Genomic DNA, 72089 nt, shown 5'->3' with positions numbered 1-72089 from the left:
TGATAAATCTTCATTTATTTTGTAAATACAATAATCTGATTGCATTTTAACACTGTAAATACTAAAAATGAGCCCATAAAGAGCAAATAATCAAGAAGGAAACGCTTCAATCACAAATTGGAAATCAGGAATGGTGATTATTTTATAATGAACAAATCTAACTTCTAATAAAATCTTCTTCCATTCTTTCTATGTTCTTTCCTTCCCACTAGAGCAGTGCGTCACCATTACCAGATCAAATACTAGAACTAAATTAGGATCCAAAACCAGCTTCTTTTCTGGCCACCATTATTATTATCACCGCGTCTATGATTAGAGTCCAACACTACTTCGTCAACAATAATGAGCTTCCCCATCTCCGGGATCTCCTTCCTACAACTCTTCAGTATCTTGATACAGTCCTCGTCGCCCCAGTCATGCATGATCCACTGATGACATCGCACAAACAAATTGTATAGTCAAAACATGCTCTCAGCTCATTCTAATTGAATTACATGACAGCTCAGCAAGTTCAAGACTTACCTTCATGAATATGGCGTCCACAGAGGGCACGGTTTCAAACATGTCTCCGCCCATGTGCTCCACACCTATTTACATACATTTATATGTATAAGATTATTATGCATTTATACCATTGATGAAGCAAAGGTGTTGTTAGTAACCTGGGAGATGGGGAGCAGTGGCCACGACATGAGGGAGGTTGTAGTTGATGACTCTGATGGAAGGATAACACCGAAACATTGCCTCAATTGTCTCCTCTGCAAGCCCAACCTCTCGAGGCAAATCAGAGAATGGAAGTCAAATTTCGAAAAGCCGATAGGATTATTAAATTAGCATAAACAAAAACGAGAAATTAGCATGATGATTCGATGTCTAAAACGTCAAACAAGGCTGCACAGCCTTGTGATTTTAAATGTGACATTTTTTTTTCAAGTTTGGTTGAAGATTAACTACCAACGTAACCCCAAGATCCCTGGCATATTTGATTTTCACCATGCTTTTAAATTGCAAATTAATAATTTGTATTTCCTTTTGACACTTGTGCCTTCCATGTGATTTGTCGATATCGCCCATTGGACAATTATCGCTGCCCTATGCAAAAAACTTAAAAACATGTGAAATAATAAAGAAAAACGGTTTAACCTTCCCTGTTATATCAAGAATACGGCAAAATAGCTACGGCTCCCTGCAACAAAATAAGGTTAAAATGCCATGGTGCATATATACAGGGAATACTGAACAAATTAATCAATTAATGTTAACCCTCATCTTCTACCGGCTTAACTATTTACTTAGGCATTCTCATCTACCTATTTGCATGGGTCATCTCCATAAATATAGGTTCTGGACATTCACTGATGGTATTCATCAAAATAACAAGTAATTAAACAAGAAATGATCGAGTTAATAGAATTTGCAGAGAGCAAACCAAAAATGACCAAATGATTTATCTCTTTGAGAAAAGAAGAATCGCTACTCACCTTACTTAATGAAATGAATACCGCAAAATGGTGTACGAACATCCTTTTTCGCGCGTATTATTGTCCTGCTTATTGTTTCACCTATCCAGATTCACAGCAAGCCATTCAAATACCGTGTTAGAAAGATTTGAGAAACAAAATCCGCATCTGCTATAGATTTTGACGGATAAAGAAATAAGAAACAAGTGAGAGAAAAGAAAACAGATTCAGAAATCAAAGCTTCTCGTCTTATATTATCCCTCCATGGCGAACTCTTATCTTCCCTTGTTGCAAAATTAATAGGCAGGGCAGAACCATTCAGCAAAAACTGTCAAATAAAATAAAATCACTATCTCTACGGTTAAAGCCCTTGTGATTTTTCCACAGCTTCACCGTAATAAAGAAATAATGGATTGAAACTATTGAGAAAATTGAGTTCCATGCTTAGCCATTATCTACCACGCTGCTTTTCCCTGTACAAATTTATTAGTAAAACCCATAGATATTGAAAACCAAAAGCATACCTACTTCTATCCATAAAAAAAAATTGAGAATTTCATTCCAGTGGATCAAGAATTTCATCTCTATCAATTTTTCTACTCAACATAACAACAACAAAATAGAATCCCCAGGATGAACCATGCAAACACTCTTTTAAAAAAAACATAAATTAAATTCAAAACAGAGAAAAACACAACTAAAATAAAACACTGTAAAATCCAAAATAGATGGCCATACAACAAAGAAAATAAACTTGAACAAAAAACAAAGCAACCCAATGCAATGCAAAATATTGAAAAAAATAAATAAACTTAATATCCCTTTATCCCAAATTAAAATAAATCTATGCTCATTTACCTAGAATAAAATAAGTAATTTAAAAAATTTAAACTCACAAAAGATAAAATAAAGTAAAATGTTACGAGGGAGGTTCCTCGAATAATAAATTAGAGCTTTCAAAGTAAGTGGAAAAGAACGTTTTACATTTCTGAAAAGCCAGAGCCTTCCACTCACCCACTGTTGTTTTGCCTCTCATTTCTCCGGCCATAACCGTTATGGCCACCGGCAAACCAGCACACTGGTTGGCAATTATTCTGGCAAACTCCCTTAATTCCTCGGGAGCATGCCCGCCTTTAAAAGCTATTTGCTCAAACATTTTCCACCCTTCATCCTTTGTCAAGGGTTCCACTTCAATGCACTCTCCTGCCTCCATTAATGGCAGATCTCTGATGGATGTGGAGAATACTATTTTTGCTACCTTTATTTTCCCCAAATCCAATTGCCAATTCCTGCAGATCCAGTGGCATGCACATCTCATCCAATATCAGAAGAAATTTCTTCTTCTTCAGAAATGCATATAATTTCATCTTCCGGATATCAATATCAGAATTCCTGGACGACAAGTCCAAATCGACTGACTCTGCAATACGAAATTGCAAATCCGGAATTGTATAGTTTTGAGAAACTGTGACCCAAATCACAAAATCAAACACACTGTTGACCTTACACACTGTTGACCTTGTGGGCATTGTAGATGATCTTCAGCAATGAAGTTTTTCCAACACCAGGTATTCCATAGACGCCAATTATTCCAACATTGGGATCTTCAGTAAGCCAAGACTGCAGCTGCGCTTCTGCAAATTTAATCTTTGATCCTTCAAATCCAGAGTGCGGCACCGGTTGAAGCAACACATCGGCCTCTGTCACGGGTTGCAATGAGACAAAATCATGGACAATCTGCTGAGCACTTACCAACACTGAAAGATCAAATACAATGCCCTGGAAGAGCTTATCAAATGTGGAATTCCATTATCTAATTTCTCTGGACATTTTGGGGGCGCAGGTGATGAAGGCGATGCACCTGTCGCTTTTTTTGAAAGCGACAGATGATGCGAGTGGCAAATCGAATGGCATTGCGAGTACTCTCCAAAGAGTCTCTTAGTGTCTCAGCAGGCATGAATGTTTGAAGATCTTGATCGAAGCCATTGGCAACTTTCGGTAAGAGGGCCTTCAGGTGCTTTAACTTAGTTTGCAGAAGCTGACTAGGGTTTTGATTATCGAACATCTGAGCCAGCGCGGCGTCTATTTGTTGAATAATGAGGGCAGAAAAACAGCAACAACAACGGCTAGAGAAAAAGAAGTAAAAATATCTTCAATAGTTACATAAAAAAATGAGAAAAAGCAGTAAAGCAACTCAACCAATATTTGAAAAAAGCACTCGCACTTTAAATGAATGGTTGAAAGTGTCTCACCTGATCCAACGGAGCAGTGTAAAAGTGTTGACGATTGTTGATGCATAAGAATGTCTATTGACTTAAATATGAAAAACAACTTGGGGATCACTGTAAAAGTGTTGACTATTGTTGATGCATAAGAATGACTATTGACCTAAATATGAAAAACCTAGGAATTAAAGAGAAGTGGTGGGGTGTTTACAAAATAACAAAATTCACACAACTTTTTTAAATTTATACTTAAAATTTGTACATGGTTTAAAAAATAGATTTAAACATGTAAAATCGTTATTACCATTGTAACAAGGGTTCATTATTTGATGTTGATGCTGTTTCGAAATCCAATGAGCTGATCTCCATTTCTGGTATTCCGTTCTCATTGCTAATGTTGACATTTTCATGACCACCTCTTGAACTGCCGGAGAAAACAGCTGGCTCTGCTTGCAAAGTGCCGCTAATTAGGTCATCTCCACTTGGATTGCCCACGCTAAAATGACTTGTGCTTGTATAGTAGGTATCACTTTCCATGGATGTGAGGTCTTATGTGTTAGTCCTTGCTACTTCTGTGTTGTCAGGAGATTCTCCTTCCACTATGCTCATTTCCGATCTTAATATTGAGGACCTATTGTACTCATTATAGCCTTCCGATCTTGATATTGAGGACCTCCCAGTTCCTCTTCCATCAACTGCAGCAAATGTTGAAGTTTGGCTTACTGAATGCAAGAAACATTGAATGCAGCAGACTTTTGTTTTCTATATAATTTTTAAAGGAAAAGACAGAATCTATGAACATATTTTTGGAGTTTAGAGAAAGTTGTTCTAGATGGACCTGTCCTCGGAAAGCTGAAGTTGATCCTAAGTCATTGAGATGATAATTAGAAGCCTCTAGGTAGATTTGTCGTTTCTCGTTTCCGGTAACATAGCTAGATTGTCAGTTTTGTGCTCTGTACATGTAGGGGGCACTTTTTGCAACAGTTGCCCGTACATGATGGCCTTTGATTTTCCTCAGATATGAAGTTAATAAATAAATGCAATAGACAAGTAAATGCTTCAGCCAAGGTAGACATTAAACTAGGCATTAAACTTTATAAATGTAGCCACAAATAGCCTCAAATTCTGAACCTCACAGGCCTTCCTTTTGGAATAAGAAAAATAAAAGAATCCTTCCCTAAAATTGGCGTCCAATTTTCTGCATGTTGAATACACAAGCTCTTAATGGTAGCTGCTCAGAACCCTGTGGAAGAAGTTACATTTGAGATGTGACTGGAGATTACCAATCACCAAAGTTGCTAAAATTTCTCCTGAAGTTTCCTTGTGAAGTTTATATCTCCATGCAATCATAACTATATAGTTAAAAAGCTCATTATTTCATTGGATTTTTTATCAATGACAAAGATAACAGTTACATGATTTTATATACTTGCAGAATTTATCAGCATCATAATTTTTTTTAAGAGGAAACAAATACTGCTTTTTATTATAAAAATTAAAAAAAAATACCATGCATTTTCATAATTCCATACACCCATAGTATTTTTCTATCCCAACCATATAAATAAATCAACCATATTTAAGTGTCTATTTATGCTGAAGCATCATAATTTTTTTCACAATCACCGTTACTGTGAATGCATGAACCTTTTGATTGCCTTGTTTTGATTGCCATGTAAAAATCATTGACTTCATATATGCATTGGATTGCCTACAACTTGGTTTGGTTGATTGAAATGAAATGGACTCCCTTTTCCAGGTAGATTTTAGATTTTTTTTATAGGATGTAGAAAAGTTTTTAATGAAATGAAAAAGTCTAAGTTTTGTTTTTTAAATTTAAATAACTTGGTTTGGTTGATTGAAATGAAATGGACTCCCTTTTCCAGGTAGATTTTAGATTTTTTTTATAGGATGTAGAAAAGTTTTTAATGAAACGAAAAAGTCTAAGTTTTGTTTTTTAAATTTAAATTTTGTAATTTATAATGGAGTTTATTACATGAATTTATCATTTCAGAAAAACAATATCAAGATTATAAAACTTGTAATTTCAAAAAATATTTACTAAAATATATACAAATTAAAACAGAAAATATGACAAAATACCTTCACAAACATAAAACAAATAGGCTCCCACAATTTTCTTGATATAATTTAGTGATTCAAACTTCGTTCCAAAGTTAGGTGCTGTGACGAACGCACGATAAAAACGGCAACCCTTATCCCGATTACAGATTTTCTTGATACAATTTAGTGATTCAAACTTCGTTCCAAAGTTAGGTGCTGTGACGAACGCACGATAAAAACGGCAACCCTTATCCCGATTACAGATTCTCTTAGCCTACTTACGTGGTTGCTTGGGCGCGTTTCTCAGTCTCCGTATTTAGGATTCGTTTACGAAGGCGGAGGAATTGCTCAGACAGTGAAAAATGGTTGGAATCTGGGTAAAAAAATTTTAAAAATTCTTGTAGATATTGTTTGAATCGTGATGGTAGAAATGGATTCAGCATCATCAAAAATTTTTAGGACACCTAAAATTTTGAAGTTTAACAACAATAACTTGGATTTACAAAAATTTTTGCCAGATTTTCTCTAAATATAACTGGAATTTCCATAACTTTCTCTACAATTCCTCCCGCTAGTTAGAGTACGGTTTTTTCCAGCAATAGCATTATAAGGTAAAATCTTTTAAGATAGGAAGGTGTTTCCAGTAAAACTAAATTTATTAATTTTAAGGAATATTATATAATAGATGTAGTTTTATTTATAAATAAAATGAATTTTTTTAATAGTTATTTTTAGTAAAATTTTTGCAAAAAAATTAAAAAAACTCAAGTTTAACTTATTTAATATATAAAATTCTTCTGTTTTAAAAAAAAATTTAAGTATCAAATTTATTTATCCATTCTAAAATGTATTTTAAAGCACAAAAAGTCACATTGTAAAGATCAAATGTATTTTAAATTTGGTAGTCGGATGAATTATTTGTTTAAATAATTGCATAACTTTAACTTTTCAAAAATATATTGTAACTAATTAATTTATAATATTGTTAAATATCTAAATTTCTATTTCTTTTAAAATATTAAAAAATATTTAAATTTTTATTTTTCAATTTAAAATATTATACTTAATTATGAAAATTACTTTTCCAAATTTAATTTAAAATATAAAAGATATCTTATTTTATATATAATAATTAAATAATTTATTTATTAATAAAATATTTAAAAATATTAATTTATAATGAGTATTAGATTAATCTTTTAGTAATTTATTATTTATTTTTAATTTAAAATGATAATCTTTTCAAATTTATATCTTAATATTTTATTATTTATATCAAAATTACATAGTACATGTATTGGTATATAAAATATTATTATTGGTATATAAAATATTATTAAAATTAATTTATATTAAGAAAATTTCATTTAATTATAAAGGTTTTTGGGGAAAGATTCTTCATTAGGTTTAATCTGTTCTTATCCAATGCAACTACTCACAGAATGACAACCATTACTTAATGTAATATCTATTTATTTTTATATGTCCATTTTTTAACTTATTTATATCAAGGATGAGCCATCTCTTTATCTACGCATTCTATTCTGACTTTTTATTCAAGTATCGAATATTCGAAATTTGATTTATATATATATATATATATATAAATTAAAAAATATATTAATATTAATATTTTATTTTTTATTTATTTTTAAATAATTATATAAAATAAATATAATAACAATTATCTAAACTCATATTTAAAATACATCATTTTTCATTTTCCAACCTTATAATTAAAATTATTTGTATTATATGACATAAATAAAAATTATGATACCTGCATGCTTCTTTTTAAATATTCCAAGCTTCGGAAGGAATTAGGCTTTTTCGAAATATTAAGAGTCATTAATTGTCAGGATAGAAATAAACATGTTTTAAAAGCTGTTAAATTTGAGGTGAGAACCAGGGAATGCCCTAATATATATGAAAAATAATCGTTTACTCATTCTATGTGCTTGGTTTTTATGGGCAACCCTTATGCCGATTGCAGATTCTCTTAGCCTACTTAGGTGGTTGCTTGGGCCCCACTTATCCGTCTCCGTTTATATAGACGTCGGTTGACATTCATTACCGGAATATTTTAATGTTGATCTTTGACTTTCACAATCTTATAATCGGTCACAATCACGGTAAGTGAAATAAGACTTTTTATTTATTTTTATTTATTGGAATTTTTTTATTCAAAGAACGATTAGTATTATCCTGGGAAAATATTTAAAATTAATGCCGTAAATATTAGATTTATTTGTAAATTTAATTGCTGATAATATTTTATAAATAGTTATTTTAGAAATTGATTTAAATAATTTTTATATTTTAAAATTTATAAGTATTATTTTGAATATTATTTTGTCATAAATTTGATTTTTTCCTTAATGATTTTTAAAGTTATGGTTGGATTAGACACATTCTCCACTCCATAGTGAGGGAGGTGTTATTCCTTTTGTGTTCAACCTCGAGTTAACACATGTCCTGTTTAAAATAAAAATAAAATATTTCTAAATGCAAACAAAATGTATAGGTATAATTAAAAGTAAAAATAGATATACCTATTTGGTTAGTTTTAATTAAAAACATTATAAATATCAATAATATCACTCTCATTGTGCTCATTTAATTTTTTGTTGACATCACAACTCAGATGTCATAAAAATATTTTATTCTCACTATGAACCATGAATAAAATATTTCAATGTTCATGTGAAATGGCATAATTTTATATCAACTTTAAAAAATACAAAGTAACTAAAAGTAAAAAAAATAATATTATTGCATGGAGACACATTCTAGAGCTCAATATGAGCAAGATGCGTATCTAGTTTACAAACATCCCTTTTAAAATAAAAGTAAAATATATTCTAAATAAAAAATCAATGTCAACTATAATGCATGTGATGACCATATTGTAAGTAATTGTGACTAAAGGGAATGGAAATAAACCATAAGAGGGAGTAGAAAGGGAAAAATCACACTTCTCAAAGTTAAAGGCTTAAAAATGAAAGCCCAATGTCTCCCTTGCACTAAGACTTTGCAAGTCCTCAAGCAATATGGGGTGCATAACCAAAGCTAAATCCAAAGAGGTTCCTCAAAATGGATCAAAACTATGTTGCCAACACCTCCCCGATTATCATAATAGGGGTATATTTCACATATATCATCTTACTCGTCTCTTAAATTTAATTTATTACATTTATAATATTTGTAAACCTAATTTACATTTGAGATCTATGGGTTATGGAACACTACACATAACAAGTGAAAAAACTAACCAAGTCATAATAGAACAAAACCATTTATACTCAAAACCCAAGGATGATAAAACCCACTCAAAACAATAATAGTAGTTCAACAAAGTTACCACTTCTAGACAAGTTGGTAACCATTGAAATGCCCATGGATTAAACTTAGAACACCAACGCAAACTACTCATAAGCCATTTGGTTCCCCAATTAGTCATCTCCAACACTATCTCATATTGTTGCAACTCTCAACCCTATTGCTCTTGTGGCCTTGGTGTCCTACCAAGTATTTAACTCTTCATAGTTTCCTCCAATTTCACTTCCTCAGGTCCTCCTTATCCATGCCAATCCAAAAACCAACTTTCTTACTATATCTACTCAAGTTGATGTAATGGATATTTTATTAAATGCAAGTCAACCATGCAATTTCAAACAAGCATAATTAGTAGACCTTTGATTATGCGATAATAATAAAAAATACTATTTAATACTCACGTTACTATTTTTACCGTATGCATATGTGAAGTTTGGGGACAAATTATCTCTAGAGAATATTGAAGAAGGATAGATAAAATCAAAATTAATTTAATAACTTATAATCTGAATATTAAAAGTGTACACCCTATCATTCTCCTCGGGGTAGATCAACTAGCGATGATCGTGAAAGTGAAGTTTTTTGTTCCAAAGAGGTTCTCGGTTCAAATCCCCCAAGTTTACCTATGGGCTGCATGCTCGGGGTGGCATGGTTCACCTATGGGTTATAGTGGTAGTAGTTGGAATCAACCTCGTGTCACACAAGTACAAGGTTGACCCAGTTTCTCATTCATCTAGATACAAAAAAATACACCGTATCCTGTCCTCCTCATAGAAGCAAACCTCTCCCCCATTGAGTGCATGGCCTAATATGCTTTACCTAATTATTTGAGACTAATGACATATTGTCCTTTTGAAGATTCAATGCCAACTTTCTAACCAAGTTATCAACTTCTAATAAATCGATCCTTTGATTCTATTGAATCAACAAACTCATAATGTCATCATGCTACATGATACAATGGTGCTCCAATTCATTGATCTTAGAGTAGGATCACAAAAGATTCTTCCTATTAAAATGAATTAGTCTTTGTAACTTCTCAAAATTCTTTTGGATTCATTGATATTGCTTTTGTCCATGTTGGGATGATTTTCTATCCAATAGAGATGACCTCAATCCCTAATGAAGAAATTGTTTTCTGGTTCTTGCTTCTAAAGAGAAACCTTTTCTTAGGATCTATATAGTAGGAAAGAGCTTGAATAGGGTTAAGGAAAAACTTATATACTTCCATGAATTTTCATTAAAAGTTTTAGTAGTTCCTGAATCTAAGGATGAATTCCAAATAAAACCGAACTAAAAATAGTTACAACTATTTGAATACAAGAAATAGTAAGAGTTATCATAAACTAGAGAAGCCTCAAGATAAACCTCTCTTGTTATGTGTATTTTTCCACAAGCTTGTTGAAGTAGCCTTCCCTAATTGTTTCCTAATGATTCTACGTTTAAGAAGATACAAATGAAGGATGAAAAGACCATAAGGGTTGAAAATTAAAGAGATCCCACAAATGAAAATAAGTGACTGAGAGAAGGGAACAAGCTAGTCTAATATGGCCAAGCTCCTTCACATAAATTTTATCAAACCAATCAAGTGATGTATCTACCCCAAAAAGGAAAAATTATTTGTTTATGAAAGGGAATGGAGAGTGAAGAATCATTGAATGGAGATATACATTATATAAGTTGCCGTTGATTCCCCAAAAGCTATAAAGTTCTCAAACCAAATATTTACAGATGTAGTTGAGCCCTAAGCTTGCATAGACAATGTTGATGGGAGGTACAAGAGAATTAACAAGCATATCAAGGTTGTTATCCCCACCAAAACTAGGATGTACTATTGATATAAAAATTTAAAAAATTGAAGGTTTCTTGAAAACGTTTGCAAGCTAGTTTATGTCTTGTGGGCAATGGATCGAAATTGCAAAAGAAAATAAACTTAACAATTTTAGTTAAGTTTTGCAGATATAACCAGAGAAAAATAGACACAATGCTACATCACAAAACATCAATTGGATGACGGAGTTCACCCCGCTTGAGCTAGGGATTCCTGCCCCATTTCTTTCGTCACGCCCATGGTTACACCATCGCCATGTGAATTTGGGTTGGGGTCACGTGCCCCTCCCCCTTCTCGCCAATGTGCCAACATTTGAAATTTAAATAAAAACACGCCACATTGTATAACAAAACACAACGCATGGTCCAACAATATAGAGATTTGTTTGTAATAGTGAGGCCATGCGGTCGAATCCCACTAGGCCGGTTGGTTGGCCCAATAATATTTTGCACAAATCCCAAGGGCCACATGGCGCCTCCTAATTGGTCAAGCCAAAACACAATATACAATCAAAATCTACCAATTTAACCTGTACGACTTGCCATGTGTCAGCACGGGATTGGCCTGTCCAACAATTATACCTTCCCATTCATCCTGCTAACATCAACATCACATCATTGTACGACCTTCCTAGTTAGCAGCCTAATCAACCCTACAAGTTGACATTTACGATGTTTGCCAAAAACTTCAGAACGTGATAACTTTCACATACGTGGTCGGATTGAGGCATTTCAAGCATCTTTGGAAACATAATGACGAGATCTATGATTTAGGGCTAGTTTTGAGTGATTTTGAGCACTTTTATTTTTGAGCATATTTTTGATCCCCTGGATCATTCCTCCCCACTTGAAGCTTTTGGACCACCAAAAGTTTGTTTTAACTCAAGAAATAAGTGAGGTTATAACTCCCTCACTTTCCCAATCCTAATCCACCTTGATTTACTTGTATTGGTACCTTTAAGCCCCACTTGAAGGTACTCCACATTACCTCTACTTGAAGTCCTTATGCTGCTGTCAAGAATTGATTCTTCTTGTAACTCATCTAAATATTTAGGAGAAAACTATTCTATAGATGGAATTTGAACATTCTCTTCATGATCATCAATCATTGGAGGCTCATAGAATCTCAAGTTTTCCACATTCACAATAGAATAAATTTGCATGTAAGGTGGAAAATCTAATCAGAAACCATTGTTACCAATATTTTCCAATATTTTTAAAAGACCATATCTTATTGTCTTGAGCTTTTTACCTTCACATTGAAGTCTTTCCTTGCTGATATACAACCAAACTTGATCTCCTACTTGGAAATCATGATCAACTCGATGATTTTCATGCCTTGCTTTGTACTTTTCTTTGCTTTTCTCAAGCTATTCTTATACTCTTTGATGCACTAGCTGAATTTTTTCAATGAAGTGTTTGGATTTGTCCACATCACTATATCCATCTACTGCAATATCTTTACCGAAGATGAAATCTAAAGGAGTCTTTAGAAAATAACCCAAATAAGCTTCAAATAGAGATAATTGCATAGATGACTGTTTCGCATGATTGTAAGCATGTTGGATGTAACACAAATTCTCATCCCTAAGTTTAGGATGCTTACCACAATATCCACGATGGAGATGCACTATTGTTATGTTTACCAATTATGTTTGGGGGTCGGTTTTTGGATTAAATGTCGTGCTCTTCTTCAACTTAGTGTCCATGAGTTCCCATAAACTTTACCAAAACATCCTGAAAAATCAAGAATCTTGATAAAAACTAATAGAAGTGTGTAACCCAAAGTGAACCCATCAACTTTTGTATGTTTTGTAATGACCCTGATATGAAAAAGCTCAATTCTTTCTTTATCATTTTGAGACTCAATAGGCTTACTAGAAGAACTCGTACTTGCATTAAAATATTTACCTTTAATTCCCATGGTTGTGATTTTGGTTTCATTGCCTAAATCATATCCTAGATCTTGTTGAGTTGTAGCAACAATCTTTTGTTTCCCCTTGTTATTGAACTTCTTTGGTCTCATTTCTAGAATTAATTTCCAACAATGGTCTTCATCATGCCTTTCCTTTGAACAATGATTACAGGTAAGTTTCTCTCCCTCTTTCTTGATTGTAGAATTATTTTTTCCTTTGCCTTTAAACTTCCCCTTTACTTTGTCTCTAGATTTGGATGGTTTCTTGATAGTCTCTTGAGGAACATTATTTCCTCTTTATTCTAAATGAGTTTCTTGAACACATACTTCATCTAGATTGGTGGGATTAAACATAAGTATAGTATGTCTCAAATGGCTATGTAATCGACCTATGTACTTAAGGAGAGTGTCTTGTGAATACAAATCAACATCCACGATTAAAGCTCTTCTCCTAAATTCTTGTGTGTAACTTTGGACACTCTGACCTTTAGCTTGTCTAAAATTTTCCAATCCATAATTATCTTTTTCACATAAGCTAATGGCTAAAATTGTGTATCCATGTGGATATTGGTGGCCACCTTCCTATTCCACCTAGACCCCCTAGTCAGTTTCATCTCTTTCCTTGTTCATTTCATCATTTACTATTTGTAGTAGTTTTTGGAGTTTTAAACTTTCGGAGTAGTTTCGACCCCCTAAACGACATTTTTTTGGGTCTGCGATAGGGTTGCAGTCATAGGTAAGGGCCTATAATGAAGCCTGTAGTACTAGGCGAGACCTTTCCAAAAAGGTATCGTACGCACCAAACAGAGATAATATGACCAAATTACAACCTCAAGAAGTTGGCTGCCTAACTAACCCTAACAAGACCCACAAACGCTTGGTGTTACATCTCCTAGGGTTAGGATTTTGGTTGTTTAGGGTTTTCTCATGTTTTCCAATAATAAATAGGCCCTTGAGCCTCATTGTAACACAGTTCAGAGGCATGTAGCCGCCACATATCTTCTTAGAGATAAGCTACCATCACCCGAGCTATCTTATTTCCATTTTGTTTGTAAGCATAGTTCAATATTTTTCTATTAATGAAATGAAGTGTTTTTATGCTGCATCTCTGTGTTTATGATTATATTTGTAAGTTGTTTCGTTCCTATTTAATTTCATATCATTTGTATGAGAGTGGTCTTCTCTTTCTCTGTTTTTCTTTGCATGTCCCCAATGAGGTCAGGGTATAAGGAGTTAGGGCTTGATCTAGTTGAACCATTACAAGATCAACCTCGAAAAACCTGACGACCTCCCATGGCGCAAGAAAAGAAGGACGAGGGGGCAGGAGATCCTTTCGAATGTTGCTCGAGGAAGCCCTTGAGTGACAGAGGGATATGATGATGGATAACTTTGCCCAAATCCTTCGATAGCTACCCACATGTGATGCATCTTCATCCAATAGCCACTATTGAGTCACCACTCCTTTTAAGGTACAAGTTAAGTTCGATATTCCCATATTTGAATGCTTGATAGATGCATACGCCATAGATAAATGGTTAAATCTATTGGAAGGATTTTTTTTAGTTCATGACTTTTTTAATCAGGAAATATTACTTTTGCACTTCTTAAAGCTACCCCACACATCAAGGATTGGTGGGAAACCTACTGAGAACAAAAGGACGAGAGTGAACCCTCGTTGTTTTCAGCCGCACCCACTTCGAATCCTTTCTGAGATGCCATCAAGGAACAATATTACCCTATCAGTAGCTATGAAGACAAATACATAAAGTGAACCACGATACAACAAAGAAGGGACCAAATGTGCTAGAGTTCACAAATAATTTTGATACCCTTCACACGAAGTTGGGTATCATGGATATTGAGCAGCATTTGGTGCTCAAGTATCGCGACTATGTACACAAGTACATCCAGGACGAGATGGAGTTCCTGGACATTTCGTCGCTCGACATGGCATATTGGTACATTGTCAGTATTGAGAAAAACTTTAAATAGAAGAAGCATGACTTTGGTTATGCAAATCCAAATAAAGGAAAAGGTGCCCCCAAACCACAAAACAAAGGACCAAGCCAAGGCGATGCTACCCAGGACAACCTGCCGAAGCCGCAAGAAAATAACAACACCTTGAAGACGAAGGACATGGGAAAATGGTGTGAGTTCCATAAGAGCTCCACTCACAATACAAGTGAATGTTAGGCCAAGGAGTCACTGGTGGCCAAGCTGAAGGCTTCCGAATTAGACGCAAGTTCCGACTCTTCATCAGAACCCGATAAGGGAACTGACAAAGGGAGGTAGATCATTGATGGAGAGCCCATTGCCACCGTGGCCACCATCAAGATCCAGAAGATTGAGCCTGAATATCCAAAGGAGGGGGAACACCTCTTCCACTCACAGATGTGGGTGAAGGGTTCTGCGCTACAGTTCATTTTCGACAAAGGGAGCCAAAAGAACCTCATTTTAGCAAAGATTGTGAAGTGAATGGGCCTAAATACTATAGCACATCCACAAATATACACCATTGGGTGGCTTCAGTAAGGACGATATCTTCGTGTCAGCCAGCAGTGTCGCCTTCCCTGCAACATTAAGCCCTTCATGGATGAGGTATTGTGTGACGTTGCTTCTCTTGAAGTTTGTGATGTATTATTAGGACAACCATACTTGTGGAAGCAACATGTTGTATATGAGTCTAGACCTCGCTATGTGATTATTACTTTGTTTAATAAGTTGTACATGATACCAGAGGTAGCCCCGCCTACCACCATCTCTTTGATCACTCCAAAGAAATGCAGTAAGATCATTTCCCAGACCAGGATATTTTTTTTCCTTATGATTCGCCATCAGGGCAAGAAGAAGGTTGTGGCCAAGATTTCCAGGAAGGGGTCCTCTACGCAACAACAATAGATGGACAAGGTCGTGGAGGAGTATAGGGATATTTTCGCCTCACCCACAAGGGTACCTCTGCAATGTCAAGTAAAGCACTCCATCGATCTGATCCTGGGCGTGCCACTGCCTAATGGACCAATCTATTGATGCTTTGTTTTGTAGAATGATGAGATCAACAGGAAGATTCAGGAACCATTGTAGAAAGGGCACATCAGGCCAAGCTCGTCACCTTGTGGGACCTCAATTGTATTGGTACAAAAGAAGGATGGGACACAGAGGTTGTATATTGATTATCGAGTGCTGAACAAGATTACTGTCCAGAATAGGTACCCAATCCCACGGATTGATGACCTTCTCGACTAGCTAAAGGGGGGGAAATATTTCAGCAAGATTGACTTGAATTCGGGTTATTACCAAGTGCCTATTGAACCCTCCAATGTGTGGAAGACTGCCTTCAAATCCAAGGAGGGCCTTTTCGAATGTTTGGTCATGCCATTCAGATTGACGAATGCCCCTATAACCTTTATGAGACTGATGGACGAAATCTTACGACCCTTCACCAATGCATTTGTGGAGGTGTATTTAGATGACATCTTGATCTTCATCCAGAGTTAGGAAGAACACCTCCACCATATCTAATAGGTCCTTCAAACCCTGCGCCAACATAAGTTGTGTGCTAACTTGGAGAAATGCCCCTTTTGCCTGACCCAAGTTCAATATCTAGGGTATATCATTGATGAGCAGGGTGTACATGTGGACCCATCCAATATACAAGTCATTCGGGATTGGCCAGACCCAACCACTCTAACAAAGCTTTGCAGCTTTTTGGGCCTTGGCAATTTCTACCGTTGGTTCGTGTTGGGGTTCTCTCATATTGTTGAAAAGTGTGCAACAAGAAATGCTTGTTGAGATTGCAACAAGATGATGGAGCTTAGTGAAAAGAGTCGCCTTCACTAAGTGGGCCCGCAGGCTATTTTTGGCGCAAGTCTATTTTTAGACTATGTCTATTTTTAGACATATGGATCATGTCTATGGATGATTGATCAAGTTGAGAAAAATAGATGGACTTCTATTTTTGATGAAAGTGTGAGTGATCACAGTGTGAGTGATTACAGTGTGAGTGATCACAGTGTGAGTGATCAAAGTCAAAAATAGAAAAGTCAAATATTATTATCTCACAATAATATTTGGACTATAAATTTAATCTTATTCTCTTGGAGCACTTTAGTTTGAGCTACGGAAGTGGCACATGCAGCTGTCAGAAGGAAATACGTTTTTCTCATGAGTCAGTTGAGTTGTTGCATGCATGACTTCAGTTAGAACTCAAGTGAGTTGAGTTTAGTGGACTGGAGGTACAGTTGATGGAGTTGTGTTCAGTTTAGCTTTGTTAAACTGGTTGTATTTAGTCTAACTGATCAATAGACTAAAGATGAGTTGGGTGAATTAGTTATTAATTAATTCACAAGTTATTAACTCATAATGCAACTATAGAATACATCATTTAACTCAGTTGCATGTCAGTGCATGTTCAGTTCAGCAGGGACAGGTGTTAGAGGATCAGATTGCTATCAGTTGTGACTATAGCTGTGCATGATGATTTGCACAATCAAAGGATTGAGTATGCCAATGAGTTTGCTCACGTATCTTCATGATATTATAGCTGTTGCTCACGTCCAACATAGTGTGGGTGACTATTTTGCAGTGTAAAATCGAGTTTGGGAAGCTATTCTCATCAGTTCTCGAGCAGGTTTGAGCAGTGGAGGCAGGCAAGCAGCGGGAGAGATTTGGAGATCAAATCTGAGCTGTATTGTGTGTAACAGGTGGAGATACTTGTGAGAAGTATTATGCTTTGTATTGTTACATGATTCAATCAATATAATATACAGATAGTGTGGGGTTTTTAGCGAGATGCTTTCCCCGGGATACATACTGTGTTTATGAGTTTGATTGATGCTTCTATGTGTGCCTGTGGATGTTTCTGCTTCTGTAAATTGATGATCAACGTAGGGGAGCTTATGTATTGTGTATGTTTTCCGCAATAGTACATGATCAGGATAATCTCCATTGAATATGTGTCATGTTATTCAAAATTTCTACATGGTATCAGAGCTAGATAATTGTAGAAAAAATTTCTACATGGTATCAGAGCTGCTTGATTTGTAGAAGAGATTTTTACAGGATATCAAGCGAGGATTGATCATCAAATCTACTATTCAGGAAGTGTTTACATTCTATTTCTCTAGGCAGAGCCTGTAATCGGGCCAGGTAGCCTCTGGATTCATCCTTCCTTTGGAAGGTGAAATATCCGGTGAAAGCCCATACAGTCAATCTCTGTACGAGAAATATTGTGTTCTCACGAATTCTAGATCGGAAGCAGTTGAGTTGGTTGCTGGTGGAATTCGAATTTAATTCCAAAGCAAGAGATAAAACTCAGAAACATTCAGTTCGAGAATGGAGATAGTATGCCCCAGTATCTCACGAGGTTCACTCAGTGTCGAGATGAGCTGGGAAGTGTGGGGGTTACTGTTGATGATGAGGATGGTGAGTCTAGGACTCCTTGACCTTCCTAAGAGTTGGCATAGCTACCAAGACTCAGTGAATGGAAGGGAGAAACTGCCAAATTGGGAACGACCATGGTCGGATTTGTTGCAGGAGGAGATTAGACGGTGCACCAGAGACGGTTCTTCATCCATGCAGGATGAGGAGAACTGTGCCTTAGCGAGTAAGGCGAGGAAGGGGAAGGGGAAGGTTTCTCTTTCCGAATCCAGTTCTTCCAATGATGGGAAGAAGGTTGACAAGGCGAAGGTGAGATGCTTTCGTTGTCATGAGTTGGGTCATTATGCTACTAATTGCCCAAAGAAGAAGTCCAAGAAGGGATCCGGGGAAGGATCTGAAGGTGAGGCAGCCTCACTTGCTTCACAGTTTGAGTTGGACTTCACACTCTTCGCATGCATGGTTTCATCCATGATGGGAAGTGGTTGGTTTCTTGACAGTGGAGCTTCTTTCCACATGACCGGTGACAAAAGTTTGTTCAGTACTTTGGAGGAGAAAGATCTCCAGATACTCATAGGGATGGGTAATGATGAGAAGTATAGAGTCTCAGGTGTAGGCACGGTTATTTTTCAGAGGGAGCATGGAGCTCGCCTTACCTTGACCGATGTCAAGTATGTACCAGGACTGAAGAGAAACTTGGTGTCGATCGCGATGTTGGAAGACAAAGGATATGATGTGGTCTTTAGTAAGGGAAAGGTTTTCCTTAGACACATCATCACTAGACAGGTGAAGCAGATTGGTTCACGGGTCAAGAACCTGTATGCTCTTGAGGTTCAAGATGCATGCAAAGCCTTGAGTAGCAAGGCAACTGATGGAGACTTGGTGGTTGAGAGGGAGCGTATATTACCTCTCAACATGCAGAGCCAGAAGAAGTCTCAGACGATTATGGAGGAGCCACGATTGGTGCAGCAGCTTCAGGAGGTTGTGGAGCAGCCACAACAAGGGAAGCTGAGAGGAGATCGAGTAGAGACATCTACTCATCCAGAGACCTCCAGTAGGGGGAAACTTCAAGCCAGGTGGGCTGAGGGATCGCATGCATCCATACCTCCAGGTAGGAGGTGGGGTGATGTGGATTGATTGTCCCAAGGAGGAGGGGCAAGATCCTTGAGGTACCCAACCTCTTGGATGAGACCTTGCTACGGGAGCCCCGATGTGTAGTAGCAGGAACTGATTGATTGGGTAGAGACAGATGCGGATGGAGTGGCAGAGAGAGCGACAGTGCAGGGAATCCCAAGACAGCGCATAGCTAGCAGGCTGTAGCAATGCGAGAGGCACAAGTGTTTTGCACAGTGTTAGGTGGCACAGAGAGGTGTGCAATGGTGCGAGATGCATGGAGATGTTGCAGTAGCGCAGATGTCAGAGAGGGAGCACTTGTCAGCAGCAGGTAGAGCTTCAGCATCAGAGGATGTTTCTATCCCAACAGGGAGGTCAGTTGGGAGGTGCAGTGCGGATGCAATGCTGGGAGATAGAACCAGCAGCAGCACGGATGCAGTCAGAGATCAAAGTGACAGAGGCTAGAGCAGTCAGATACTGAAGAGCACAGAGATGCAGAGTTTCAGTTGACAGAGGCAATAGCAGTCAGAGACTTTGATGACAGAGCAAGTGGACCGGCCAGATGTGTTGCATGGAGAACATTCCAGAGTTACAGGATCGGGTTTGAGAGGAAGCCTTTCTTGTTGAGAGGGAGTGTTGAAAAGTGTGCAACAAGAAATGCTTGTTGAGATTGCAACAAGATGATGGAGCTTAGTGAAAAGAGTCGCCTTCACTAAGTGGGCCCGCAGGCTATTTTTGGCGCAAGTCTATTTTTAGACTATGTCTATTTTTAGACATATGGATCATGTCTATGGATGATTGATCAAGTTGAGAAAAATAGATGGACTTCTATTTTTGATGAAAGTGTGAGTGATCACAGTGTGAGTGATTACAGTGTGAGTGATCACAGTGTGAGTGATCAAAGTCAAAAATAGAAAAGTCAAATATTATTATCTCACAATAATATTTGGACTATAAACTTAATCTTATTCTCTTGGAGCACTTCAGTTTGAGCTACGGAAGTGGCACATGCAGCTGTCAGAAGGAAATACGTTTTTCTCATGAGTCAGTTGAGTTGTTGCATGCATGACTTCAGTTAGAACTCAAGTGAGTTGAGTTTAGTGGACTGGAGGTACAGTTGATGGAGTTGTGTTCAGTTTAGCTTTGTTAAACTGGTTGTATTTATTCTAACTGATCAATAGACTAAAGATTAGTTGGGTGAATTAGTTATTAATTAATTCACAAGTTATTAACTCATAATGCAACTATAGAATACATCAGTTAACTCAGTTGCATGTCAGTGCATGTTCAGTTCAGCAGGGACAGGTGTTAGAGGATCAGATTGCTATCAGTTGTGACTATAGCTGTGCATGATGATTTGCACAATCAAAGGATTGAGTATGCCAATGAGTTTGCTCACGTATCTTCATGATATTATAGCTGTTGCTCACGTCCAACATAGTGTGGGTGACTATTTTGCAGTGTAAAATCGAGTTTGGGAAGCTATTCTCATCAGTTCTCGAGCAGGTTTGAGCAGTGGAGGCAGGCAAGCAGCGGGAGAGATTTGGAGATCAAATCTGAGTTGTATTGTGTGTAACAGGTGGAGATACTTGTGAGAAGTATTATGCTTTGTATTGTTACATGATTCAATCAATATAATATACAGATAGTGTGGGGTTTTTAGCGAGATGCTTTCCCCGGGATACATACTGTGTTTATGAGTTTGATTGATGCTTCTATGTGTGCCTGTGGATGTTTCTGCTTCTGTAAATTGATGATCAACGTAGAGGAGCTTATGTATTGTGTATGTTTTCCGCAATAGTACATGATCAGGATAATCTCCATTGAATATGTGTCATGTTATTCAAAATTTCTACACATATCACATGGCCTTTAATTCAAGTCACCAAGGGCAGAGTGAAAGCAAAGTGTTTTTTGTTGGAAATTCAACAACAGGAGCTCTCCAAGTTGAAGAATCTTCTATGTTTTTCACCAATTCTCACATTACTAGACCTACAAAAACCAATTGAGATTAAGATAGATGCCTCTGAGATTAGCATGGGCATCGAGTGGCTTACCACAGTGAGACACTTTCAGACACAGTCCAAAAGGACCCCACTTATGACAAAGAAATTTCTTCCATTATGCAGGCCCGCCATTAATGGAAGCATTACATTCTGGGGAAGGAAACGATCATCCGAACAGACCACTGACCTCTATAGTTCATACAGACACAAGGGAAGTTGCAGAATGATCACCATCAGAAATGGTCCACCTATTTGCAACAGTTCCATTTGAACATTAAGTATAAGAAGGGCAGCACCAATAATGTTTTTGATTTCCTCAGCCAACCACTGATCATGGTGTTGATCATTGTGCTTGACTCTTGTGGGCATGAGATATCAGGGTGGCCACATCTTTACAAGAGCAATCCAGAATTCTATAGCATATACCAGACACTCCTAGAAGGGAAGAAAGTTCCAAATTTTCACCTTCAGGAGGCACTGTTATGCCACCTGGGACACATCTGTGTTCCTCCAAGTAAGTGAGACAGGATTATTTAGGAGGCACACTACAGCTAGGTCATTGGACATTTCAGAGTAGAGAAAACTGTGGCGGTATTGCATAAGTATTTTTATTAGCCGAAACTTCGTCAGGATGTTGGAAAGTACATTAGATCTTACACCGCCTATGCCATTGCCAAAACAACCACCAAGAAGAAATGCTTGTATACTCCTCTACCTACTCATAGTCAGCCTTGGGAATCTGTCTCCATGGATTACATGTCGGGCCTTCGTTCTACTAAGCACGACAATGATTTCATTTTCGTGGTCATCGATAGATTCTCTAAGATGGCCATCATGGTAACCTGTAATAAGAGTATGATAACGGAGGCCACTGCTAAGTTCTTCTTTGAATGAGCATGGGTACACTTTGGGATCCCACAGTCCATTGTCTCAGATCGAGACAATAGATTCCTAAGTGCATTTTGGTTAAGTATTTGGTCGATGCTGGATACAAACTTACTAGTTCCATGACTTTCCATCCCCAAAATGATGGCCAAACAGATGTTGTTAACAAGATGACCGTACACATTTTTTGCATGTACAAATCGAAGCATCCACGTACGTGGGATGAAAGTCTCCCCTATGTCCAACACAGCTACAACAAAGCTTTCCACATCTCAACAAGCCACAACCCCTTTCAGGTAGGGCTGGGATTTTAGCCATTATGCCCCACTGATGTGGCCATGCCATTTGGAGCCACTCAGGTAGATTAGGCTCACGTTCAGTCTGAAGCTAAAATGGCTTACCACTTCATTGAGTGCATTCAACACATCCGCCAGCAGGTCCATGATATATTAGACAAAGCCAATGCTAAGTACAAGTACCACCATGATTAACATCGAGTGATGCACAACTTCCAAGTTGGCAACAAAGTTTGACTATATTTGTAGGAGCACCTTGCTAGACCCCACCGCAAGCTTCGCTCACTTCGATATGGGCCATACACCATCACCAAGGACATTGGTGACAATTCCTTCAAGCTGAACATCCCATCATACCTTGGTCTACACCCAGTGTTCAATGTTGATCGCCTTCGGCCATACTTTCCACCATTGTTGGACACATCTGACATTATACAACAACTCAGACCAACAATGATAAACCTGAACTACATGGAATAAGCCACAAATGATCAGATCATGGAAACACATATCAAGAACACTCGCCAATAAAGGATACAAATATATCAAGTTGTCAAAGCATGCCAACTCCTTCACTAGGGACCAGGTTCAACAAAAAATTCCTCACCTCATCGAGGCTCTTTACACAATGGGGACCATTGCTTCCTAAGGGGGAAGGAATGATCCAGGTGGATATTGGTGGCCACCCGCCTATTCCACTTAGACCCCCTAGTCAGTTTCATCTGTGTCCTTGTTCATTTCAACATTTACTATTTTTAGCAATTTTTCAGGTCCTGAACTTTCGGAGCTGTTTTGACCCCCTAAACGACATTTTTTTGGGGTATGCAGTAGGAAAGTAGCCATACATAGGGGCTTGCGGTGAAACCTGTAGTATTCGGTGAGACCTTTCCAACAAGGTATCATACGCACCAAACAAAGATAATATGACCAAGTTATGGACCCACAAACTCTTGGTGTTACATCTCCTACGGTTAGGGTTTTGGTTGTTTAGCATTTTCTCATGTTTTCCAATAATAAATACGCCCTTGAGCCTCATTGTAACATAGTTCAAAGGCATGTAGCCACCACATCATTTCTCAGAGATAAGGTACCATCGCCCAAGCTAGCTTATTTCCATTTTGTTTGTCAGCATACTTCAGTATTTTTATATTAATGAAATGAAGTGTTTTTCTACTGCATCTCTATGTTTATGATTATATCTGTAAGTTGTTGTGTTCCTGTTTAAGTTCGGATCAATTTCCTTCTTAATGAAGCTATAAAATCATTCTAAGAAGAGATAATTTTACCACTTTTCTTGAAGTCTTCTTGGGTTATGGCATCCCACCAGATAAGGGTTTCACTTTCTAAATGAAGATAATCAAGTTGAACCTTTGTAACAACATCCGTAATCTTTTGAATCCTGCAATAAACTTCAATTTGACTAACCCAATTATCCAACTTTTCAACATTAACTTCCCCATTGTACATAGGTGTTTCAAACTTGACACCAAGCTTAAGAAAAGGAGACTTAGCATTTCCTTTTGGAGATTTCGGAAATTATAAGTTTTTCATCAAAGTTGAGAATTTATTATAAAAATTGAACCTAAAAAGGGAAAAAAATTACCCATATAAATAATTTATTAAATTCATGCAAAATTTCCTTAAAGGATAACAACAATCCATTATTAAAATTATTTGCGAAACCACTAAATTTATGTAAATTATATAATTTTAAGTTGGTGTTTAAGTGTTTTCACATTGCATATAATTTATTATACAAACCATATTATAGATGGTAAGATTATTGATTAGTAAATAAATTTATGATATTGAATTGTGTGAAAGATTTTTATTCCAAAATTTTAGTAGAGTAGATGCGAAGCGTAAAATAAAAATGTCTTACTCAATTTAGTTTGAGAAGATATAACATCAAAAGAGCTCAGAGTAAAAAGTTGCATGCTAGAATATAAAATATCTTATCAAAATCATTGTTTTGGTTTTATTAAAAGGAAAAACAAGGAAAAACATTTCATTTAATGGAAAATTGACATATTATATGACACGATTTATTTTTGCAAAAATGTCATTAGGAGAACAACATAATTCTCCACAAATTATCTTTTTACTTAGAATCAAAATTCACAATGCTTATATGAATTTTTAGGGCTTCAATTCCATAGAAGAGTAAAATTTTGAAATTTCATCCCTGCATTTGGCCCAAAAGTGTAACCCATCTTCATACATTCACCCGTGTGTGTGTGTGTGTGTTTATATGTGTAATATGTTGGTATATATACTTGTTTATATATCGATATAATATGTGTATGTAATCTCTTGTTCTTATGAAAGAGAATATATTGAGGAGACAAGTAGGTTAGTCAGTATTAGGATAAATGAAAACAAAAAACAATGATTATGTAGAATCATATAAACAACCCTAATTTAGTTGAGAACTCAAACATCTCAAAACACCATATTTATTTTCAGAAATTGAACATAATTGCTTCTATTCGTAACAATAATAAGGTACACATAAGAGTGACGATGGAAAATGAATAACACAAATATAACTTTAAATATAGTGTGTGCTAAAATTCATGGACACCTCAAAACCAATCATCTAAGTTAAAATTAATTTTAATGTTGCCACCTCTCTTTATACTTTGTCCCTTTAATTAAAATTGAAGAAGAATCATAGCCAATGTTTCTTGTACATGCTTTTCGCAATGAGAAACATATTTATTGTTTGAAAGAATTTGTCTCTCTTGATGATGACCTTTTCTTTCAAAGTTCAAAATGTCAAATTTTTTAGACATTCTACTTAGGAAAGATTTTCCACTAAGTTATCTCCAATATATATGGAAATACAATAAGATTGTGTGTACTTTTTTGTCACATCTCATGTATACATTATAATTATCATTAATGTTAATAAAGACCAAATTCAATATTATACATTTGCATCCTCCCTCAAGATTAACTTAGGACTAAGAAAGGGGAATTATATTAATCCCCATTGAATAGAATTTTTCTTAATCCCACTCAGTGAACAATGAAGGGACATAATAAGAATTTCCACATGTAAGGTTAATATGTTGTGCGGATTTGGTGAAGATTGAAGAAATTTAGAGTTCCAATGGGAAGATAACTTTTTTTCCAATTGGAAAATATATGTCATATGGTGAAAAAGTGAATTTGAATGTCAACACATATGCATACATTAGGTATTTGTTTCAATTTTATGCGGAAATTGGATAAACTTCTCAAGATTTCAAGATTCGGGGAAAATATCAAATAACCAATTTTCAATTATGATAAAAGCTCAAGATCATGGTTTTTAGCCAATGATTTTGGTCTTTTTTCATGCACTATGATAAACATAGACATTTTTCACATAAAAATGCATATTTATATGCAAAGAAATAGTGAAATTGTAATGAGTGTGAACCTGTAAGATCAATAGGTCTATGTATAACAAGTTAGGACAATCTTTTGAATCACCATTAATTAGTAAGTCATGATAGTTCTATTTCATTTCAGCCCTTGGTCAAAACGAATTATGATTTCTTAAATAGATGGAAATATTATAATATTTTGAATCTCATTTTGTAATCCTATGGCCCTTAAAAGGTAGTCTTGGTAGTCTTATTTTGTGAATCACTAAGTTGTGTTTATGGTATCGCTAAAGTAGTATATGGTGGTTTTGAACATCATTATAAATATTATAGATATGGGATAAGAGAGCTTGCCAATTTTCTATATTAGTTTTGATGTAAAATGATTTTAATATATTGAAAATACAATATATCATTTTGTTAATATTTTATACACTTGAATGCAACATGGTAATAACAAGAAGAAAAATTAGTTGTGCTTATTTATAAATTTTTAGAATCAAGAACAAGATATAAGGGAGAATAAATGATGGCTCTTAATATTTCACATTCTTTCTAGCTCTCCTATTACAATTGCATCCATGGTATTCACCCAATTATTGAGTAAGCCTTTCTAATCCTAATCACAAGTTGAGGACAATTAGTGACAATGGGATTACTTGAAAGCTTGGAGAGAGTGAGGGAGTGGTGGTGGATTAGGGTTTAAATTAAACTTATGCAAAATAGTGATGTTTCACTTGATTAGGCAATAAATTTTAGCTAACATAATATGTTCTTAGTGCTAGTTACTTCTTGTCATTTGCATGTGATTAGGTTGATAATATTGAAAAGTTTTTATGAATATATTTTATAAACTTTAAAATCTTACACATTTGTTTTAATTTACAACAAACAACACATTCACAACTACTTTAAAGATGATGTATTTTGAAACATGATAATTTTTAGTAACGTAAACTTAATACTTTTTCTTTTCATGTACTCTATTTTTCAATAATGTAACTAAATATATATTTATTTCAATTTAATGATTAATTATTTTATCATAATTATATAATATTATTGATTTATATACAATTAATTTTAGACTATTTGTTAATTATATTTTAATTAAAAGATATATATTATATTTTTTTTATTATTTATAATTATTAGTATGCTTATATGCTTATTATTAGTATGCTTATATGCTTATTGGTTCACGATATTTATCTAAATTTACTTGTGTCCAATATGCCATAACTTTTGGTTCAAGATATTTATATGAAGTACGAAAAAAGTCTTAATATTTTATACGCGGGGCGTTACATTGCCCTACGGCTTGCGGCAGGGGCGCGCTCTTCCGGTTAGCGGAAAAACGACGAAGTGTTAGAGTGCCTTCGCACTCAAGCGCGCAGGTTATATGACTTGCGATGTGTTTTATACGATGGTGATGGGCGGTGAACACCCACCCAAGTCGACGGTGGTAGAACGTGACTTGAGGGGGCGCCCATGTTAACATTTGGTGGGTCGGCCAAGATAAAACGTACAAGTATGATGCGTATATATAAGGCAAGACTTGCGGTTCATTTGGCAAGGAATCATTCGATCTTCGCTCTCTCCACTCGCATAAGGATAATGCATAGTTAAGGGAGGCGCAGGCGGTAATACGACACACGGTTGGATGTGCCCACCGAGACGGGCGTTCAAGTAAGAAACGATTGACACGGTAGCTCGTCGTGTGTTGTGGATTGGCGGTGGGTTCGGGCACGGGTGCACCCACCCGCCCAACGACGCGAGAGTTACATAGTGTATGTTGTATGTTGTATATCGGTCCTCGGTTGGAGTTGGCACGACCGTTGTGTGCTCTTGCACAGGCGGGCGTCCTCCTCGGTTGTAAACTTGGGAAATAATAAAGAGTTTATTATTATCATTTACAAGTTGATTTTACTCTTATTGTTAATGAAGTTTCGCACATTAATAATATGATTACATGTTGATAACAAATTGTTAAGGCGTAGTCCGTAAAGATTGTTAACGATGGAACATCTTAATGACTTAGGCGGTGCCGCACCCGGCCAATTTAACAAAAAAAGAATTGGGGGCGTGACAGGTGGTATCAGAGCAAAGGTTGCTCGTGACGAAGGTAATATGGTGAAGCCTGATAGAGCTGGGTTGCTCATGACAGGTGAAGCTGATAAGGTTATGGAGAAATCATGGATGAACAGTCTAGGTTTCGTGGACTTGATGGTTCATGGCAAGACCATTCAAGCTCTGGTGGACATGGGTGCCACACATAACTTTATGACGACACGGTTGGCAAAAGAGGCTGGGCTGACGATCACCCCATCGAATATGGAGGTCAAGGCCGTGAACTCTAGAGCTAAGGTGGCGGGTTTGGTACACGATGTACCTGTACGGATGTAAGACTGGAAAGGCCAGTTGGACTTCACGGTGATGGAGATGAACGACTTTGATGTGATACTTGGACAAGACTTCTTGAAGGGCAACAAGGCTATTGTTGTCCCCTTCTGTGATGAGGTTGTGCTGGTTGGACAGACACGAACTTGGACTTTTCCCACTCATAGGCAAAGGGCGGAAGTCAAGGTGCAGCACGTTTCTACACTGAGTTTGGAGAGGGCCATGAAGGACTCAAATATGGAAACATATGCGGTGATGTTCAAGGATGTTGAAGGCGATGGAGTGGGGACGCCTGTTCCAGCTGAGATATCTGAGGTGCTGACCGAATATGTGAATTTGATGCCTGATGAGCTACCGAAGAAGCTTCCACCAAGGCGTGCAGTGGACCATAGCATTGAGCTTGAGCCAGGAAAGCAACCCCTGGCTAAAGCACCTTATCGTTTGTCAGGGCCTGAGTTGGAGGAATTGAAACACCAGTTAAAGGAGTTAACTGAGGCAGGTTTCATTAGACCTTCAAGGTCCCCATATGGAGCTCCAATATTATTCCAGCGAAAGAAGGATTCGAATGAGCTACGGATGTGCTGTGATTACCGTGCATTGAACAAGCAGACGGTAAAGAACAGGTATCCTTTTCCATTGGCGGCTGATTGCTTTGACAAGCTTGCGAAAGCCCGAGTGTTTTCCAAGTTGGACTTGAGGCGTGGATATTATCAGGTGCGGATAGCTGAAGGGGACGAGAAGAAGACCGCGATAGTAACAAGGTATGGTAGTTTTGAGTTCCTTGTTATGCCATTTGGGTTGTGTAATGCTCCTGCTACGTTTTGCACTTTGATGAACGATGTCCTACGACCATACTTGGATTCGTTCGTAGTAGTGTACTTGGACGATATAGTGGTGTTCAGTGATAACATGGAGGATCATAAGAAGCACTTGGCGATGGTGTTCAAGGCACTGAGGGCAAATCAGTTGTTCTTGAAGAAGTCTAAGTGTGTGTTCGCTCAGACTGAGATTCCGTTCCTTGGGCATATTGTTGGTCAAGGGTACATACAGATGGAGCCGAGCAGGGTGAAGGCGATCGAGGACTGGGTTGAACCGAAGAATGTCCATGAGATGAGGGTATTCTTGGGCATGACCAACTACCAACGGAAGTTTGTAGAGGGGTACTCCAAGGTGACATCGGCACTGACCGACCTATTGAAGAAAGACAAGAGGTGGAATTGGACGGATAAATGTCAAGTGGCATTTGATGACTTGAAGAAGAAGATGGTTACAGCACCGATACTGAAGTTTCCTGACTTCGAGAGACCATTTGAGGTGCACATTGATGCCTCAGATTTTGCCATAGGAGGAGTTCTTATGTAGGATGGGCATCCGGTGGCGTATGAGAGTCAAAAGTTGCAGGATAGAGAACGGAAGTATCCGGTTCACGAGAAAGAGATGACTGTGATCATTCACTGTCTTCATGTGTGGAGGCATTACCTGATTGGGAAGCCGTTTGTTGTCAAGACTGACAACGTTGCAGCAAGTTCTTTTGCATCACAACCGAAGCTTTCTGCGAAGCAAGCTCATTGGCAGGACTTCTTGGTAGAATTCGACATGACTATCGAGTATAGACTGGGTAGACACAATGCGGTAGAAGATGCCCTTAGCAGGAAGGGACAACTTGCAGCATTGGAGGAGGAAGAAGACCGGGCAGCTAGGAGTAGGAGTCGAGTTCATATGTCAGAAGAGATGCAAAACAAGATCAAGGAGAGTGTTGAAACCGATACTTTGGCGCAGAATATAGTGAAGCAGATAAAGGAGGGGAAGACACAAAAGTTCTTTCTACGGGACGGGTTCTTGTTCTTTGGAAACCGACTCTATGTTCCAAAGTCATCCGGACTCAGGAGGCACCTTTTGAAGGAGTGCCACTACTCACTGTGGGCTGGCCACTCAGGGCAGCGTCGTTCTTTGGCATTGTTGGAGAGAGGATTCTTTTGGGAGAGGATGAGAGAGGATATGGAGGAGTATGTACATACGTGTATCATTTGTCAGCAGGACAAATCGGATACTCAGAGACAAGGAGGACTGTTGCAACCTTTACCAATTCCAGAGAGGCCCTGGATGAGTGTCTCGATGGACTTCATCACTCAGTTACCACAGGTGCATGGGTATAGTGGAATCATGGTCGTGGTTGATCGTTTTTCCAAGTATGCTGTCTTTGTTCCTACAAAGATACCATGTGGAGCCGAGCGGACAGCGGAGTTGTTCTTTAAGAACATAGTGAAGTATTGGGGGATGCCTTTGAGTATTGTGTCGGATAGAGATCCGCGATTTACAGGGAGATTTTGGACCACATTGTTCAAGTTAGTCGGGACGGAGTTGTTGATGAGTTCGAGCTACCATCCTCAGACAGATGGGCAGACCGAGAGGATCAACGCATTGCTGGAGGACTACTTGCGACATTATGTGACGGCCGATCAGAAGAATTGGCCCGAACTCTTGGATATTGCTCAGTTTAGCTACAATATTCAAAAGAGTTCCGCGACGGGGTATAGTCCATTTGAGTTGGTGAATGGACAGATGCCGGTTGCACCTCATACCGTAGTAACGGGAGGCTTCTTGAGAAGTCCTCATGCGAGAAATTTCATGAAGGCTTGGGAGGAGACCTTGGAGTTAGCACGGTTACGCTTGCACGATGCTGCTAAGCGGATGAAGAAATTTGCTGATCGTGGAAGACGGGAAGCGCAGTTCAGTGCGGGAGATATGGTGTTTCTCAGGATTACCGGAGAGCAGTTTCAGCCAGCCAAGGGGACTACAGGCAAACTGACACGGAAGTATGAGGGACCGTTTCGAGTGAAGAAGAAAGTGGGGGAAGTTGCTTATGAGCTAGAACTTCCACGCCATATGCACATGAAGCACCCTGTTTTTCATGTGAGCCAGCTGAAGAGATGTCGACTTGATTCAGACCATCCAGAGAGGGTTGAACCACTGAGAGGACCAGCCGGGATTGTGGACAGACCAGGACTAGAACTGAAGAAGCTTGTGAACCGCAGGACTAGGAGAATTGGTCGCCACAAGAGACGGGAATTTCTTTGTAGATGGAAGAATGCACCGGAGGAAGAGAGTTGGGAAACGGAGGACTCACTTTGGAGATGGAAGGACAAGATCGCGAAATATGACAGAAGATTGAGATGGAAGACAGGAATTGTCGGGACGACAATGACTTCTGGTGGGGGAGAATGTAACGCCCTGCGGCTTGCGGCAGGCGCGCGCTCCTCCGGTTAGCGAAAAAACGACGAAGTGTTAGAGTGCCTTCGCACTCAGGCGCGCAGGTTATATGACTTGCGATGTGTTTTATACGATGGTGATGGGCGGTGAACACCCACCCAAGCCGACGGTGGTAGAACGTGACTTGAGGGGGCGCCCATGTTAACATTTGGTGGGTCGGCCAGGATAAAACGTACAAGTATGATGCATATATATAAGGCAAGACCTGCGGTTCATTTGGCAAGGAATCATTCGATCTTCGCTCTCTCCACTCGCATAAGGATAATGCGCAGTTAAGGGAGGCGCAGGCGGTAATACGACGCACGGTTGGATGTGCCCGCCGAGACGGGCGTTCAAGTAAGAATCGGTTGACACGGTAGCTCGTCGTGTGTTGTGGATTGGCGGTGGGTTCGGGCACGGGTGCACCCACCCGCCCAACGACGCGAGAGTTACATATTGTATGTTGTATGTTGTATATCGGTCCTCGGTTGGAGTTGGCACGACCGCCGTGCGCTCTTGCACAGGCGGGCGTCCTCCTCGGTTGTAAACTTGGGAAATAATAAAAGAGTTTATTATTATCATTTGCAAGTTGATTTTACTCTTATTGTTAATGAAGTTTCGCACATTAATAATATGATTACATGTTGATAACAAATTGTTAAGGCGTAGTCCGTAAAGATTGTTAACGATGGAACATCTTAATGACTTAGGCGGTGCCGCACCCAGCCAATTTAACAAAAAAAGAATTGGGGGCGTGACACAATGGGACACCACTCTGAGAAACATTTTCTTTATTACTTTAGTTCGACGAGAAAGGTCATGAAGTGTTAAAGGGAATCTTAATGAAAGGTATAATTAAATAATATGAATCAATAATTGTATATAACTAAGGGGAGCTAAAACCTTTCCTTGCTTCTTTATTCTCCAATCTGGTTTCTGAACTCACTATTTTATACACACTTTTAAAAATTGTAAAATAATATATAATTTTACACTTGAATATTTAAACATAACTAATACTTAATTTTGATTATTTACACATAGATTCACAGCTTTCAATATAGTATCGCGATACAGTAACACGACCTCTGCACCATTTTTATTCTTATCTATTATTGCAGTTGATACGGTTTAAGTTGCAATCATTAGATTCAGCCTCTGCAAAGAAAGCATAGACTATGGTATTTTATCTCGTATATTACAACGAAACAGGTAGAATTGATGGGGAATAAGCTGGTCTTTCTTCAATCACAACTACTGGGTCTCGATTTCGAACTGCTACTACCCGTGCTTCCTTCTCTCCTCCAGCAATCTTTGCTCCTACCAAAGACCCTGCATGTCTTCGCATATGTGACAGAAATGCACGTATTTAAAAATACATATTATAATACCATGCTTCGTCAACCTTTCCATTCCTAATCCTAATCCTAGTCCTCTTTATTACGAGAAACAAAAAAATTAGAAGAATTACTAACATAGTTACATAGCAAGCACATTTCAAAAAATATAAAAAATATATATGATATTTCAATTTACAAACTACAGTTAGAATATACTTTCACTCAAACATGGTTTAAATATAGGGAACGTGGGCACACTGCAAGAAATGAATATTGAAATTAAGCCCATAAAAGGAACGAGCTTAAAAAAAATTAGCGACATGGCTAATTTGTCGATTGGTGGACATATGCGATGCCAGTGGACTGCAAACATAAATCAGTAGACACATGCAATGCCGGTGGACTGCAAACAAAAATTATTTTTTATGAATTTGGTTACCATAAAACATATGCGATGCCAGAGGACTGCAAATATAAATCAGTCGACATAGGTAATGCGGGTGAACTGAAAAAAAAAATAAAAAATTATGAATTTGCTTACCATGAATTGATTCGCTTCTGGGAATTGTTGATCACGTGGTAAACTAGCCATTTCATGTAGTAGTTAATAGTTCTAGCTTGCAATCTTGTATTCATATGATACTATGGTAGATGGATAATACTACGGATAAAAACTTTAAATTTACTTCTTCTGAAATAAGCTGGTATTAAGCACCAATTGCAATATGTTATGGAAAAATGGTATAGTTGTCCAAGCATTCTATGATGTATTACCAAATTATATGCCATAAATACATTAAATTTTTTGAAAGAACATATGATCAATTATCCATGTTCTTGCCAATTTTAACAAATGACATGAAATTGAGCAAAGAATCTATTTTTTCCGAAATTGGTAGCCATGCCCATAAAAATTTCCAGGCTGTTTGTTTGAAAATATACATGGATCAAAATTTCCTAATTGATGATTGCTTGTTTGAAAAAATTACTTTTATCAATTGTATTGATTTGTTAAGTTATGAATAACATATTGGTAAAAAAAAATTTAACAATCAAGTTATGTACAGAATATAAGGACTATATTTGAGGGTTCTTTGTAGTGGTATATATTATCACTGAGATTTAAAAGTTCATATTCCAGTGTATGAAAGACAACTCAGTACAACCAAGCTACATGATGGGAATAAACATTTGGGCAATCGCTTCAATACAACCCAATAAATGACAATGAGATTAATATCTCAACATCCTCTTCTAATCTCAACGGTTACATGTAGAGACACTTACAACGCCTAGTTGTTCTCTTTGAAATTCAAATACATTCTTGCCCAAAATCTCACATATAAAATGAAAACGAGTGTCAATGTGCTTGCTCTTTTTGTGGAAAGCATAATTTTTCATCAAGATATCGTTGAATGATTGGAGTTGGCTCCTTTTGAATATTTGAAATATCTTTCAATAATCTTCTCAACCACACAGCTTGACAAGCTGCTGAATTTGCTGCTATATATTCTACCTCTGCAGAAGATATTGAAATGATTGATTTTTTCTTAGATGCCCATGAAACCAAATTGGTTCTAAGATGAAAATCATACCCTAAGGTGCTTTTGCGATCATCTAAACTCTCTGCAGAATCGTTGTCTGTATACCCTAAAAGTGAACAATTTTCATAATGTGTATAGAACGAACCATAGCCTATTCTCCCCGCAATGTATCTTAAGATCCTTTTTGCAACCTTCCAATGAGAAATCTTAGGTGACTGCATAAACATGGAGACAAAACTTGCTGCAAACATAATATCAGGTCTAGTTGAAGTGAGATATAACAAGCTACCAACTAGACTTTTATATAGTGTGGAATCACCTGGTGATGCTACATCTTCTTTGCTCAGTTTTGTGCCTTGAGAAATTGGTTTATCTACAATTTTGGAATTGGTCATTCTGAACTTTTTAATGATATCAATGGCATATTTTTGTTGATCAACAAAAATTCCATTAGTAGATTGATGAATTTCAATGCCTAAGAAGTATTTCATGACTCTTAGATATGTCATATCAAACTCTTTTTGCATTGCTTCTTTGAAATATTCTAACATCATATTTCCTATATAAAGAATATCATCTACATAAAGCCATACAATCATAATTTTCCATTCATGCATTTTGGTATACAAATTTGGCTCATGATTGCTTCTGCAAAAACCACTTTTGATGAGATAGGTGTCAATGTGATTGTACCAAGCTCTTAGATCTTGTTTCAAACCATACAAGGCTTTATTCAATATGCAAACCTTATGATTCTATCCTGCAACTTCAAAACCAGGAGGATGCTCTACATAAACTTCTTCCTACAATATAACATTTGGGAAAATAGATTTTACATCAAGCTGATAGAATTTCCATTTGTGCTGAGCTGTTGTTGACAAAATGGTTCTGACAGTTTCTAACCTTGCTACTAGAGCAAAGGTTTCACCATAGTCGACACCAAACTGTTGTGACAATCCTTTGGCAACCAACCTTGCCTTATGTTTCTCAATTTCTCCTTTTTCATTTAGCTGGGTCTTATATACCCATTTTACACCAATTTTGGTTTTGTCTCTTCGGAGATATGCTAATTCCCAACTCTGATTCTTCTCTATGGCAGCAATTTCTTGGTTCATTACATCTACCCAATTCTTTTCTTTAACTGTTTCTTCAAAATGAATTGGTTGATATGAAATAATTTCAAACATATTCTGTTGGTCAAACTCATGCTTCTCCTCATATATTTCTCTGACGCTTCTTCTTTTCTGATTGTCTTCTGAAGATGTTGGATCACTGGTGGATTCACTACTTGAAGATGTACCATTTTCAAAATGGTAAGGTTCTTCTTCAACCTGCAATCTTGGTGGTTGTGGTGGATAAAAAGACTGACTTGAAGCTTCATCAACATGATCAGACCAAGATTTATTTTCAAGAAATTTTACATCTCTGCTTAAAAAAAACTTCTTTGTAACTGGATTATAAAGTCTATAGGCCTTTGACTGCTCACTATAGCCTACGAAAATACATCTTTCACTCCTATCATCAAGCTTCTTTCTTAGCTTCTCAGGAACATGTGAAAAAGCTATTCATCCAAAAATTCTAAAGTGAGATACATTTACCATTTTACCATCCCATGCTTCTTGAGGTACTATATCTTGGAGAGTGGTTGTTGGAGATCTGTTGAGAACATACACTGCTGTTGAAACTGCTTCAACCCAATAATTATTTGACAACTTCTTCTCATGAAGCATACATCTGGCCATGTTCATGATTGATTGATTTTTCCTTTCTGCTACTCCATTTTGCTATGGAGTATATCTTGTCGTGTTTTGCATTATGATTCGTTGTTGTAGACAAAAATATTTGAAGTGATTGGAGTTATACGCTCCTCCTCTTTTGGATCTAAGTACTTTCGAAGGCTTTCCAGTTTTCTTTTCTGCTTCTTTGAATTCTTTGAACCTTGAGAATGTATCTTATTTGTTTTTGAGAAAATACACCAATGTCTTCCTGCTATAATCATCAATGAATGTCAAAAAATAAAAACTACCAACAATAGACTGTGTTTTCATTGGGCCACATATATTTGTATGGACAAGTTGTAAAGGCTCTTTTTCTCTAGAGGAAGATGTGGGAAAACTGTCTCTTTTATGCTTGGATAGAACACAAATTTCACAATTACAATATTTCTCATTCATAATGGGGATACCAATGATGATTGACTATTTCTGAAGCTGACTTAGACTCTTGAATGGTATGTGGCCATGTCTAGATTTCCATAGATGAAATTCATCTATTCATGACACATTGTGGACAAAAGACTGTGAGAGATTTTGACTTCTAAGAGTCAAAGAAAACATCCTATTCCTGTTTTTTCAACCTTAGCTATCAGTGTTCTATTGGAAGGTTTGTTATAGATATAACATGTGTTCCCTTGAAATATTACATCATAACCATGTTCCATCAATTGTCTACACTAATGAGGTTATGCTTCATATTTGGAACATAATAAACATCAAGAATGTATTTATGTTGATTTTTTTAGTAAGAATAGGAACATTACCTTTTCCTTCATCTTTAATGCAAGAACGATCTCCAAGAGTAATTTATGATGTTATGGAAGCATCAAGATAAGAAAGCAGATTTTTGTTAGCTGTCATATGATTACTGCAGCCACTGTCCAACAACCAAAGATCCTTATTGTGAGTGTTTTCAGAAACATTGCATGAAAGAAAGATTGTTTCAGAGGATTCTCCTTCATTGTTGAAGAGATGGACTTGACTTTATGCTGATCTGATTGTTTATTTTTGCATTCATGTTCATAATGCCCAAATTTCTTGCAGTAATAACACTGGACATTATATTTGCTCCATGGTCTACTTCTTTGAGTTTGGTTTTGTAGAGGTCTCCATTGCTTTGTTGCATGATGATGTTCTGATTTGCCTCTGCTTCGGCCTCTACCTCACTTGTTTCCACCTCTATATCCTATGCCTCTACCTCTGCCAAAATAAAGTTGTGCTTTAAAAGTTTGTTCCATGGAATCTTTTGTCAAGTTGAGTCTTGTTTTGTGTGCTAGAAACGATCTCGTCAACTGTTCTACTGAGAAAGTTGTAAAATCTTTGGATTCCAGAATGGCTGTTACAATCATGTCATATTTCTTGGGCAGACTTTGAAGGACTTTCTTAACAATTTTCTCATTGGAAATGGTTTCACCGATTAGTTTGATCTTATTGACTATTCCTGGACTCTAGCCATGAACTCATCCACATTTTATGTGTCAGTCATCTTTAGGGTTTCGAACTGTGATCTCAATGTTTGTAATTTCACTGTCTTCATTGTATCATTACCTTGATACGCAACTTTCAAGATTTCCCAAGCTTCATGTGTTGTGGATGCACTAGTTATCTTGTCGAAAATAGAGTCATCGACTGAGTTTTGAATCCAACATTTGGCTCTGTGTTCTTTCTTTCTGAGTTCAATCGCTGCATTCCTCTGATTATTAGTCATGGCCGCCCATGCTTCTTGAGTCAACTCTACATATGCAGTCTGAAGTGTATCCCAACACTCTTGGGCTTGCATAAACATCTTCATTCTCAAAAAATAAAACTCATAATTTTTGCCAAACAAAATCGAAATTAGTGTCAAAGCATTGGAGAAAATCATTTCTTGAAATACAAATTTACACGCCCTTTTTTTTTAAATCTCTTTTAAAAAATTCAAATACCTCCTTTTTATAACAAAATTGAATCAAACATCACCTTCTTAAAAAAAATCTCTTTTACTTTCCAAATTTTTATTTAAAAAAACCTTTTAAAAAATATAACAAACCCTCCTTTTTAATACTCCTTTTAAAGCCTAACAAACCTTCGTACCTTTAAAATAATTTTAAAAAACATACATTTTTATAAAAAAATGGCCATGAACCTTTCCAATACGATGGAGCTTACGAGGATTTATACGAATTCTTGAAAAAAAAAAAAAAGTTGATACGAATAAACGACTTAACTCTTTGACAAAGATTTTCGGTGGCTCGTGTTGCTGTAGAACTATAAAGCAGCTATCGGTGCCACTGTCCCGCGCAGGGTTGGAATTTGGATTCTTCATTACCCGTCAAACAATTTTTTTTTGACGTTTGGGTCTTTATGTTACCGGTCAAGGAACGTTATGTTTAAAATTTTGCCCTTCAATCATAATGTTTTGATAAAAAATTGACCCTTCATTAATGAAGCTTTAATTAAAAAAACACTTTTCAATCACACAACTATGTTAATTTTTCTCACAGATTTATAATAAGAAAAGAAAAAACACATAACCATAACTAAATGATTTGTTGAATCATGAAGGTTGTTTTACTCATGGATGGGATCCACAATTCCCATATCATCCAGATTCCACTTATGAGTTATTCTTCCAAAGACATGATACAAAAATTATGGGTATATCTAGAAATCTATTTTACTCAGGGCCAACTAATTGTTTTTTTTTCTCTGTAAGACTAGGCTATTTATATTACAAAAAATTCAAAAATTACAGCAAAAATTACACCAGGGCCGTGGCCCTGCATCTCCAGAGAGATTTTTCCCCATAATAGACCTTTCAGGGCAGCATCATTACAAAATTGGGACATCTGAATCGACATAGCCAGCATTTGAATCGACACAATAAACATGTAAACCGCCACGATGGACATATGAACCGACACGATGGACACATAAACCGACACGATGGACACATAAACTGACACGGTGGACATATAATCCGGCATGGTTGACACATAGACAAACCGACAGAGAGAGCAGTAAATCGACAAAGAGCATGAAAGACAAACAGAGAGTTGCTTTCCTGGCAGCGAAAGACAGAGTGACGGAAGTGCTAATCCTCATCGGTTGTATGAGGCTCATCCTTCGCTGGTCCTTTGAGTTTCTGTGATTCCTCCATGTCCGAGCGCAGCGACCTCTGAACCGGCTCACTGGGGCCAGCATCCGCAGCTTGAGTGGCTTGGGGAGAGTCTGCTCTGGTTGGCCGCCGCATATCAACCGTGGGAACTTGCATGTCAACCACTGGCACATTCAGGTTGTCCAAAGGCCCCCTGAGATTGCTGCAGTGTTCCACCATGACTGAGATAATGAGAGTGTTGTTCTCCAGAGTGCAGGGGATCCGGTAGCGAACAGCCGGATGTTCCACATGACCACAGTCCGGAATTTCTCCCCACCCACGCACATTGCCGCGGCCTACAAGTCTGTTCGAGCCTCTGTTATGCTCAGAAGTGATTTCCACCGAGGAGGAAGGCGAATTGAGCGACCCCTGGAACCGCCACGGCGACTGCTCATTCTGGGCCTCTCTCTTTGCATCTTCGAATTACCCTTCAGACAAGAATTCCTCTGAGTAATTTTGCACTGAGCCAGAGAATGTTCCGTCTCTGCCAGCTTCTGCTCGGATCGCTTGCAGGAATGAAGACAGGCGACATGGGGTGCGAAAATATTGAGCGCCATTTGCCTCGATCGCTGCTGCACATTGAATGCCGTCTGAACCAGCAGTAAAACCCAAATAACTATACCTCCCATCGTATTTAATTCACCTGCGTTCTGGTATGTCGTGGCTCGTCCGGGCTTACACCTGCCCATGTGACGAGCCACACCTGACACCTGCCCTTCACGCTGCATAGTCACCCGCATCCGGGAAGGGCCAACTAATTGTTATTGCAATCATTCTGCTCCTATTTCAATATTCTCAATTTGGATTTCTATTAGATAATTTAAATGTTGCAATTTCAGTAAAAACAAATGGATTTCTTTCACCAATATGAACCAATAAAACTTCCCAAAAATAAATTTCCATCTCAAAGACTTTGAAATTGATCAAAACTATTTTTGACATTCCTATCCACCATCATAATCACGTGGAATTAACCTAAAAGCTGAATTTTTAATAAAACCAACACAATACATGAACTTAATTTATTTAAATATAAATAACATAAACTTAATTTATTTAAATAAATAAAAATATATTAATGTAAATTCCAAATATTACAACACTTAGTTATTGATCATCAAATATTCACCTATAACTTTAAATAATATGAACTTAATTTATTTCCATAAAAACAAATATTATGGCACAAATTCCAAATACCACATATTACAAGGCTTAATTATTGATAAGTCAATAAAATATATTACGAGTAAATACGTGCGATCAAATTCCAGAACTGCTGCCATGCATGTTTTCAGCGGTTTGAGAGGGTAGTAATGAAGTTTTCGTTAAAAAGTGAACCGTCAAAAATACGTTTTATAACTTTCAAAACCCATTGCAAAAAACGGTTTCTTTTAATTTTTAAACATAAAATACGGTCAAAATGCCTTATGACGGCCATTTTGCCCGTCAAATTCCAACCCTGGTCCCGCGTCAATTGGAAATCGGTGTAAGGAAACTTGACTTATACTATTGAGCATTAGTAATTCTATCGCCTCTCTCGTGCTTTAGGTGAGCGTTAATAACGCTCTCGTTTGACTCTTAGACAACGTTATTTTCCCACCCAAAAAAAAAAATGCACGTTTTCTTTGAATGCAAGCTTTAGATTTATTCTTTCTCTTCAACCACTTCACAACAACTTTTCAACCACTTCAACTTTCATTTTTTTTTTTCATAAACGGCTGCTTCACTTTGCTCTGATCTCTACTCTTTTCTTGTAAATACACACACATGAAATGTTGCTCTCAAGGAGTCTTATGCAACCTTACTCTATCTCTGCTGCTCTCTCACAGAGTCTTACCTAGTCTAAGCTCTGATACCATCACAAAGAATGAAACTGAAAATTGGTGCAGAGATTTATGTTCTCAATATTCAAAATGATTAAATAGATTACATTGTAAAAATCAATAATAAATCACTAAAGTAAAACTCGACACCTCTAGAGTAACACTCAAGTAAAATTGCATTGTCTATGACACCTAGCTGACAATAGAATCAAATGTAATGACACCTACCCAACAACTCACTGACAGTGAGATTAATATCTCAAGGATAAATGAATGAAATATTAAAATTACAGATTCATATACAATCAACCATAAAGGGCTAAGAGTCAGGCATGCACAAGAAACTTGTTCCAAAGAAGAAAACTAGGAAAAATCAACTATCGGTTATAATATAGTTCCTTATCTAATGAGAATTGCTAAAATGCTTGCTCAAAACATTGGTTCCTAGTGAAGAAATTTCACCCCCCAAAAGTGAACTATCCTTAGCAACCATACCAACCAAACATGTAAAGTACAGTAAAGCATAAGGAAGAATTCACACTTGGCGTTGGAATGGTCAGAAGGTGCCACCTCACATGTAAGAGAATCATAGTTTGGCCTGGAGACATTAACTAGTCCAGTGCCCACTTGACAACATACGCACTCTTATTTCCCTTCTTAACTGCCACTAATATTACAATAGGAGGTGCCATGGTACCTATCTCATGCACTTCTTGTATCTCAAAGGTGTCCATTGAAACATATACCAGGATTAACTAGTTGCCACACCAGATGAAAAAGAAAAGACCTAATATTTTAGGGTTAACAAAGCGTTTAATGGGTGCATTAGCCCCACCAAGACACCAAAACACACACAGACTTCAAATACCTTGCTTGCAAATTCAGGTATTGTCTCTTCTTAATTGAAATACTTTTCCATTGAATGTTCTTGCAGCTTGCCTTCCTGACACAGAATTCACTATCTCTTTCCTTCTCCTTCGCCCCCGTGGGGTAGAAACATAGCCATGCCTAATGTCACCCTAGTTGCTCCAGATCTACAACCAGGGATAAATAATTTTCCCAATCATTAATAAGGGGATAAATAATTAGCCCAAAAGAAGTTTAGATTGACATTTGAGAATATATTGGAATTTAATAAATGTGAGTAAAGTTAATAATTTCAATTGACTTTTGATTTCCAAAAATCACCAAAATTTGTAATTGAGACCTCTCTATAGGTAAGTGTATCAAACTTCTACTATTTGTTTCTCAACTTTTAATTTATTCTAAGGTTACGATAGATATCTAAAGTATAAGAGTGAGATTAGTTAAATTCGTTATTGTGATAGACATATTGATTTTAAAATAAAATTAAAGAATTTAATTTAATTATTAATAATTATTATGTGGATGGTAGAGATTTAACCTCTACAAAATATTCTACAATATTCTTAGTAGTAGTCCCATATCAAAGGTTGAAATTTACCTAAAACAATTATGTCTTTTGTCTTTTTAATTAAATTGATTAATTAAAAAAGAATGTCATATGGATATGTATCATATGAATATGACTTAAGGTTTTTTGGCCATGTGGTATTAGTAACTCATAACAAAGCCTATTTACAAGTTAAAAATCTCCATGATAAAGTGCGGGTGAATCTCCATTCTCCATTGTTAAGAATCTTGTTACATGATTTTTTTAAATGTATATATGAGTGGCCTTAGTCTATTTGTTATAAGTTTTGAAACTTTTTTAGTTATATTTTCTCATCTTATTTGTCGAGAATCACAAGTTTGAGTTGTAAACTCTCCACAATCCATGTGCTCCAATTGTTTTCCTTGATATTGAATTTATATTTACAATCAAAAATGCATTTTAAACAATAAAAGATTATAATTTGACCGAACAACAATTTGGCTTATAAATTAAAGTAAGCATTTGGATGCTTATGGACCTATCAATTATTTAATTTATATAGTTCCGCTAAAAGTTTGAATCTAACATGAGAAGTACCAATTCATTTACACTTCATGAATAATTCCATAAACTAACTATAATCTTAATACACTTTAACCATCCTCATTTAATTAATAAGTTTTAACCAAAAAAATATGTGTTCACCATTTTAAAACCACAAGTTGGAAAATTCACAGATCTGCATAGCCATGTGAAGATGAGCTAGCATTGGGCACAAATTCTTGGAGGATGGTAGGACCTGCTGTTGGCTACCTTTGTTGATCAACTTGTTGTTCTGCAGCTACAACAAATTGTTGAGCAGTGCCTTTGGATAATGCTTCTTCAAAAGCAGCTCTGGCTAGGAAAGGGGCACAGCCCTTATCTTCCAAACCATGGACCTCCTCCTCTTCTTCAGGCTGCTCTTCTTCCATGACTATATTCTGAAAAAGGGTCTTCACCCTTTGATCTTCATTTATATCTTTATTTCTTTGCAAAATCTGCAACTTCTCATGTGCTCCTCTATATGGATTTGGCTTTGAAAGAGTAAAGTCACAAGGAGCTCCTGCCTCCTCATAATACTGCTCAGCTTTTAGTTTGGAAACTTTAGAGGCTAATAACTCTATCGTCCTGGCTAATTCATCGATCTCAATATCATAGGATGATGAGGATTCCCCTCCCTATCTTCTCCTTTCAGCATCACCTTCGAGTCTTTCTGCAGCAATGATGTTTGCTTCTATTTCAAATGTTGCATCTTGCATATTAGCCAAAGAAGTACATCTTCTTTCTCTTAACAGTAAGTAAAATTGAGAATCAAGGCATTGGCATAAGTGAGCATGGCAGAAGCAGGGGTGGGTCTTACTTCAGCTGGAATTCTGTGGTACATATGATTGAATCTGATGTTGAAATCAGATAGCAGCTCACCATCTTCTTTCTGCAAGTTCCCAAACTCGGTATGATAATAGAGCAGATCTTTATTCTCCCCCCAGTGATTTAGGAATACATCATCTAGGGCCTCAATGTCTGCAATAGACCTAGGGGTTAATTCTCTAAACCATTTTCTAGCCTACCCATCAAGGCTTTGGACAAAAACCCTCATCCACACATCCTCTTCATTGATATCTAGGTTATCAGCATAGCTATAAAAGGCCTGAAGGTGCTCTTCAACTATTACACCTTCTATACCAGTAAAATTTGTCATAAATTCTTGATAATCTCCTGCAGGCATGGCATTCAAAGGGACAGGCAAGACCAAGGGTCCATACCTAGCAGTAACTATTCTTTCTATCTTTGTGAGAGCTTGTTGGCCTACCATGACTGAGGTAAGTGAAAGGATACTGGTAGACTGAGTGATATGGATCAATGAAAAGGATGACAGAGATAGAGGATTGTGATGGACAGCATGGTGCTTCTTTGGATTGAGATCCGAAAGGGAAATGAATGACTAAGGAGCTTTATGAATCTCTGAAGGTGATTTTCACTAACAGAGATACATGAGACTTTTAAGGCTTACCTAGTCCTAATGCTCCTTTCTATGAGATTTTCTTCTGCTCAACGATCTTTTCAGGGTTAGGCACCGGTTCAGCAGGTGGTTTCTGAAGATTTCTCTGAATATGCATCACAAACTGAGCTAGAAATTCAATGTGGAGTCACCAAAAGTTGGTCTTCCTCCAGTGGAGTCGCTAGATAGATGATTACAACCAGAAATGTGCCCAGACCTTGTCTATCATCAAAATCTGGAACTGTATTGTTCTCCCAGGGAAGCTGAGCTTTAATCTCCTCTCCCCGGCAACGGCGCCAATTAATGTTATCACCGCAAGGAACTCTCCTAGGTTGTATCTCAGAGATGCTCAGGAACATTACAAACTCAACAAAAAATGTTGGAAAATGGTGGATGAATGGAAGGAGTGATGCATATTCAAGCCAGATAACCACTTCTACTATGCTTAACCCCAAACATGGGTGAACACCCCCAGACTACAAAGCTTTAGACCACCAATTATTCACAGTTTGAGGAATAGGTGAAGATGAAGAATACTGACCACACCAGCAAATGCACAAGACCATGTGATGGTCGGCTGCAACCAGTAAAGAGGTCTGCAAATCTATTTCCTAATACACAGACAGGATGACAGCTCTCTGGCATTAAGATAATAGAAACCTGCATACACACAGAGGTGGGATGACAGCCCCTCTAATGCTAAACATCAAGAGCACATGAAACATGCATAACAGGCACAACCTGGAACAAAGAAGAAGTGGAAAGTGAGCAATTAACAACGAAAGAAGCTTGCATTAGCTGAAAATGAAGACCAGACGCTACAGGTATAACAGTAGTTACAGTCTCCAGAAGTTGAAATTTTACATCAAAACAATATCAATCAACCATTACATTCTGTCTTCTGGGTATATATAGAGTTTGTTTACAAAAATTATCCTATTGTGCTATGCGTGGAGGGGTTATAACGGACCACCAACCAGATTAATTCTTTGAAATGAGTCTCTGCTACAATACTGTGTCTGCGCATGAATTTGACGTTCTCTGGTGTTCTGCAGTCCTACTCTGAGTAGGTGGAGTGTAATATGTATAGAGCTCCATGACTAATAAATGTTTTGATCTGCTCGAGGCCGTCCTTTTTCTTCTCGATCATCTTCTTCCTTAAATACAGTTGTTGAAGATTAAAGAATAGTTGAGGGTAGTACAGACAGTATGGCGGGGGTACACTGAACGGAGGGATGAATCTCAGTCGTCGGATCACACAAATCAACGGCGGAGATCATTTGATGAGGAGTATCGGGAGGTAATGGACAGGTGAACATGGGCCTTCGAATCGCAGTTGGGCAGATCCGACGGTGATCGGGAGGCGCAAGAGCGCAAGGTTTAACGAGTGAGGGAAGGTGGTGTTGCTGGTGGGCGGTATTCCCCTCACTGCCCATGAAGTTGTGGCGGTTTCCATATTAACCCCCACAATCCAATATAACTGTGACATGTGGCCTCCGCGATGGGCGAGAAATCACTTTCCCCACGCATTAAAGAGCAGACAGCTCGCACGAGGGGGCTTGCAACTACCGTCCGAACGCGCGATGGACAGTCGAATGGCGAGGAAAGCGCACGAGGTTTAACATGCGGTAAAAAAACAACGGAGACCGTCAGATCTAGACATGGCAGATCAACGACTGTGATGGGGGATGGAAGCGCCAAGGTTATAAGGTCAGATCATATGGTGGGTAAAGCTTAGCGCTCGGGGCTCAGAGGAAATACGAGATTAAACAGGGTTTCCAAAGTTAAAATGGAGGTGAAATAGAGTGTTTAAATGGAAAACAGAGAGGTTTCAGGAGAAAAACAAAAATGGCAAGGCTGGGAGATTATGAGGAAATTGAAGGAGGAGAAGGTAGAAAAGACCGCTGCAAGCTTTCTTTAACCATCAACAACACGGCCAAGTTGTCTTTAACCCAACAAATACTGAATTATGTAGCAGAGCTAACAATTCAGTTGCAGGTTGAGCTCAGATTGAGGTAGAAACTGTAATACATATCTATTTATCATATTAATGCAAGCATGCATTGGGGTTTTTAGCAGATTAATTTCCCCTAGAAAAATTATTGTGTGCATGTGTTGTTTCTCATTGCATGTTTGTGATTGATTTTCTAAATTGTGAATTGATTTCCGTAGGGCTGTAGAGTAGGTTTGTGTCTTTTGATTTTGGTTAAAACTTCATGAGCAATTGAAAATCTACACCATAATTTCTACAATGTAGTTGAGGCTAAATAAAACACATCTACCAACTAATAGTCACCTGTGTGGGTAGAAAAAAAAATAGAGGAAAATTATCAAGTACCTCAAAATATGATAAAAAAATACATGTAGAAGAGGACACAATAGATGGTGCCTATGAGTAAAAAAAGGAAAAATACAGGCCAATTAGTGCACAAAGGGTTCGGCCTCTCTGATGACTCTGTCAATGAGGATCTCAAAGGAAACCATACCAGACTAAAGAGAGATACCATGCTTATAAAGAGTGTGTGACTCCATATTTTGTGGCTAGATACATGTAGGACGGAGATGTCTTTGAAAGCAAGTAACAAGGCCAAGATATTTGCCATCTAATGGTGGAGAGATGGGACCTCAAGAGAAGCCTTCCCCTGAACCCATTCAATGACAATCCTAGAATCCCCTACAATCTTGAGCCCATCAATAGCAAGCCATGTTGCACATTGGAGGGATCCCTAGAGTGCAACCACCTATTCCCTGCAATAAGTACCGCTCCTTCCATGTAGAAGAAACGAAATGAGCGTCCAGGGAAAAGCTTGATGGATATCCCACATCCACATCTACTCCTAGCAGAGGCTCCATTGAAGAAGGCTAGAGGGAGTGAATCCCCTAGATCCTTGAATGAAACAGATCGGCGCGATGGTCTTGGGGTCCATGGGTCGATCTCATTGAAGAAAGCAACAATCTTGAGGCAAGTGGCCAAGATATTACGAGGTACATTTTCAAAGATGTAAGCATTCGTGGAATGCCAAATTTCCCAGAAGACATAGAAAGAGAGGCCTATGTATTCTTTCAGTTGTGAAGACCAACACTGAAGACAAAGGAATATAGAGGAATATATCTCCTCCTTGCTTGAACAGGGTTTTATCGTTCAACAAAAATTGATTAAAAAGTAGTAAGAAAATCAAATGGGAGAGGCATGAGAAATCTGGGATTGGCATGAACATTTCCAAAATGGGGCGCACATTGTCAGCCCTTACTCATCGAATACACTACATGATAACGCTAACATTAAGAATTGTAAAGCAATAACATAAGCAAATCTCCAACAAGTGAATCCAATTTTGGGTTAAATAAATGCAACAAAGTATAAATGGTATCCCAAAGTTTATTTATTGAAATTTTCATCATTCATAAACTATGGTTTATTAAATATAACTAGCACAATAACATTAATAAATAAATATTAATATATGTTATCATTTAACAATTCAATGCCATATATAATACACATCATACTTCAATTTTCGAATGCTGAGAAACAAAAAAAAATGCCTATGTATAAACAGCCTAAAACCTCTCTATAATTTTGGGAACCTGGAAATCGTTTGCCTCTTTGGTTGAAGATCTATGACCCAAAATAAACATTACTGCATAATTAGGCCAATCCAAAATTGTATATATATAAACCATAGACAATATGTACATTGGTTTTTGATTGCATAATTTACATTAAGCCCACCCAAAATTGAATATATAAAAACCACAAACTATATGTACATTGGTTTCTGGAAAAAGTGACATCTGGAAGAGCGATTTTTTTTTTGAAAATGGGTAAATCGATACCAAAAGAAGAAGCCTTCTCCCTAGATATAACATGAAATAATGCTACCTATTAGTGTCCACGGTATACCTTCTATTTATAGATCTGAATGGTTGGATCCAAATTTAATTTTCCACTCTAGGATTGCAGACTTAAGTGCATGATTTGGAATGAGTATATCATGGTCTAGGGTTTCGTTCGTCATTGGGGACGTATTGTTGTTTTCAAGCCAAGCCTTGATGTTGCTGTGCTCATATGTGAAACCATCAGCCGCGATATGTGGATCGACCATGATTTCCTGCATACAATAAGGGCAACATGTCCACATACTTTCAGTATTAGAAATGATAGCCAGACGTTCATGAGTCATCCGCATATAGTTCTGTTTACTTAAATGAATTAAGGCATCGTATCTAACGGAGATGGGTTTTCTTTCAACTTATTATCATAGTCACACCTCCTTTCTTGAAATGATACCTGGGCGAGAAAAACTAACCTGGAGTATAGGACAAAGGAAGTCATGTGGGGGCATAACATGAATTTCATCTGTGACATGTCTGGTTTGAGCAACAGCAAGGGCTTTGAATCTCTCAAGTTTTGGCAGAACATCATTTTCCAAGTCTGGCCTGTCCCTGCGCCGAAACTCTGCACATTTCAATCCTAATGTTGCCAATTCTAGGGCCTCATTAAGAGGCCAATCTCCAGCATTTTCGTCCAGAATCTGCTCTAATTGCCTTCTCTCAATGGCTGTTTCAACTGCATCTGTTATAGCCATGGGTGGTTTTCCTGTCAACACCTGCAGAATCATTATTCCCAGAGCATACAAATCAGACTTGGGGCCCAAGCTACCAGTCCTTTGGTACTCAGGATCAATATAGCAAAACGTGCCTGCAGGGACGGTTTCATTGTACTGGGTTACCATGTTTGTGGTCATTGCAGGCACGAGCTTAGCAAGACCAGCATCACCAATTTTGCTAACAAAGTTGTCGTCAAGTAAGATATTAGCAGGCTTCAAGTCTCGGTGAACAATTGGCTCTGGCTTGGAGCTATGGAGAAAAAGCAATGCAGATGCCACTTCCCAAATGATTCTGAAGCGCAAAAACCATGGAAGGGGAGCACTGTTGCCTTTGCAGAGCAGACGGTCTTCTAGGCTTCCATTTGCCATATACTCATATACCAAACACCCATGCTCAGGGCAGGCTCCAAGCAAAAGTACCATGTGAGGGTGACGAACTCGGCTCAAAATGTCAAGCTGAACAATTTAGGAAAAGAAAGACACCGAACCAAAGATTTAAAAACAGAATAAGCAGAAACCCAAGTATTAAAATTCTTCCGCAGATTCATTATTGAGTTTTAGATTTTAAGAGCATTAACCATAGGTAGTGGTTTAAAGATTTAATACCTCTCGTTGAAATTCCTGTATTCCTTGAGTTGCTTCATTTTTAAGAATCTTGACTGCCACTGTGGTATGTTGCAAAGTGCACATGTAGACAGCACCATAACCTCCCTCTCCTATCTTGAGTGAATCAGAGAAGAAATTTGTGGCAGTTTGAATTTCTTCTATTGAGTATCTTGTGTATCTGTATCCTTGATGGGTAGATTCAAGCTCTTCCTGTGCTTTCTTTCTCTCTTCTGCTTCTATTGTGGCTCTTAGTTCTGCATCCCTTCTTTCTTGGGCCTCCTTTTCAGCAAGCTGTCTAGCTTTTTCAGCCATCCTAATGGCCATTTCACTCTTTACTTTCTCTTCGGCAGCGATTGTTCTCGCTATCTCTTCTCTTTTCTTTGCTTCGTCGGCTTTTCTCACGTCTTCCATGACTTGAAGAGATAGTTCATCGGCCTGTCAGCGGCATTGAGCTCCTAAACATCAACCCTCCAGTGTATACCTAGTACGCATAACTGCATATGTGATATTCAACCTACATTCAACTAGACTATAATTTTTAAAGCAAGATAGACAGATAAAACTCACCGTGATTTTCGCTTTCATTGCTTCTTCCCTCTCTGAAGCAAACATTCCTAGAGTATGCTTTAGCTCAAGCTTCAACCTTCCTAACTCGATCATCATGCGGTGCTGAACAAGTAAAGAAAGAAATCATATTAGGTCAGACCAAACCCATTATATACCCATATCTTGACATTGTCAACAATTTTGAATCAGAGACAGCGCTTGATTGTCAGGTTCTACATGTTGATTTTCTGAATTTTTAAGTTCATAGACATCTCTAAAACTAATGCATTGTTGAGTTACTGGAGAAACAGTAACTTAGAGGAGAAGCCATAATAATAACTATTATCTGTCAATGTTTCAAATCCCAACAAGATTCATCATCAAGACTATTTCTGAATGTTAATAGTAGAAGAGCTAAAACAGAGTTTAAAATAGTTATTTTGATTTGAGGAAGAGATCAAAATCATCCCAACAAGATTCATCATCAAGACTATTTCTGAATGTTAATAGTAGAAGAGCTAAAACAGAGTTTAAAATAGTTATTTTGATTTGAGGAAGAGATCAAAATCAATTGATTAATAATTATTATTATTCATATTTAAATTTTTTTTATTAAATTAAATTTTTATTCTAATTCCTATTTTTTTTAATTTTATTATGATTTTAATTTAGAAATTAATTCATTAATTGGAAAATATTAAAATAATAATTATTACAAATTATTTATTATTAAATCTGATTATTAAAATAATAATGCATTTTCCAAGGATAAGTTAATAATTATTACAAACTATTTATTATTAAATCTGATTATTAAAATAATAATGCATTTCCAATGATAAGTTTGCACTCTTCTAATAGCATGTGATAAACACAGATATCAGAATGATTAGTATATGTGATCAGCAAGCACAAGTATCTCTCTTTAAACAATTGGGAATGAACGGGTAAAATAGGAAAGAATGATACTCGGTATCCGAATGATTCGTATATATGAAAATCACAAAGGTCTATATTTGGAAAATTGGAAATAACCCGAAAAGGTTTGATTTCAGAAATGAACGAAAACATATTTGAAAAGCAAAAATCTGTCATTATGCTAGATGGATAAATCCATCTTTGTTTATTATTTAACAGAGTACAGGTTTATTATATTAATAGAATAAAGTTTAACTTTATTTTACTTTTGGTAAGTTAGGTTGTTTTGTATTATTTTAAAAAATAAAAATTATATTGTATTATTTTAGAGAAACCAAATTATTTATTTTGTTACTGTTATTGGTTTATTATTAGAGAAACCGGATTAGTAACCTAACATAGATTATTTTGACAAATAGATACCATCTCTACATATAAATACAAGGATTTAGAAGACTTGTGACAACCTCATTGTTATCTCAAAAAACTGGTCTCTCAACCATCAAAACATTCAAAACAAGGAAAAAGAGGTAACACTAGAAATCTCCTCCGAGAAAAGCTCTCCAATCTTTTGATATGTAGCTATGCTTTTACCTAGTTTGTTGTTCGCAATGTCTAATATAAGCAATAGGCCATAAATTTTTTGTGTTTTTTATGACTCGTGTGAATAGATAAGTTAAGATAAGGTAATTATATTTATGTCCAACTAATGACCAGAAAGTAGCAAGGGAACCAAACGGTCTCCTATAAAAACAATACAATGCATGAATATAAAAGGTACAATGCAGGAACATAAAAGATGCAATGTATGGAATGCCATGACGAAGAGGTTCAAACCCATCTCTCCTAACATTCGAGACTGACTGAAGAGCACTGAAAAATTTCCATAAAGTTTGTTGTCGTGATGAAGGGTCAGTGGGAGGTATGGACTGTCCACTAACTCATTATCTAGGGGAGTTTGTGCACTGTTAAGGTCTGGAAGACCTAGTCCATCTCCTAGGGACAGATCTGATATGATTTAGTTGTTGAGGTCTTGTGTGGCGGGGTGAGGTCCTACAGATCCTCACTGGTCTAGAGTCTGGATATGGAACGGTATCAATCATTCTCTTTGTGCCCATGTCTGAAGGTAGTACCCTAAAAGATGTCGTGATCCTCTGTGTGGGGTATGGTTTGATGGGAGGCTGAAGAATATTCACTTAGAACCTAAGAACCTCCTGCATACATAGGGTCAAACATCTCTAATCGAGATACCTGGAAAAGTCTGTGAGGGTCTGAGAGTCTTTGAATAAGAAATGGAACCTTCCTCTAATCTCGTAGTAGATAGGGCATCAAAAAATGAAGTGCACCTCGGTATCTACTTCTTGTAAATGACATACCTGACAGATTCTGTCTGGCCTATCAATCTGGTGGTCCGTTTCTACCCGAAGTCGATGAGAACCCACTCTGAACTGGCCTAGGGGAATGCGAAGAGCATGCATCCAGTGGCGAAATGTATACTGGGGTAGAATAATGAGCTCGTCTCTCAACAACAAGAAGTGCTCAACATAGAAGGCCATTGGGCGCAACCCTCCCAGAGGATTAACCCAGGTGACCTAGACAAATTGCCTGTAGATGTCCTCCTTGATGATCTTGTTCAACTCTTGTCTGGTAGGTAAAAGGTGACCAGGAGCATCCAAGGAATATCAGAAAGGAGGGAGACGATCCAACTAAATGCCCACTGACTCCAAGATATTTGAAACTCCTGTAAACCAACATCTATCTTGGCCCAAGGGGATAGAACAAGCAATATTCTTCGAAGAGCAATATTCCAAGTAAGGGTAAAGATCCATACTCTTTATCGAGTCTGCAAATCCCCAGATATGATGCAAGAATGGGACCAAACTGAAGATTGTCTCAAGCCGAAATGGTTGAGCTCCTAACTGTGCAAGGATGATGTGCTGAGGTATTGTCTGTTTGCATCTAATGATGCGGTGAAGAAGAAGAGTTTGGACTCTCTCAATTGAAGCCCAATCCGACTCAAGTAAAGACGACCCCCAAATCTGTGAGCCATATAGAATAGTGGGACGAATCAAGGTGTCCATGAGGCTCATCTTGGACGAGATGTCCTGGAAGTGATGTCAAAAGCATTGTTTCTTGAGAATGGATAAGGATCCATATCCTTTTTTGATATGAGGCTAAAGAGCTGGCCACAAACTAAAGCGGGGACCTGAGAATTGCACCCGCAAGTACGTATACGTGTTGGTGATCTCAACCTCCTCCCCTCTGAATAGGAAGTGAAGGTATGAAGTTTTCTTCACCCCATTGAAGATCATAACCTTGGTTTTACCCAGGTTGACCATCAAATGTCGAAGATCGCAAAACAAAGCTAAGGCATCCAACTTCCTTTGTAATCCTTCTAGAGATGAGGAGAGGAGGACCACATCGTCAAAAGACAGTAGAATAGATATCATGACGTGGTGAAGAAGGAAACCATCAGTGTCTTGGATATGCTTGTGTAGAAAAGCCTCCGACTCATCAATATAGATCCCAAATAGGGTAGGGAACAATGGACAACCCTGTTTAACCCCAGTAGTGCTTTGGATGAAATCAGACATCCCATGAACCATGCGAAGACGACCAAGGACAGACTCATAGAGGCACGTAATAGTTGTTAATAGTGTCATTGAGATGCCAATATCTCTGAGTCTCTGGAGTAAGGCTTCTCTCATAACAGAGTCAAAATATTTCCGAAAATCTACGAAACAACAGTAGACTTTTGAAGAGCGATGTCATGCCTCCTCAATCATGGCGCAAAGGGTGAATATGTGGTCAATGGTTTGATGAGTTGGTCGAAAACCTGCCTATCCCCTAGCTCTGAGTTGTCTCTTCGCAAGGTCACAAAACTCAACAATAACTAGACTATCGGAGAAAATCTCTCGATGTTTTGATATGTAGTTATGTTTTTACTTAGTTATTGTTGACAAGGTCCAATATATAAACAAGGCCGTAAATTCTTTATGTTTGCTATAACTAGCTGTGTGAATAAACAATCCTCAACAATAACTAGACTAGACTCAACTTTAGTGATAACTATGGTCTTAGTTTGGCATGTGACAAGTCTCTCTAAAATTCTATATTAGTTTTGTACCACTTTGTGAGAAAGGAAAAAATTAATTTTAACTTAAAAGTTAATTATTTGCCCATATAAATTAGTTTAATGGGCAATCTCCATATAAGATTTAAGACTCAACCCCAAAAAAAAATTATTTAAATTTTTAAGTTTTTTTAAATATAAAATTATAATTATATATATATATATATATATAATTACTCATTTTAATTATTTCAATTTATTGTAAATGTATTATACAAATAAAATTTTATAATAGAATAAATTAAATGTCTACTGAGTGTAGAATAGATAGATGTATTATAAGTCACTTTGTGATGTGATAACTTGTTTGAAATTTTATAAGCAATAATTCAATCATGTTAAAAATTGGTGTGCAGGGCAAATGCAAAAAATTAAACCTTTAATCATTTCTAAAAGACACAAATAATTCAATAAACAAACAAATATTTAAATATTTAAATATTTTTATTTATTTAAACTTATTTTAAATATAGAATTTATATAAATAAACTTTTATAATCAAAATAAAACTATAATTTATTACTAAATTGTTATAAATTATTCACAAAGTATATTATATAGAATGATGAACTCCACTTTCTTAAAAATAGTTTACAGATTATCCGCTTATTCGGAATGAAGAAGTTATTTCCTTATTAATAATCTTGAATTATCTAATTATAAGTAATCACTGTTTTTTTAACAAGTATTTGCTTGATTTAATAAGAAAAAAACATTTCTGTTCAAAATCTGGAGTTTTTGAAAATCTCAGGAATTTGGAAAGTGCTTAAATTTCAGTGTCGAAGAGGACAATCTGGATTGGAGAAACAGTAGATTCTGTAATGGCGAAGGTCTATACTGATTCTGGCCCAGGAAACATAAGTGTGGTTATCTCTCACACACTATGGGATAAGACGCTATTCATATAGTTCCTTATATTTGAGTAAATTTAATTTTAAATTCGAAAAGAATTAGAGTTGTATTTTTTAGTAAAATATTATTTATATAGTTTTTATGTCAAATTTTAACCAGTTTTAGAATTACCGACTTCATATTTTTTTCGCAACAAAGCATTTCGAATCACATACAAAATAAAACTTCACCTCCTAATCAATGCTTTGATAGATTAGGATATATTTATTTTGCTTATAAAAAGTTTAATGGAAAGAGATTTTCGTCTTTATTTTGGTTTTAATTAATAGAGATTTTCGGTTTTATTGGGTGTGTTTGGACAATTTTGTGTAAAGGTCGGTAGAGATTTTTGAAAAAAAAATATATATATTGTGTAATATAAAATTTGATTTGTTTTTTTTTTTTTATTTTATATGCCTTGAATTTATAAATTAAAAATATATTTTAAATAATAAAAAATAATAATTTATTTATGGCGTTTTGGATTGATGGTGAGTAATTGTTTTGTTTATCCCATAAAAAAAATTGAATTATCCACATTTCATTTCGAAACCCAAGGATAAAAAAATTAGGTGTTCACCAAAAAACAAATTCACAAATTTATTCAAATTTATACTTAAAATTTATGCATGGGTTAAAAAATAGATTTAAACATGTAAAATCGTTATTAATAAAAAAACCAAAAAATTTATTGACTTCCAATAAAAGTGTGCCAATAAAAACAAAATAAAATACAAATTTGTAAAATTTACAAAACGGGGATACAAAGTTTACCTCCCACTGTAACAAGGGTTCATTATTCGACGCTGATGCTCTCCTGAAATCCAATGAGCTGATCTCCCTTTCTGGTATTCCGTTATCATTGCTAATGTTGGCATTTTCATGACCACCTCTTGAGCTGCCGGAGAAAACAGCTGGCTCTGCTGACAAAGTGCCGCTAATTAGGTCATCTCCAATTGGATTGTCCACGCTAAATTGACTAGTGCATGTATAATAGGTATCACTTTCCATGGATGGGATTTCTTCTGTGTTAGTCCTTGCTACTTCTGTGTTGCTAAATTGACTTGTGCTTGTATAATCGGTATCACATTCCGTTGAAGTTTGGCCGACTGAAATTGACCCGGATATACGATTCTCGACATTTAAGACGCTGTGACTTCTCATAACTTGATTAATATTCGAAGGAGATTCATTTCTCTGCAATGGCAGGCGCTCAGAGTAATGCTGAACAGATGTTTCAATTTCTGACTCTGCCCCGCCTGTAAGTTCCAAGATAACAACAATGACAAGAGAGAAAATGCTTCAAATTAATTGCCTGCAAAGAGATAACTGTAAAGTGGTTTTTCATTTGAAAGCTACTCAGATCCATGCCATTTTGATTCAAAGGAACAATAGAAATTAGAGAAACGTAAAAAGCATTTAATGCAGCAGACTTTCGTTTGCTGTATAATTTTTAAAGGGGAAAACAGAATCTATGAACTTATTTTTGGAGGTTAGAGAAAGATAGTTGTTCTAGATGGACCTGTCCAACCTGAGAAGCCATTGAGATGATAATTAGAATCCTCTAGATTGTCATTTCTGTGCTCTGTACATGTAGCTGAGCGGACCGAAATCAGCTTGCCCTTTGATATTGCATATACGGCACAAAAAGTAGGGGCATTTTTGGCAACAGTTGCTGGTACATGAGGGCCCTTGATTCTCCTGGAGAAAAACAGGGATGAGGAAGAATGCAGATATGAACTAAATAAATAAATGCAATAGACAAGTAAATGCTTCAGACGAGGTAGACATTAAAGTTCATAAATGCAGCCACAGATAGTCTCAAATTCTGAACCTCACAGGCCATATTTTGGAATTAGAAAAATAAAGAATCCTTCCCTAAACTTGGTTATATCCATCCTTCTGCATATTGAGTACACAAACTCTTAATAATAGCTGCTCAGAACACTTTGGAAGAAATTACATTTGTGATGTGACTGGAGAATACCAATCACCAAATTTGCTAAAATTTCTCCTGAAGTTTCCTTGCCAAGTTTATATTTCCATGCAATCATAACTATATAGTTAAAAGCTCATTATTTCATTTTATTTTTCATCCAATGACAAAGATAACAGCTACATGGTTTTATATACTTGCAAAATTTATCAGCATCATAATTTTTCCACAATCACCGTTACTGTGAGTTCATGAACCTTTAGATTGCCTTGTTTTTAGTGTAAAAGTCATTGACTTCAGATCTGCATTGGATTGCCTACAATTTGGTTTGGTTTGATCAATTTGGTTTGGTTTGATTGAAATGAAATGAAATGAAATGGACTCCTTTTACACGTAGATTTTCTTGATATAATGTAGATGAGTTTTTATTGAAATGGAGAAGTCTAATTATGTTATATTTTAGAGGTTTTTTTCTTAAGTTTAAAATGAATTTTGAATTTTGATTGTATATATAAATTTAGTATATCAAAAAACCAAAGATATTTGTAACATTATGAAAAGTTTACAACTAAATTTTGTAATTCTAAAAAAAATCCCTACTGAATTATATACAAATTAACCCAAAAAAAAACTTTATCAAATATAAAACAAATAAACTCCCAATTTTCTTAATATGATTTAGTGTTTCTGTATGTGATTATGGAAATAATCATTCAGGAAAAAACTTCAAACTTCCTTCTAAGTTAAATGCTGTGACAAACGCATGATAAAGACCAAGCACAAAAAATGAGCAAACGAATATTTTTCATATATAATAGGGAATTCCCCAGTTCTCGGAACAAATTTAGCACCTCTTAAAACATGTTTATTTCTATCCTACCAATTAATCATTCTTAATATTTCAAAAGAAACTAGTTCCTTCATAAGCTCGGAATATTTTTAAAGGAAACATGCAGGTATCATAAAATTAAAAAAAAAAAAAAAGGTTATATAATATAAATAAATTTAACTATAAAGTTGGAAAATGAAAAACAATGTTTTCTGGATATGAGTTTAGATAATTTTTATTATATTTATTTTAAATATAAAAAATAATAAAAGGAAAAAACTATATTGTGAAAGAATAAAATTAATATCCTTTTTAATTAAAAAAATGTCTATATCAAATTTCGAATACTTGAATAAAAATTAGAATGCGTAGATAAATAGGTTGCTAATTTTTAATATAAATAAGCTAAAAAATGGCCATACAAAAATAAATAGATAGTCCATTAAGCAATGGTTGTCATTGTCTGACTAGTTGCATTGTATCAAGAACAAATTAAACCTAATGAAGAATCTTTCCCAAAAAAACTTTATATTTAAATGAATTTTATTAATATAAATTATTTTTAATAATATTTTATATATTATGTAATTTGATATAAATTATAAAATATTAAAATGTAAATTTAAAAAGATTATTTTATTAAATAAAAATTAAAAAAATATTTAATTATTAATCTCATACTAATTATACATTAATATTCTAAAATATTTCATTAACAAATGATATATTTAATTAATTAAGATATATATGATATCTAAAATAAGATTTTTTTTTATATTTTAAACTGAACTTGCCATTCAAACAATTAAGTAATTTCTATAATTATGTATAATATTTTAAATTGAAAAATAAGAATTTAGATATTTTTTAACATTTTAAAATAAATAAGAATTTAGATATTTAACAATGTTATAAATTAATTAGTTACAATATATTTCTGAAAATTTAAACTCATGCAACTACTGAAACAAATTACTCACCAAACTACTAAATCTAAAAAAATTTCATATTTTTTTATTATATTATGTAAGTCTGTTTTACCATTGATATAATTTCAAGCAAGAATGTGATTTTTTGTGCTTTAAAATACATTTTAAAATACCTAAATAAATTCAACACTCTAAAAAACTTTAGAACACTACAATTTAATATATTAAACACCTTAAATTTTAAAAAAATTTACCAAAATTTTATAAAAAATAAACAGATAAAATATCCTAAGAAAAATTATTTTATCTATAAATAAAACTACACATTATATTATATAATAGTCCTTAAAATTAGTATATTTAACCTTCTTTGAAATGGGAAACACCTTCTATCTTAAAAGATGTTACCTTATAATGCCATTTCTGGAAGATGATCCTATAACAAGTTTATGGATACCATAACTTGAGATCTGTTGGATAATTGCAGAAGCCACGTCATCTTCTTCTGCAACAGCAAGCAACGTGTTGACCTGTATTTCCAGAGCTCAACTGCTGAATACTAATAATATAACCTAATCAAGAAACGTCAGAATGGCTGTTTTCGCATTGGACAACTACCAAGTACCAATAACAAAACCTAATCTGGATTAAATCTGGTCTACAAATGAAGAAGTAATATCAGGAGGACCTTTTGCGCATTGCACAAGCGCCGATATGGTGATAACAGTGCATTAGTTTGTGACTCCACTTCATGCATATAAGCAGCAACTGCATCTCCCTGTACGTGTGTAATTGGTACACGATTTCCCACTGCTCAAACAAGATTAAGATTTTAATCAAGATGTAAATATAATGGATGTAAAGAGATATATATTTTGTTTGGGCAGATGAAATTAAAAAGTTTGTGTTTGTCTAAATAAGAAAACCTTAGATCCTCATTTCAAACCCTAAATTACACAAGTTTATTTATTTAAGTAACTAGATTAATTTTGGAAAACGTGAGCTGAATAAACAAAGTTACAATGGTATACAAACTCACTACTTATATTCCATTTCCATTGAAGCAAGATTGCTACAGAATTTATTGACAAATGAACCTTGATTCTACGCAAACCCATTCCATCAATAAAAAGAAGTTAACTATTGAAACAAGAATGGAAGATGCAGATGGCGAGGCTTTTCCATTATTTGCCGGTCAACAAGCTTCAAACAAGAATGGAAGATGCAGATGGCGAGGCTTTTCCATTATTTGCCGGTCAACATTGCTTGTCACTGAATAATAATTTCAGAAGCTACTGCTATGGAGATGGATAAACACTTTAAATTTGCTTCCTCTGAAATAAGCTGCTATTAAGCACCAATTGCAGTATGTTATGGAAAAATGGTCTAGTTGTCAAAGCATTCTATTCTGTATTACGCAATAAATACATTAAATTTTTTTAAAAAAACATATGATCAATTATCCATATTCTTGCAAATTCTCGCAAATGACATGAAATTGAACCAAAAAAATCTATTTTTTATGAAATTGTTAGCCATGCCCATACAAATTTCCAGGCCGTTTGTTTGAAAATATACATGGATCAAAATTTCCACTTGATAATTGTTTGAAAAAATTACATGGACCAATTGTATTGGTTTGCTAGGTTATGAATAACGTACTGCTCAGAATTTTGTTTAACAATCCAGTTATGCACAGAATATAAGGATTATATCTGAGGGTTCTTTGCAGTCTTATATATTATGATTGCGATTTAAAAGTTACTATTCCCATGTAGGAAAGACAACTCAGGACAACCAAGCTACATGAGGGGAATAAACATTTGGCCAATCTCTGAATTACAACCCAATAAAGGAATGAAATATTAAAATTGCAGATGCATATACAATGAACAATGAAGCGCTAAGAGGCAGGCACGCACAAGAACCTTGTTCCAAAGAAGAAAACTCAGAAAAATCAACTGGGTTATAACATATTTCATTGTCTAATGAGAATTGCTCAAACATTGTTCCCAGTGAAAAAATTTCAGCGGCCATACCAACCAAACATGTAAAGTACAGTACCCCAAAATGAACTATGCTCAGCGGCCATACCAACCAAACATGTAAAGTACAGTAAAGCATAAGGCAGAATTCATACTTGGTGTTGGAATCGTGAGAAGGCGCCGCCTGACATGTAAGAGAATCAGAGTTTGGCCGGGGGACATTAACTGGTCCAGCGCCCACTTGAGAGCATACGTGCTCTTATTTCCCTTCTTAACTGCCACTGCTGTTACAATAGGAGGTGCCACGGTACCTGTCTCATGCACTTCTTGTATCTCAAAGATTTCCATTGAAACAGATATGAGGATCAACCAGCGCCCACACCAGATGAAAAAGAAACCTAGGAAGACCTCAGATTTCAGGGTTAACAAAGGGTTTAATGGGCTGCATTAGCCCCACCCAAGACACCAAAACACCGAATTCAAATACCTTGCTTCCAAATATAGGTACCATCTCTTCTGAATTGAAAGACTTTTCCATTGAATGTTCTTGCAGGCTGCATTCCTGACACAGAATTCGCTATCTCTTTCCTTCTCCTGCGCGCCCGTGGGGTAGAAACCGAGCCATGCCTAATGTCGAATTTCACCCTGGTCACTACATATCTACAAACACAAGAAGGGGATAAATAATTTGTCCAAACACCAACAAGGGGATACAGATCTACAACCACCGAAAGGGCATAAATAATTTGCCCAATCCTGAACCAGGTATTAAATTCAGACAGATTTTGAGAATATTCTGGAATTTGATCAACAGGAAAGTTTCAATTGACTTTTAATTTCTATATATTATCAAAATTTACAATTAAAATAGAAATAACCTGTATAAATAAGTATATATAGAGAATTAGAAAATTAAGTTAAGAGCATATATTTAAATTTATATTATTTTTTCTCAATTTTCAAACTTCTACTATTTTTTTCTTAATGTTTATATTTTATTATAAGGTTACCATAGACATCCAAAATATAAGAGTGAGATTAATTAAGTTCATTATTGTGATAAATATATTAATTTTGAAATAGGCTTTCAGAATTTTAATTTAATTATTAATAATTAATAGTTGGATGGTAAAGATTTACTCTCCACAAAAAATTTCAGAATATACTTAGTAGTAGTCCTATATCAAAAGTTGAACTTTATCTAAAACAATTTTGCCTTTTGGTCATTTTAATTAAATTGATTATTCAAAAATATTGTCATATGGACACGTGTCATATGAATATGACTTGAGGTTTTGGTATTGTAACAAATCTTACTTACAGATTAAAAATCTCCATGGTAAAGTGCGGGTGAATCTCCATTCTCAATTGTTAAGAATGTTGTACATGGTTTTTTTAAATGTATATATGAGTGGCTGTAGTCTATTTGTTATAAGTTTTGGATCTTTTCTAGTTATATTTTCTCATTTCATTTGTCTAGAATCCAACAATAATTTATTGGAATCACAAGTTTGAGTTGTGAACTCTCCACACTCTGAGTGCTCCAATGATTTTCCTTGATGTTGAATTTATATGTGCAATAAAAAATACATTTTAAATAACAAAAGATCATAATTTGACTAAAACTATTTGCTTATGAATTGAGGTAAACATTTTGACTATTTAGTTTATATGGCTTTGCTAGAAGTTTGAACCTAACATGAGAAATACCAATTCATTTACACTTAATAAGTCGTTCCATAAACCAACTATAATCTTAAAACACTTTAACCATTCTCATCAACAACTATTTAGTTTATATGGCTTTGCTAAAAGTTTGAACCTAACATGAGAAATACCAATTCATTTACACTTAATAAATAATTCCATAAACCAACTATAATTTTAAAACACTTTAACCATTCTCATCAACAACCCTATTTAATTAATAAGTTTTAACCCAAAAAAAATTAATGTTTGCCATTTTAAAACCAGCAAAATAGCAATTTTTTAAACTAAAATAATATATTTTACTAATAAAATATTATTTGAATAATGAGGTCTTATTCTAATATCATAATATTAATTTATAAAATATTTATTAAACATTAATTATAAACCTAAATGAATTATATTACATTAATTATCAATATATCTTTTTAATCATATGATTATCATTTTGAAATATTTTTAATTTATAAACATTTATAACTTTTTATTTTTTTTTAGTGTTTTATTGTCGGCTCTTTCTTTTCGCCTTCCTTTGTCTATTTAATAAAATCTTTGGCTAAATCAGTCTTTTATATCTCTTTTTCATTTTAAAAATAAATCACACTTGTTAATTTGAAACATCCATTATAAACAATTATGAATATAACGAAAAAATAATAATCACATAAATTTAAAATCTAAAATCTCTATGTACTCTACAATAATCAAAATAATAAAAATTCCCAAAAAACCATAGAAATACGTTTTTTCTGCGGACTTGGGGTGAGAAGACACTGTTCACCACAGCGTCATCCTCCTTTATCTAATTAAAAACCAACACGTGGAACATTATTGTTACCAACATTGCACCGGACAGCCAAGGATGATGATGCAATAATGTCTGACAATTCGGTCATCTCCTTCCTGGTCTCTTTCCTCGTTGACGAAGACATTTCCTTCCTGGTACCTGGTCTCTATTATGACAACTGGTTTGTTGTTCACAGACTCACCGCCATTCTCAACCCTACCACTGTTGATGTATTGTCTGTATTGTCCATTTTTGCAGCTTGGAAAAGAACTGGACATGATGGCTACAACATCTTGGGAAAGTGAATTGTCTGCAATCTTTAGTGGAATCGAAGCCATTAAATATATGGACTCTGCTCTGATGCAATTAGGAATGCATATGTTATTTCGTTGGACAAGAAGCTCTGGCACCATAGTGAGTGAGTTGTCAACAACAAAGGTCAACAACCATTCCAGTTCCTCCACGACATCACCCTGCGAGTTTAGAAAAAATCAACACACACTAAGTAACAATGAGAGCTCTGGCAGCTAAAGCAATGACAATGAGAAGTCTGCAACAAAAAGAGTTATTGACTTATTGGCATGTTGAGCTTGCTTGAAAACATGCATGCATCGCCACTGTCATCCGCTTCAACCATGTTAAACACAGGGCATGAGACCATGTTACAAGTGGTGGTCGCTTCAGTGTCTATGATAGACAAGTCGCCAAAGTTTTGTTTGGAGAATGCCGACTCTGGTTGGCCTTTCTCCCCATGTCTTTTACCAACGCCAGCTATCGTTGTGCCAATATATTTGCTAGAAAATTCCAGCGAGTCATCAATTCGAAACTTTTATCCTAATCTTGTTCTTGGGTTGTTATTTCAGATCTCTGCTCATTTCTCTCAACGAACGATCATGCATTTACGCTCTCCAACAAAATTTGCATTTTAAATTTCTAGTTAGAGAAATTCGTTCCATCGAATTTGCCAGACTCGTGGAGGTATGATTCTAAACTGTTGTTCATTTTCGCCCAGCTGAACACTCCAATCGACCACCATCGGGCAAGTCCGATCTGCTACCACTGAACAGATCAGGAACTTCACTGTGCCACCACTGAGCAAGTCCGATCTGCTGCCACCAAACAGATCAGGGACTTCACTATGCCACCACTAGGCAAAACCGATCTGCTACCACCGAACAGATCAACAAACAAGCTCCAATACGCCACCACCGGGCAAAGGCGATCTACTTCCACCGAACAGATCGAGGAGCTGCACTGCGCCACTACCGCACAAAAAACCGATCTGCTTCCACCGAGCAAATCACAGACCTCTCATTCGCCACCACCGGGCAGGTCCAATCTGCTACCTCCAAGTGGATCAAGGAACCTCAATTCGCCACCACCGAGCAAATCAAATTTGCTGCCACCAAGCAAAAATCTCCACGTGCCACCACCAGGGAACTTCGATCTACAACGAAAAATTGCAGATTTTTAGAGAGAAAGAGGTTGGCTCTTTGGCGCTTTGAACAGCCACGAATCAATAGATCTTTGGCGCGATTAACAGCCACAGATCCGCGCCAATTCAATTACTTTTAACCTGGCATGCTTATCAGCCTCAACCCCGCGCCAATGGGCGCGTCTGTTCTCTAAAAAATCATGCCAATCCACTTCTGCTTTTAAAGGCGCGCAACAAGTCCGAGCCAACCCTTTCTTGCACTCAGAGATGATCAGTCATCTGAGATCCGTCTTCACTCCAGGTGTTACTGCAGTTCCACCTGATCATACAGATACACTTACATGCTCTCTTGCCACTACAGCTATGTAATTAATGATGCATCCCTAAGAGAAAAAAATAAGGCTATCTCTATCCTAAGCTCTGATACCAAGATAAAAAAACAGACTTTGAATTAAATGAAGGAGTTGCAGCACCCAAAAACAAAAACAAAGAGACTCTCTCTCGTTCACTCTCCATCACATCAAATGAATATTACAATATTAAATACATCACTGAAAATTAGGTAGTTGTGAACAACCTCCTAAACTCTAGGAACAAATCCTAAACTAAGGAGTTGCATTACAACCATATAACCATTTCTCCATTATTTTTAACTTCCCACCTATTTTCATAGTTTCAAGACAGATTTTGACGATTTTATAATTTTTTAACCTGTATTTGAATGACAAGTCACCCTATGACAAGCAATTTACCTTGTTTAACCACTTTGTACACTATACACTATGTAAACTTATTTATTGATATCTACCTAAATTACTTTCGGACCCACCACCTTGTACACTATACACTATGTAGGTTTATTTATTGATATCTACCTAAATCACTTTCGGACCCTATAATCTTGTACTCAAGAGTCAAATTGGCTTTTCTTCTCCTTGGTCATCTTTATGGGTGAGTATGGTTGTCAAAGAGAAATCAGAGACTAAAAATATATAGTGAAAAATTCTTATTGAAATCTGGAATATATATGGCGGGAGCATGAGCAATGGCTTTTTGATTTCGACAAAAGAAATAAAAAACGCTCTTTTTCCACAGTAGTACACTTGAATTTTGTTACTATTTGATTATTATTATTTACTTTGGTCAAAGTCTGAAACAAACCTGCTAACGAAATTGATTCTGTACTGGAAGGATTGCATGGACTTTTTATTGTTGGGTAGGAAATCTGTTTGACTCGGAACTCTGAATAAGGGAGGAGACATGGATAAGCAATTTTTCATTTATCTCTGATCTATTTTAGAAAGATGCAAAATATAATTATTCTTATTTTACATAAATCCATTTGATACATTTTATTATGTTTATTTTGATTTCAATATTTATTATTTTAGAGATATGAAAATACAGTTAAATATGTTTATTTTGAATTCAATATCTCTTATTTATTTTAGAAACATGAAAATATAGTTACCATGAAAGCATAGTTAAATAGATAATGAAATATATTTAAATAAATACAATTTTGATGTAATGAAAGTATAAAATATTATTTATTTTAAAATCTATATATATATATATTTATTTCAGAATCTGAAATATATAGTTAAAAAATATTTATAATTATAGGTTTATTAATTAAATTTAAATATAAAATATAATTATATATTTATTAATTAAATCTAAACATAAATACTAATCATATATTTTTTAATTAAATCTAAATATAAAAGTTTAAATATTATAATTGCAAAATAAATCTTTATTATTTTAATATAATAAATGTAAATATAATATCTTGTTTTATAATTTATTTTTTTATTAAATGTGTCGAAATAATTACCATGGAGGTTATCATTTTTTTTAAAGTCGAGACATTTTATTAGCTACAAAAAAAATATTTTCAAGACTATTAAAAGGTCTGGGGTCTTACCCCAATCTGGTTAGTTGACCATTGCCATCAGAACAAAAAAAATAGTCCAAAAAAGACATAAGCCGACCATAACTGTAGGCGCAAGATATGCCAAAAGACTCACAAAATGAACAAAACACCAAAGCAAATATTCAATCATCAGAGTTGATAGAAATTGGGTTTTCTGGACCTATGTGCTTTAGTGTGTCTATAATATGCCTATATTGTAAGTTGTATTGCATAATAGAGCTTAAAAAATGTTATCGATATGTGACAAACTCCCATTTTAAGCAAAAGGAAGCCATGCTCAGTGAGGTTATTAAGAAGGTTGAAGGCTTTGTCCTAGGACCAGTCCAAGACCCAGGTGGGTAATTCGATGTTATCTAACTCAAAGATCTATTGATCAAGATCGCTTATTCTCTCTACCATCAAAATGCCCCCTCCACCAAATAAGTCACTTAGGAAGGTCACCTTTTATTATTTAGTTTACTTACGACAAAGTGTGTAAGTTATATGGTTAGTATATCAGGTTCAACTATTTAGCCATCCTCACCCATTACTTGGTTCGGTTAGTGGTGTTGTTCTTTCAAGTTCCTTGGCACATGTTCCCATCTAAAATTGAAATAGAAAATCCTTTGTTTATGTTGCAATATATATTAAATCCACCCGGTCACACATGTTATTCCCATAGTGATATTTTAATTTTAATGGTAAAGTTAAATGGTGAAGAAGGTTAATGCTATATTTTTCTATAAATTTTAGTTTAAACTTTAATAGTTAAGTATGAGGGTTAATGTTTTGGCTTTAACAATACAAGAGGTTAATGTTAGAGTATTAAGAGTAATAATTATTTAGTACTATTATTATATATGTGGTCTTTTTAAATAAATGTTAATGTGGAAGGTTAATAAATAGTTCTAATGATATAATTTCTTTATGCTGAACTAATTTTAATAATATTATTATTTTCATTTATAAATAATTTTTTCTATAAATTTTCATTTAAATTTTAATGTCAAAGTATCAAAATTAATAATTAGTTTTAATAATACAGTATTTTAGGATTGAAATATTAAGAGTGATTTTAATAATTTTATTTTTTATATAATAATTAGTTTATATATTATAATTATCTAATTTCTTATTTTATTTTATTTTTATTTTTTATTTAAATTTTCCTTTATTAAAATAGTTTAAATTATAAAGTATGTAATGTAAATTTATATTCCTATACTTAATGTAAGTTTGTGTATAATTAATTGGTTTTCATTTTACATATATACTAAATTTATAGCCAATTTTTATTCTTCAATTATTAAGATATAAACATTGATTAATTTAAGCTATTAATTTATATGCTTATTATAAAGTAGTATTTTATCTAAAATTTTAATGTTGGATTTTGTTTTTTTATATAATTTCCTTTTGTAAGCTTGGTAGATCCTCATTTTTTCATTAATTATAAAGCAAATTTACACCACATAGCTTGGCTAGGTGGCCTCAACTTGCCCAGTGGAAAACCAACTCTGTTGGCCACCTATCCGCATTGTATGCCATCCAAAAACCAAAAAAAAAAAAAAAAAAACAAGATTTCTATCTAAGTTATATAAGTCTCAAATTCTTTTCCATTCTCTAGAGACCAACATATATATATATATATATATATATATATATATATATATATATATATATATATATATTTGCATAAGGAAATGTAAAAGGTATTCACATATATAAACAAAACCATAAAAGTAGACTATATATTCATGTTGCTCAACAGAAGAAGATTCCACAGGCACTGGATCTTTGACATTCATCCCCGGCATCTTAGTCTGGACCAGGATACAAGGTAGGTGCCTCTCAATTCGGCCAAGTCTAACATCCTGTTTGTGCAATTGGAACAACATCTTCTGGAATTCCTATTTGTAATACGACATGCCTTGGACAGTGACAGCCATGCCCACCGGAATTTGTTCCATAGCTTTAGCCAGCAGACTTTTCATCAACCAGTATAGGTGGAGGGTTTGCTTGTATTAAGTGATTCTACCCCTCGTGTTTCCAGGGTTCGGAAAAAGGGTTCTCCAATCCTCCATTTCTGTGTCTGCCTCACTCTCTTGTTTTACTTCTTCTTCCCAATCCTCTAACAGTTTACGAATTTCCTCATCGGTGCCTTCACGGTAGGCAACTATCGCTTCACTTATAAGCCTTTCAACATATTTGCAACCTTTGTGTCCCTTAGACGTGCCCGGTTCCATGTCCTTCCTGGTCACTTGGGCTCTCCTTCCACGACCATGGGTTTTTGCAGGATGAGCCATGGTTTTTTTGACCCCACCATGTTCATTGCAACAAATCATAAGCCAATTACAATTCAACAAAATACGACAAGGATATTTCACATAGGTGGTGGGTTTACCACACACCTACCCACCTTTCTCAGACCCACTACTGCCAATTTTAATGCCCAACCTTTCGGGGTTGCAAGTCAATTCCCCGGAGGGGGCCAACCCATAACCAGCACCATTGAATACACTTCACCTAAGACACCTCTTCTCAGCCTCGATTTGGTGTGTTTCTTCCCCTCAATTCCAAGTTGCTAAACACTGCCTCTTACTAGCTCTCTGCCAACCTTAGCTAGCATACCCTTTACCCTCTGCCGAGGACGCAAGAGGAGGACCCGACCCAGTCTTCCACCCGTCCCTGAGACCCATGAAGCCACTATCGCAATATATCTGCCATAGCCAATGTCATTCCCTTGCTAGACTTCCCGCCCATAATTCTCAACCTTCTCCCTCATGTCGGGGTTGCAGTCTACCTCTCTGCAGCTATGCATGGACATAAGGCAGAGGCTACCACCCAACATGTAGATGGGTCGGCAAGCTCTACCCTCAAGGCTCATCTCCCTAGCTTTACCAGTAGAACTCCTACAAATTGTAAAACTTGGCCCTTTGTCCAGTTCCAACATAATTCCCATATGAGAAAGGGAGAATTCAAAGAAAAGTGAAATAGATAGCATGCCAACAAATACGAGAGATAGACATAAGACCAAACAAATGCCACCAGCCTACGCCCCCAGCGCTTCTTAATTTTTCAATTTTTCCTCATGCTTCCTCCCCTCTCCCCCATACTAAAACTAGAGAAGGTCAACATTACGAGAGCAGAAATATGTCTGAGTACACACCTATTACCCTTTGTACATAGTCAGTAGGCTTGTTGCAGTTGGTGGCACCACATATCCTGCCTATTGCACCAGTGTCCACGCTCGCAGATGTTCCGGTCAACACCAACCTTCACTTCTTCCTTATTACTAAAACAATGTTGTCTTTACTCCCTTTTCCACCCATCCCTTGTACACTACATGCCATCATGCAAAGGGCCACCACACCCATCACCTCGAGTGTGGGGGGGGTTGGTACTGTACGCTGATGTACAAACCATTAATCCCTTGGCTAAGTGCTTAACTTCCAGCTCACACCCAACTGGGGTCTTGGCCACTTAGTTGGCCATGAAGAAGGCTTTGCCTTTGATCTTGCACCAGGATTTCTTCCAAGGTCCGATACGTATCGTCCGAGGGCTTAACTGGCCACAGTTTTTCCACAGGGTTGTTTTGGTGGTTACAACCCCAATTGGCTAGGAAGGCTGCCCCTTTATTCCATTCTCTTCTTACATGATTTACCATGATGTAATCAAACTTGTGTATTAATCTGGCACTGTGCCAACTATGGCTGAGCTTGTCTCATTTGGAACCATGGTTCAACTTTGTCAGCGTGTTGATCACTAGGCTAGAGTCTCCCTCTACCACTAAGTTTATGTATCCCATGAGAATGGAAATTTGCAGGCCTTGCATGGTTGCAACAAATTCTTCCTCATTGTTGCTGGCGAACCTGCAAGAGTCTGCATAAATTAAACGAGTGTTAGTCTAGGAATCCCTAAAGAGACCACCCAGACAAGCCGGCCCAAGGTTACCTTTTGAGGCCCTGTCAAAGATTAGTTTGATAAATATTTCCCCCGAAGTAGTGAAATTGTTGAGAGATGTTAAACCCACTTTGCATTTTTTTCAGGTAGAAGGAGCGATCATTTCTAGTAATAAATTAAATTTTTGGAGAATTCGTGCTTTGTGTGGGGTTACCTTCCAATCCTCCTGATGCCATCATTCCGCTAACATCATTTCCCTGATGTTCTGAATAATTCCTTCCCAGAGTTTTCCTTGGGTTTAGGATTGGTTCTTGAATATGCGGCGATTCCGCTTAGGCCAATCCCCAAGCTCTGTTTACCACCGGGTTGGAGAATATGTGGCTTCTCCAAAGGATAATTGTTTCTAGGATATTGTGGTGATCTCGATCCATTCTTCCAAAGACTCCTTGCATCTGCCTCCATTTCTGCTTTGCAAATGGGCACGTATTGAGCATGTGTTCAAGGTCTTCATTGTGTTGTTGGCAAAGTCAACAGAATGAGGGTCCATGAAATCCCCTTTTCTGGAGTTGATCCCATGTTAGGCTATGTCCTTTACTTACCAACCACAATAAGTGTGTCACCTTCAGCCATCATCCTCCCTTCCATACCTTTTCCATATTATACTTTGTCCTTCCTGGGCTTGCCTCGTTTGCAAATCATATGCCTCTTTTATGGTAAAGGTACATTTTGTAGTATGTCCCCGTCTCAGTATATCAGGGCCATTTAGGACAATTATTTTTCTACATCTCGGTTCTTTATCTAGCTGGTTCCACTGTTCAGTATTAGTGGCGTGAGACCAATCGTCTTTCTTCTTCCATATTCTCCATCCTCCCTCCCCTTGTTCTTCTTTCCAAAATTTCTTTACCAAATGCATGTTCTTGTCTATGGTAGATGAGAGTATATCTCTGAGATCCTTCCTTTCAATCAATCGCTCTCTACCAGGAGTCATGCCAGAACTTTGCTACTTTGCCATTGTGAATTTCCCATAAATCATGTTGATAGATGAGGTTCCTGTTTTGGGTGGCCAAGTTCCAAATCATCGAACCTTTAGGAGGGTCCCTATAGCGAATAATTTCTTCAGTTTTCTCCAGCATGTTATATTTTCTTGTCCATATTTATTTCCAGAGGTCCAACCCTCTGCCTTTCCATCTCCACCATACATTTTCTCCCATAACTTGGTTCAAAATGTAAGGGTCTCTGAGGCCTAGTCCCTTGTCCATTTTCTGTTTCACAAGGCCTGACCATGAGACCAATGCCCATTTCTTGACTTTTTGTGCCCCGCCCCAAAGAAAATTCTTAAATATGTTAGCCATTTTGGAGCATGTTGTCTTCG

General features: G+C 36.3%; 1 protein-coding gene across 2 annotated transcripts; it reads right to left on the bottom strand.

The window, feature by feature from the left end:
• Positions 1–48239: 48239 nt before the first annotated feature.
• LOC149262074 (U-box domain-containing protein 52-like) lies at positions 48240–61752 on the bottom strand. Of its 2 annotated transcripts, none has more exons than XM_089423291.1 (9): positions 61120–61752; positions 59668–59789; positions 59388–59509; positions 56808–56986; positions 56060–56544; positions 50365–50466; positions 49798–50232; positions 48892–49647; positions 48240–48693 (listed from the first exon to the last, which is right to left on the bottom strand). In XM_089423291.1, exons 1-9 carry the CDS (start codon positions 61310–61312, stop codon positions 48493–48495), a joined length of 2595 nt encoding a protein of 864 aa, XP_089279417.1. In that variant the 5' UTR covers positions 61313–61752; the 3' UTR covers positions 48240–48492. The 2 variants fall into 2 exon arrangements, with proteins under 2 accessions (XP_089279417.1, XP_089279423.1); XM_089423297.1 differs by having other exon boundaries at positions 48241–48693; positions 56817–56986.
• Positions 61753–72089: the final 10337 nt, after the last annotated feature.

Source organism: Pinus tabuliformis, chromosome 6 (genome assembly GCF_031772625.1).
Source record: "Pinus tabuliformis cultivar Carrire ecotype Pingquan chromosome 6, CPIR1, whole genome shotgun sequence".
Classification (NCBI taxonomy): Eukaryota; Viridiplantae; Streptophyta; class Pinopsida; order Pinales; family Pinaceae; genus Pinus; species Pinus tabuliformis.
The sequence above is the reverse complement of the archived record's forward strand: the minus strand, read 5'-3'. Positions and strand labels throughout refer to the sequence as shown.

Excerpts from the sequence above, each read along its gene's own strand:
- LOC149262074 (XM_089423291.1), bottom strand. The coding sequence starts at position 61,312 with ATGGAAATCTTTGAGATACAAGAAGTGCATGAGACAGGTACCGTGGCA. Across the intron at positions 56,545-56,807 it reads TGGCTTCTCAGGTTGGACAG|GCGGGGCAGAGTCAGAAATT; the intron begins GTCCATCTAGAA and ends TGGAACTTACAG. Across the intron at positions 49,648-49,797 it reads TACAGGAATTTCAACGAGAG|CTTGACATTTTGAGCCGAGT; the intron begins GTATTAAATCTT and ends TAAATTGTTCAG.